General features: G+C 42.9%; 20 protein-coding genes and 1 long non-coding RNA gene across 21 annotated transcripts; all 21 read right to left on the bottom strand.

Moving 5' to 3' along the window:
- Window positions 1-17,914: 17,914 nt before the first annotated feature.
- Window positions 17,915-20,585, bottom strand: LOC140751349 (uncharacterized). Its single transcript, XR_012103300.1, has 3 exons — window positions 20,503-20,585; window positions 19,380-19,459; window positions 17,915-18,043 (listed from the first exon to the last, which is right to left on the bottom strand). It is a non-coding gene; the product is annotated as an uncharacterized LOC140751349 (long non-coding RNA).
- Window positions 20,586-37,074: 16,489 nt separating this feature from the next.
- Window positions 37,075-38,041, bottom strand: LOC140751269 (histone H1-like). Its single transcript, XM_073085155.1, has one exon. It carries the CDS (start codon window positions 37,934-37,936, stop codon window positions 37,229-37,231), a length of 708 nt encoding a protein of 235 aa, XP_072941256.1. The 5' UTR covers window positions 37,937-38,041; the 3' UTR covers window positions 37,075-37,228.
- Window positions 38,042-39,231: 1,190 nt separating this feature from the next.
- Window positions 39,232-39,784, bottom strand: LOC140751288 (histone H4). Its single transcript, XM_073085175.1, has one exon. It carries the CDS (start codon window positions 39,658-39,660, stop codon window positions 39,349-39,351), a length of 312 nt encoding a protein of 103 aa, XP_072941276.1. The 5' UTR covers window positions 39,661-39,784; the 3' UTR covers window positions 39,232-39,348.
- A 554-nt stretch (window positions 39,785-40,338) lies between these two features.
- On the bottom strand, window positions 40,339-41,084 carry LOC140751275 (histone H3). The gene has a single exon (XM_073085162.1). The coding sequence runs from the start codon at window positions 40,853-40,855 to the stop codon at window positions 40,445-40,447; it is 411 nt and encodes a 136-aa protein (XP_072941263.1). The 5' UTR covers window positions 40,856-41,084; the 3' UTR covers window positions 40,339-40,444.
- Window positions 41,085-41,372: 288 nt separating this feature from the next.
- Window positions 41,373-42,087, bottom strand: LOC140751279 (histone H2B). The gene has a single exon (XM_073085165.1). The coding sequence runs from the start codon at window positions 42,003-42,005 to the stop codon at window positions 41,631-41,633; it is 375 nt and encodes a 124-aa protein (XP_072941266.1). The 5' UTR covers window positions 42,006-42,087; the 3' UTR covers window positions 41,373-41,630.
- A 680-nt stretch (window positions 42,088-42,767) lies between these two features.
- On the bottom strand, window positions 42,768-43,652 carry LOC140751283 (histone H2A). The gene has a single exon (XM_073085170.1). It carries the CDS (start codon window positions 43,217-43,219, stop codon window positions 42,845-42,847), a length of 375 nt encoding a protein of 124 aa, XP_072941271.1. The 5' UTR covers window positions 43,220-43,652; the 3' UTR covers window positions 42,768-42,844.
- Window positions 43,653-44,633: 981 nt separating this feature from the next.
- On the bottom strand, window positions 44,634-45,600 carry LOC140751268 (histone H1-like). Its single transcript, XM_073085154.1, has one exon. The coding sequence runs from the start codon at window positions 45,493-45,495 to the stop codon at window positions 44,788-44,790; it is 708 nt and encodes a 235-aa protein (XP_072941255.1). The 5' UTR covers window positions 45,496-45,600; the 3' UTR covers window positions 44,634-44,787.
- A 1,190-nt stretch (window positions 45,601-46,790) lies between these two features.
- On the bottom strand, window positions 46,791-47,343 carry LOC140751285 (histone H4). The gene has a single exon (XM_073085172.1). The coding sequence runs from the start codon at window positions 47,217-47,219 to the stop codon at window positions 46,908-46,910; it is 312 nt and encodes a 103-aa protein (XP_072941273.1). The 5' UTR covers window positions 47,220-47,343; the 3' UTR covers window positions 46,791-46,907.
- Window positions 47,344-47,897: 554 nt separating this feature from the next.
- On the bottom strand, window positions 47,898-48,644 carry LOC140751272 (histone H3). Its single transcript, XM_073085159.1, has one exon. It carries the CDS (start codon window positions 48,412-48,414, stop codon window positions 48,004-48,006), a length of 411 nt encoding a protein of 136 aa, XP_072941260.1. The 5' UTR covers window positions 48,415-48,644; the 3' UTR covers window positions 47,898-48,003.
- Window positions 48,645-48,931: 287 nt separating this feature from the next.
- On the bottom strand, window positions 48,932-49,646 carry LOC140751276 (histone H2B). Its single transcript, XM_073085163.1, has one exon. It carries the CDS (start codon window positions 49,562-49,564, stop codon window positions 49,190-49,192), a length of 375 nt encoding a protein of 124 aa, XP_072941264.1. The 5' UTR covers window positions 49,565-49,646; the 3' UTR covers window positions 48,932-49,189.
- A 681-nt stretch (window positions 49,647-50,327) lies between these two features.
- Window positions 50,328-51,212, bottom strand: LOC140751281 (histone H2A). Its single transcript, XM_073085167.1, has one exon. The coding sequence runs from the start codon at window positions 50,777-50,779 to the stop codon at window positions 50,405-50,407; it is 375 nt and encodes a 124-aa protein (XP_072941268.1). The 5' UTR covers window positions 50,780-51,212; the 3' UTR covers window positions 50,328-50,404.
- Window positions 51,213-52,193: 981 nt separating this feature from the next.
- LOC140751271 (histone H1-like) lies at window positions 52,194-53,160 on the bottom strand. Its single transcript, XM_073085158.1, has one exon. The coding sequence runs from the start codon at window positions 53,053-53,055 to the stop codon at window positions 52,348-52,350; it is 708 nt and encodes a 235-aa protein (XP_072941259.1). The 5' UTR covers window positions 53,056-53,160; the 3' UTR covers window positions 52,194-52,347.
- A 1,190-nt stretch (window positions 53,161-54,350) lies between these two features.
- LOC140751286 (histone H4) lies at window positions 54,351-54,903 on the bottom strand. Its single transcript, XM_073085173.1, has one exon. The coding sequence runs from the start codon at window positions 54,777-54,779 to the stop codon at window positions 54,468-54,470; it is 312 nt and encodes a 103-aa protein (XP_072941274.1). The 5' UTR covers window positions 54,780-54,903; the 3' UTR covers window positions 54,351-54,467.
- Window positions 54,904-55,457: 554 nt separating this feature from the next.
- On the bottom strand, window positions 55,458-56,204 carry LOC140751273 (histone H3). Its single transcript, XM_073085160.1, has one exon. It carries the CDS (start codon window positions 55,972-55,974, stop codon window positions 55,564-55,566), a length of 411 nt encoding a protein of 136 aa, XP_072941261.1. The 5' UTR covers window positions 55,975-56,204; the 3' UTR covers window positions 55,458-55,563.
- A 287-nt stretch (window positions 56,205-56,491) lies between these two features.
- Window positions 56,492-57,206, bottom strand: LOC140751277 (histone H2B). Its single transcript, XM_073085164.1, has one exon. It carries the CDS (start codon window positions 57,122-57,124, stop codon window positions 56,750-56,752), a length of 375 nt encoding a protein of 124 aa, XP_072941265.1. The 5' UTR covers window positions 57,125-57,206; the 3' UTR covers window positions 56,492-56,749.
- A 679-nt stretch (window positions 57,207-57,885) lies between these two features.
- On the bottom strand, window positions 57,886-58,770 carry LOC140751282 (histone H2A). The gene has a single exon (XM_073085169.1). The coding sequence runs from the start codon at window positions 58,335-58,337 to the stop codon at window positions 57,963-57,965; it is 375 nt and encodes a 124-aa protein (XP_072941270.1). The 5' UTR covers window positions 58,338-58,770; the 3' UTR covers window positions 57,886-57,962.
- Window positions 58,771-59,755: 985 nt separating this feature from the next.
- On the bottom strand, window positions 59,756-60,721 carry LOC140751270 (histone H1-like). Its single transcript, XM_073085156.1, has one exon. It carries the CDS (start codon window positions 60,615-60,617, stop codon window positions 59,910-59,912), a length of 708 nt encoding a protein of 235 aa, XP_072941257.1. The 5' UTR covers window positions 60,618-60,721; the 3' UTR covers window positions 59,756-59,909.
- A 1,191-nt stretch (window positions 60,722-61,912) lies between these two features.
- Window positions 61,913-62,466, bottom strand: LOC140751287 (histone H4). The gene has a single exon (XM_073085174.1). The coding sequence runs from the start codon at window positions 62,339-62,341 to the stop codon at window positions 62,030-62,032; it is 312 nt and encodes a 103-aa protein (XP_072941275.1). The 5' UTR covers window positions 62,342-62,466; the 3' UTR covers window positions 61,913-62,029.
- A 553-nt stretch (window positions 62,467-63,019) lies between these two features.
- On the bottom strand, window positions 63,020-63,765 carry LOC140751274 (histone H3). The gene has a single exon (XM_073085161.1). It carries the CDS (start codon window positions 63,534-63,536, stop codon window positions 63,126-63,128), a length of 411 nt encoding a protein of 136 aa, XP_072941262.1. The 5' UTR covers window positions 63,537-63,765; the 3' UTR covers window positions 63,020-63,125.
- A 288-nt stretch (window positions 63,766-64,053) lies between these two features.
- LOC140751280 (histone H2B) lies at window positions 64,054-64,767 on the bottom strand. The gene has a single exon (XM_073085166.1). It carries the CDS (start codon window positions 64,684-64,686, stop codon window positions 64,312-64,314), a length of 375 nt encoding a protein of 124 aa, XP_072941267.1. The 5' UTR covers window positions 64,687-64,767; the 3' UTR covers window positions 64,054-64,311.
- Window positions 64,768-65,443: 676 nt separating this feature from the next.
- LOC140751284 (histone H2A) lies at window positions 65,444-65,985 on the bottom strand. The gene has a single exon (XM_073085171.1). The coding sequence runs from the start codon at window positions 65,893-65,895 to the stop codon at window positions 65,521-65,523; it is 375 nt and encodes a 124-aa protein (XP_072941272.1). The 5' UTR covers window positions 65,896-65,985; the 3' UTR covers window positions 65,444-65,520.
- Between the last annotated feature and the right edge of the window lie 1,804 nt (window positions 65,986-67,789).

Raw genomic sequence — 67,789 nt, 5'->3', positions numbered from 1 at the left:
TTATAACAGCCATGGGTGAGGGCCACGCTGCCGCCAACTGTCGCGCTCCCCGGCCCCGGTCCGCCCCGCTCGTCCACCGGACCGCAGGGTGTTCCCGCGCGATCTTCTGGCGCGGGACCCGCCGGCGGACGCCGGGGCTTCATAGGAAGCAACAACGAAGACTGCGGCACTCGAGAGTGCCGCCCTCACCGGACCACACCAGACCACATTGATACTACTACGGGCTCCATAGGCCCAAAGAACCACGGCCTCCCCAATGTCACCGCTGCCAAGCGGTAGGGCACTCCTCGGTGAAGTGCCAACGGCCGGCCAGATGCGTCCGCTGGGCGGAGTCCCACATAGTCGGGGACTGCTCCAAACCGAGGGAAGCGACCCCCAAGTGCGCCAACTGACCATTGCTGTGCTTCGCACCAGCGTGATCTGATGGCCGTGCGGCCACCGAAGAACAAGGAGACGCGCTCACCTTGGAGACTGTGGGAGGGAAAACCATCAACCAAGGAGACTCCATGAAGATCAACATAAAGATAAAGGGAATGCACTAGACACAAAGTTGCGGGGCGGTTGCTTCATTATCCGCAGGACATTTCTAACATCTTGGAAGGTGGTGCCCCGCCTTAGTGATTGGCGAGCCCAACGTCAAACATAAGGCACGAGGATTTACTCGTTTCGCTCATACGGGCTCTACAAGTCATACTGAACGTAATGGAAAGGGATCTGCGCCTCTACACGCAGGACAATCTGAACATGAATGCTGGTGCACCGACCCTGGTAATCTCCGAGCTGTGCATAGTATGGAGTAGTATTCTAGAATTGTCAATACCGCTGGTTGGATGGTTTCTGTACCCGTAGGATATCTCTAACATCTTGGATGGTGGCGCTCTGCCTGAGTGGTCGAAGACCTCTGTTGTGGACGACGAGCGGCGAATATAGTTAATAAGAAATATAATAAGTTTAAATATTGAATAATAAAGATAATACAACCACGTAGGATAAGTAGAATAAGTTAACATAAGTTAGAATAAGTGATTGTTTTGTTATTTAGTATTTACCTTGAAATAATAAGTAAATAATAAATTGATCGCGTTTCTCACGAACCCCCAGGTTTTTCCACGCGCGAAAAGTTACAATCGAATGCGACACGGTTTCATGTATCGGCCCAATTTGGATTGCGGTGACTTGGCTTTGGCTTGGATTGCAGTGATTCGGATTGCGGTGGTTGGATTACGGTGTTTTACGGATTGCAGTGCAGGACCCCCGTTTGGAGACCAAGGTTACCGCCGGAGAGCTCCACGCTAGAGCGAGAGGTAAGACCCGAGTACCCCCAATTCCATCTTTTCGCGAATACCCTCCGCAGGCTTGCTTTGGGGTGCGAGTGAGAAAGCATTATTGTGTGCCTCCAAACACCACCCTCCTTTATTTAATAAAGAGGGGTGTGCTGGAGAGACCGCGCGTCACGAAGAACTGTCGTCCGTCGCTGGCACCCTCACAGGGCTTTGCACAAGCGCACTTCACCCGGTGGGGGGATGGCCGCGCGGCGACCGAAGAAGGAGGAGACGCGCCGGTCTTCCGGCGCGTCATAATAGTGCGTGACTTGTTCGCGCCCCCTAGTGAGCCTACACGTCCAGCGGAGGACCCCCTGCACACGATGTTCGTGCGCGGGGGAAGACGGGGTACTCGGAGGCGCGTAGCCTGCCGGGAGGTCCCACTGGCGACCACCAGGCCGGGATCGGACGCACCCCTTGAACCCCAACAGGAAGAACCCGAGCCCGAGGAAGCACCCGGGCTAGATATGCCGCATCTAGACCCGATGCCGGCAGCACCTGCACCCACAACACCACCAAGGAGGGCGAGTAAGATCCCTAGACGGGTCTCGCCCTCAGACCCTGTGCAGGAGAGATCATTGAAGGTACAGATGCTAGAAGCGGAAGTGACGGGTACGTCTTCCTCTGACTACGAAGACAGCGTGGAGGAACCGAGCGCTGGCGTGGAGGTTGCTGCTGCGGTGCAGGTCATCGCGCACCGATCACCCCCGCGTTCCCCCTCCCCATCCCCTCCGCCCCCGAGGGCACCCTCCGTCGAGGCCGGCCTCGACAGTACCTCGTATACACGTGCTCGTATGTTCAATTGGCATCGAGGTCGTCACCGTCCGGCCACACGGAGGCGACCGATAACCCGTCCATTCCCGCCCAGCCCCCTACCCTTCCTACCCGCTTAGCCGCGAACGAGTTGGAAAGCGACAGTGTAAGTAGGGATAGGGTTAGTGATGTACCTGCCTCGCCTAGTGGCTTGAGGCAGGGCGTCACCTATGCTGCGGCAATGTCAGCACAGGCGCCACGGAGTGCGCCAACCTCACCATCCCCGACAACAGCGGCTGCTGATGCAGCGCCGCGTTCACCCGTCGTTGGTGGACCATTCCAGGGTCCTCGAGCAGACGACAGGCCAAAGGGTTACCCCCCCATAGTGGTGGAGCGGTTCCCAAATTGGACGCAGCACTTCGAGGTGCTGCGTCCAATTTGCGTCCCAGCGATAGATAGCGATAGATAGAAAAATAAAAAAATGTAACATGGCTCTCTAAACGGTAACGCTCGTAGTTGTAGATTAGGGAACTTTGTAAGAGCGAGATAGACATAGGGAGAGCAAGACAACAAGTGTAAATTCGAGCGCTCTGATTGGCGGGCCAATCAGGACGGCCGAATTAATTCGTATAAATATTGGGCGCTCCGGCCGGAAAGGTTGTGGATCGCTGCATCTCGCGCCTTCACTCGTTCGTGTGCACCGCTGCTGATTTCTTTCTCTACCCTCATATCGTTCGATATTCGGGAGAGAAACAGCCAGAAGATTATCGTCTGAGGGGAGCATCTGCCGAAACCGCACCCGCGACCCCTGTAACGGGTGCTAGAAGTGCTAGGGGTGCGCTAGAAGCAGTGGAGATACCACCCCGACGTCGGGCGTCCCTGCGCCGCCCACGCGCGGATCGGCGGAGACGCTCACTGATGTGCAGCGCGCTCCACATGACCAGGCACCGGCACAGGCACAGGCACCAGGCAGAAGTATGATGAGCTGGTCAGGTCGCAGCTCCTCCGGGAGGACACCACCCCGGACGAAGACACCCTCCTAGACTTCGTTTTGGAGGCTACCCGCGCGAAGAAAGCCCCTGGACCGGAGGTAGCTGCGGTCCAAGACTTCTGGGATAGTTACCGCGCCGACCGGGCCCAGCGGCGCCGGAGAAGCCCAGAAGAGGACGCCGCAGCCGCCTCCAGGAACATTAAGCGCCCCACTATCCGGGATCCGCGGCTGAGAGGCCGGGTGCTACGGATTTTTTCCGACCCAGGCCCTCGCCCGGAACCGGAATCGACCTCCACGCCGAGCGACATACCCACACCGGCTCCCAGCTCCTTTGCTGCGGTGACCGCGGGCGCCCCGCGCCCGCCATCAGTAGCCAGGGAGACCCCAGCAGCGCCGCGCGCCCTTGACGCCCGACGCCCCTCCAACATCCCGCAGGCCGCAGAGAGCGTCGGGCGCAACGCAGCCCGCCGCCCAGCCCGCCGCGACCGCGACTGCGACCACAAGCGCGCCACGAGCCGCGCCGCCGCAGCCGCGCGCCCCGTCGCCGCGGCCGAGCACCAGTGCAGCCCAGGGAGCAGCAGCAGGATCGCCGACTACAGCAGCCCCCTCTGTCGGCCAGCAAGAGCCGCCGCCTAAGACACGCTTCCCTCCGCTCATCGTGGAGAAGCTCCCCAACTGGCACCACCATTTTAAGGTGCTAAAGGAGAAGTTGGGTCGAGCACCAAACGCACGCCCCTTCGGGCAGGGAGTACGATTCTCCCCGAAGGAGATAGGTGAGTACCGGCTCCTGCAATCGTACCTCACCGACCTGGAGGCGAGGGAGAGTCCCACCCCGCGCCCAAGGACGGTATACCTACCGACTCCCGCTCCTCGCCCCGTACAGGCTTTGGAGATCAACACGCCGGCCAATGAGCTGGTGGAGGCAATCGCCGCCATCAGTGAGGCTATTGCGCGGTACCCAGAGCTTGTAGGAGCGATCAAAAACGTTATTTCGAACACTCTCGGGTTCCAGTATGGCAGTACAACTTAGGCTGCTGTATTGGAACCCGGGAGGCAACCTCCCTCAACACCAACACGGGCTCAGGCGTCTCGTCCAGGAGCAGGACGTTCACGTGGTGCTCCTGGGCGAGACGAAGCTGCGCCCGGCCCAAGACTTCCGGTTGCCCAACTACTTCGTGTACCGCCGCGACGAAATATCGCCTAAGGGCATGGCCTAATCCAATGGAAGCCACGTCGCAAAACGGATTGGACTCTCTTCAAGGAGAACCCATCGGTGTAGTGTTATTTCTAAGTCTAGCATTGACAATACTGACGGGACGGTTCTGTGCTGCCTGCAGAACATTTCTAACATCTTGGAAAGTGGTGCCCCTCCTCAGTGGCTGTTTGAGCCCAACGTCAAATATACGGGACGAACGAATCCGGTATCCTGAACCTCACAATTTCTTGGTTCATCGAGAGCCGGATTGGGAAGCAGCGCAATGAGGCGACGGGAATCCAGACGAGAAGAATCCACGAGAGCTAGCACGGGCGTTAAAGTATACGTCGTCATTGACATCGTCGACTGGAACACGACGAGCAACGTAGCCAGGACGCCTCCTTGGGCAGTAATAGCCAGCACTCCTCCTCTAGCAGCGTAGCCAGGAAATCTCTACGAGCAAGGTATCTAGGACGCCTCCTCGCGTCAGCGTCTACACAGCTCTCCGGACCTCAACGAGCAACGTAGCTTGGGCGCCTCACATCAGCGTCTACACAGATCTAGGGGACCACGTGTCCGCGAGTCCACGGGTCGTCTGAACGCGGTTTATCCGCGGCTTTGTCTTGTGACCCCCTGAAGGTGTCAAATGGTCACAAGGCATGAGTTTAAAGCCTCACAGCGGTGTGGTACTTGGTGCGACACCACCGGTCAAAAATCGTCAAACGAACTGCACTTCCTCGCCAGTAAGGGTAACTGTGGTGCAGAGACCGAACAGTAGGCACTGCTGACAGCGACCACATTCCAGCCGGTTGGCGAGCACCCTGAGCACATAACCCCTCTAATGGGAGAACCCCACCTGTACCTATCCTCACCTGTATACATCCCTGAAAGAGCGAACCGGAGATAGAAGATAGAACCTTAGCTTGCGAGCTAAAGCCTCCTGAAGGAGTGTTAGGGATTATTAGGGACTGTTAGGGAGGAAGGAAATAAAATTAGGGTATAGTTTAGGGGCTAGCAAGAGCCGCAACAATGACGACGCGCAGCCCGCCGGTAAGCAGGAAGAGGTTAGACGAGGCGCGGGCATTCACGGATTGCCTCGCTTACCTTCCGAGCCTGTGCGTAACGTACTACCATCTGAGTCCGCGACTGCTGTGGGTTCGCTTCCCACGATCGAGCAACACGCGATGGATGCACAGTCGGTGTGCTACCAGCGATCGACTGACGTTAGGAGAAGCGAGAGCCAGACGGTCAAACGCGTGAACGGGCGTTTCGAGGTAGGTCTGCCATGGGTCAGCGACGATGTGACCCTACCGCCGAGTTATAGCATGGCCTTCAGCCGTTTACAGGGAATAAAGTGCAATGTATAGGTCACCCGAATTCAAAGAAGCCTAGACGAGCCAGGTAAACGGTCTTTTAGAGAAAGGTTACGCAGAGCCCAGCACGGGACAATATATACTAGTGTTCGACGCCGCGGCTGAACTTACGGTAATTGCCAAATGAAATGAAATGAAATATATTTATTTTGTATAGCCAACGGCGGCACTTACAAATTGTCAGTTACAATATTTTTCTTCTTGTTGACGTGTTGTTAGACGGACCGGACTTGTTACAATCCCTTAACGTTATTAAAGTTCTGAAATATCTGCATTAACAACATTCGTTGCAGAAACATTATTAATAACAACTACGAGACAAGCTACAAGAATGTTCTTCCCAATATGTATTTTTACGGCAGTATGGGACAGTCACGTTGATGAAAGAGCATTTTGTGATTTTTTCAGCAATACAGGAGCAGGAGGTTGGTACACCTACAAAATACCGACTACATTGAAACTACTCAGTCTAAACTAAAACTATTTAATTATCCACCACACATCTTGGATGATGGCGCTCCGCCTTAGTGGTTGAAGACCTCAACGACAAACATACGGCACGGCATTCTAGCCGTCAACACTACGAGACAGAGATTGTAAACACTAGGCCGACTGGTAGAGAATTAGCTGAACACAATGCTTCACAAGCATCTCATGTGTCCGAAGAGCGCAAGGATAAAGAAGACTCCGAGTGAAAACTTAAAGAAATAATGAAATGACACTTCCAATTGACTGCTCACTTTATGACAACTATGAAATGCCACAGAGCGCGCAAGAATTCTAAGCAAATGTTAAGAAAAAAAACTTTTATGTAATAGTATTACAAACCTTACCCTTAGGCTGTAAAGTAAATTTTATTACGTAAAACACTTTCACTGAGATTTATATTATACTTATAAACTATATCATTCTTATACTGTATTGATTTCAACGTAGGTCCTGCCGCTGTTGGAAAATAAGAATTTATTTACCGTGACTACCCTAAATAAAACTATCAGCTAGATCAGGACTCTCGAATAGCTGTGACGACAAATGTCCTCTTCCAATGAATTCGCGAAAGCATATTGGTCGAAGTGCCACCATCCAAGATGGTAGAAATATCCTGTAGGTAAGGGTTAAGTCGGAACATCGCCCTCCGAAATTGAAGAGGACCCTTCAATATTTGAAGGTGAGTAACGTAGATGACGGACTAGGAGAACCACCATCCAAGATGTAAGGAATTCCCTACGGGGGATGAGGGGTGAGAGTAGGAGTACCACCATCCAAGATGTAAGGAATTCCCTACGGGGTATGAGGGGTGAGAGTCGGAGTACCACCATCCAAGATGTAAGGAATTCCCTACGGGGGGTGAGGGGTGAGAGTCGGAGTACCACCATCCAAGATGTAAGGAATTCCCTACGGGGGGTGAGGGGTGAGAGTCGGAGTACCACCATCCAAGATGTAAGGAATTCCCTACGGGGGGTGAGGGGTGAGAGTCGGAGAACCACCATCCAAGATGTAAGGAATTCCCTACGGGGGATGAGGGGTGAGAGTCGGAGTACCACCATCCAAGATGTAAGGAATTCCCTACGGGGGATGAGGGGTGAGAGTCGGAGTACCACCATCCAAGATGTAAGGAATTCCCTACGGGGGGTGAGGGGTGAGAGTCGGAGTACCACCATCCAAGATGTAAGGAATTCCCTACGGGGGGTGAGGGGTGAGAGTCGGAGTACCACCATCCAAGATGTAAGGAATTCCCTACAGGGGGTGAGGGGTGAGAGTCGGAGTACCACCATCCAAGATGTAAGAAATTCCCTACGGGGGATGAGGGGTGAGAGTCAGAGTACCACCATCCTCTTGTAAGGAATTCCCTACGGGGGATGAGGGGTGAGAGTCGGAGTACCACCGTCTAAGATGTAAGGAATTCCCTACGGGGGATGAGGGGTGAGAGTCGCAGTACCACCATCCAAAATGTAAGGAATATATCCTTATATCAAAATATGTAAAGCTAAAACATATCTTATAGAATGGCACAAGCTCCAAAAACATGAGAAAAAAAAGTAAAAAATCACCATAACATTCAAAAGTAAAAAATTATAACCAAAATATAATACTCGTAAAATTTCCTTTAAAAGCCTAATAAATTGTTAAAAACGCGACTGGTAGCGCCATCTGCGTCAGTCTTACGTAAACTATCCTACGAAATAATAAATTATACATAACTCATACAAAACTCATATGGGAACTACACTAAGTTCATGATTAGTTTCATAATTTACGTTAGTCGCCGACAGGATATCATATACGAGGGTACGTTTTTAAGTTCGCGGAATGAGGGACAAGGAGCGAAAATAAAATGTCAAAATTATTTTTCTTTTTCTACATATTCTCCTGCAAGACGAATGCATTTTTCAGATCTTTGTATTAACTTATTTAAACCCTCATAAAAAAATGTTTTGTCCTTATCGGAAAAATACGAGGAAATTGCGTCCTTTACTTCTTCGTCTGTAGAAAATTTCTTTCCACGAAGCTCTTTTTTCATTTTTGGAAAGAGATAATAATCGCTGGGAGCCAGGTCTGACTATAGGGTGGGTGATTTAAAATATCAAAGCCCACCTTATGCAGGGCAGCCAGTGCAATACGGCTCTTGTGTACGGGCGCATTGTCGTGCAACAGCAGGACACCTCTGGATAATTTTCCTCGTCTTTTTTCTTTGATGGCTTCTTTTAACCGCTCCAAGATTGTTGCGTAATATTCTCCGGTTATAGAGACACCTTTATCTTTGTAATCTATTAACAAAATTCCTTCTGCATCCCAAAAGACTGTCGCCATGAGTTTGCAGGCCGATTGTGACACCTTAAACTTTTTAGGAGGTGCTGTACCCTTTTTATGCCACTGCATGGAGTCTTGTTTAGACTCAGGTTCATAATGGTGAACCCAAGTTTCATCTCCAGTAACAATTCGATTCAGTACAATATCCTTATCTTCTCCACAGAGGTTCAAAAACGCACGGGAACATTCAACGCGCTGTTGTTTCTGAAGCGGCGTGAGCATTCTCGGCACCCACCGCGCGCTGACCTTAGTCATGCCAAGATGGTCATGCAGAATTTTAAAAATGGTTGTATCCGATACTCCAACCATTTCCGCAAGCTGTTTCTTCTTTAGCCGAGCATCTTCCAGTACTAATTTTTCGACTTCCGCTATCGTTTCCGGAATGGTCACCTCAACAGACCGTCCTGGTCGTGGGTCGTCTTCAAGTGAATCCCTGCCTTGCTTAAAAAGGTTGTTCCACTTGTAAACCATCGTTTTTCCAGGGCAAGAGTCCCCGTAAACCGATGACATCTCTTCCATTATGATTTGCACAGACTTTCCTTGCTTGGTAAGGAACTTTATAACGGCGCGATGCTCGATTTTCTCCATACTTCCAATTTTCTTCCGGATTGAGTTGTTTAATTGTCGATAGTTTTAAAACTAATGATGCAATTGTGATAAAACTTTATATTTATACTATTTATGAGTCACTTAACACGTACCGCCCTTAACGAGCCCGCTATCCCCCCTCCAACCCTGCCATTCCGCGGACTTAAAAACGCACATATATCGACGCCAGCGAGTCAAGACTATGCAGCGGTACTGTTCTAAAGAGCAACTGTATCCAACGGCGAAGTGTCTCCTCATGTCCAAGGCGAAGGTGGCACCTCTGAAACTAACACCGATACGCACACTGGAGCTACAAGCCGCCGTCATTAAAAAACACGAAAGGAAGTCAGACTCTAGAACATTCTGGACACACAGCCGCACAGTAGTTACCTGGATCAAGGCCAGTCCACGCTCTACCCGTCGACCGAAGATAGTAGTTCGTGCGCCAAAGAAGATTATGTTACAAATGTTTAAAGAAGAAACATCACCGAAGTGAATGCCGATGGAAGTCATGCGACGTAAACCAGTGTCGTCGCCCTCATCACTCCATGCTTCACCAATCCTACGAGGAGAGGAAAGACCCGAAGCCGTCGAAAAAGGACAACGCGGAGTCCGTGCTGACCCTGGACACTTCAACGTGGAACAAGAAAACAGTATTATTGAAGATGTGCCCGGTCACAGTCGTCGGTCCACGGGGGGAGGTGAAGACGTACGCGCTGCTGGATGAAGGGGCAACAATCACCCTTCTAGACGAAACAATAGCACATCGAGTCTGCGCCAGAGGACCAGATGCCCCTGTATAAGCACGACACAGCAAGAGAATAACAGCAAGCTGGTTACCATTCACCTGAGAGGCGAAGACGACAAGCTACATAAATTGCGGGCACGAACAATCAGAAACATGAAAATACGACAGCAGTCGATCCCGAGCGCGTTATTGAGTTATGAACATTTACGAGATCTGCCGTGGGAGCAAGTATGCTACGACGCCAGCCGACCTGGACTATTGGTGGGAGCCGACCACTAGGAATATATAGTCTCTCAAGAACTGAGGACGGGCGAGCCCCACCAACCAGCTGCATCGCGAACACAACTGGGCTGGGATGGCGGCGAGGATAGCCGCGAACGATGTACTCCGACAACGCCACTAATTTCCGAGGAGCCGATAAGGAGCTGCGAGCCGCCTATGAAGAGTGGGCACCGGCACTGCGCAACGAGGGACTACTACAGCGCATGGAGTGGCGCTATATACCCCCGGGAGCGCCGAACCAAGGAGGAGCCTGGGAGCGGACGGTGCGGTCAGTTAAAACCGCGCTGACCGCTACGCTCAACGAGAAGGTGTCGGCCGAAGAAGTACTGTACATACCCTTCTAGCCGAGGCGGAGTACTCTATCAACGCTCGGCCGCTAACACATGTCAGCGTGGATCCGAACGACCCCGAGGCGTTGACACCGAACCACTTCCTCCTGGGATCAACGGCGGGCCTACCTCACATGGGTCCGTGTCACGAAGCCGACCGAAGAACTTGGAGAACGAGTAAGTTGTAAATAATAAAAAGATACAACCATGTAGCATGACGACATGGACCAGGAGGAGCTCGCGTGCCTATATCGAGTAAGCGAGCTACTCTTTATGCCAGGGGTAGTCATCGAGGCGTGGAGGAGCCGCGGCGGCCAATCAGAACGGGCGAATTATTTTAAATAAATATCGGGCGCTCCGGCCGGCAATTTGTATTCGGCAGCGAGCAACCGACAAGAGAACAAGAAAAGGAAATAAAGAACAAATCGAAGAAGGTCGTTTTAATACAGTCCACTAACAGTGTGTTTCAAACGTGTTTGATATGCTCCTGCTGCACCACATGACACCACACCTGACTCTCCGACCAAATTGGATCTCGGCCGGAACATTCAACGACACTTCAGTCGTCAAGGGTGCTGCACCATATTATCGCCGCCCTGAACAAGAAGGCGCGAGCGTGTGCAGTATTCCTCGAAATGGAAAAGGCGTTCGACCGTGTTTGGCACACGGAGCACACCCTGCAGGGCCGAATAACCTCGCAAGACACCCACGACTGACCGCCACATACGAATCCTGAGCTTGGAAGAATAAAAGTGAATTGGAGACTGTAGTGGACGACGAGCGGCGAATATAGAACGCGACGCGTTTCTCACAGCCCCCACGGTGCTATACCACGCGAATAAGATTTCGAATGCGACACGGACTACGTATCGGCCCAATTTGAATCACAGTGATTGATTGGATTGCAGTGTTTTCGGATTGCGGTGGTCGGATTTCGGTGTATTACGGATTGCAGTGCAGGACCCCCGGTTGGAGACCCAGGACCCCAGGGAGACGGGGGAGGCGAGCGAGACAGAAGACGTTTTTCTCGCCCTACCCCCGCCCAGGATGCAGGAGAGGGAGACGGTAGAGGCGAGCGAGACGAAAGATGTTTTTCTCGCCCTACCCTCGTCCCGGCTGCACAAGAGGGAGAGAGGAAACCGAAGAGAAGGACGGCTGCGGAGCCTTCCAGGATACCCAGACAGGTGGTGAAAAGGGACATATTCACCCAGAAAATCACCCCAATCGAATTCGAAGACAGGTAACCCCATGGGTAACCCCATAGAACCACGGCTTTACAAGAGCCATTACCACAGGTATGCCAGAGGGAAAAAAAAATAATATAATAATTAAAACTATATATATATACATACAATGATTTACATATTTATTAATAAAAAAAAACCCTCTGGCTACCACTCCAAGGACCTGCCTGTGTTTACAGGCAGCGGGAGCACTCCTCCTTAAGAAGGCGAAGCCTTAAAAAGGACACCTTCAGGGTCAGCAATGGCCCTGGAAGATGAAAATCACGATGTCGGAAAGGTTGTATTCGGCAGCGAGCTACAGAAGAAGAAATAAAAGGATTAGAATCGAAGAACGACGACGCCGCCCGTACCACTATCGGATGGTCGGGGGCTACGACCAGAGCCGCCTGCACTACCTCGGTCGAAGTGGGGCCCAGTTCGAGTAACACCGTCCGCGCCGTCCACGGGGGGATTATGAGGGGGGCTACGAACGACGCCGCCCGCTCCGTGCCCGACGCGACGACGGAAGTCAGACATGCTGCTCGCGCCAGATCGCCGGCGCAATCGCTACGTTCGTCAAGAAGCACTGCCGCTGCACGGAGACGCCTCGCCGAGATGGAGGCGGAAAAGAAGCTCGCAGAAATTAAAAAGAAGCAATTAGAGATAGAAGCGGAATTAATAAAGAAGAATTTAGCTAACGAACTGGCTACTATTCAAGATGAAGAAGGAAGCGTTCAAGCAGAGAACCTGCCGGAACCCAAACGGAAGGTCGACGCCTGGCTCAGCACCCAACCGATCAACCAACGGGGGGAGCCGCGCGCCGAAGACCAGCAGCACTCTCAACCACAGGGGAAATCGCCTGCGGTCAAACAACATATGGAGGAACTCACAGAAGCCATGGACAGATGGGTGAAGCCTAGATCCAAGTGCCCGGATCTACCTGCTTTCTTCGGGAATATCAACGAGTGGCTTATATTCAGAGCCATGTACCGGGATACCGCGAAGATGTACCAGTTGACAACAAGGGAAAACCTGCAAAGATTGAGAAGCTGCTTGAAGGGAACCGCCCGAGACACCGTGGCCGCCGCACTACATGCAGCTACAGATCCGGAGGCCATTATGAAGATGCCCGAACAAAGCTACGGTCAACCGGAATTCATCGTCGAACAAGCAATGGCGGAATTGAAGAGATTACCAAGACCGGGAACGTCGGCAACGGAACTTAATCAATTCGCCGTGAAGCTACAAAACACCGTGTACACAATCAAGAGTGTCAACTGTCAAGAATACCTGTACAACCCTCTACTGGCGAGAGAAGTCCGAGAAAAATTGAGTCCTCACTTGCAAGCGCGATGGTGTGACTACGCAACAGAACACAGCGGAGCCGACGCGGAGATCGTATTATTATCACACTTCCTAATGAGAGAAGCCAACCAGATGCTCCGACATAATTACTCATCGCCGGCAACGTCATTTACGAAGCGGGAACACCGACCAGCAGTAGTAGCAGCCCCTCCGATCGCGAACAAGAGAAAATCGAACGCAGTATACAAAGGGCCCCGGTGTTGCGGCCACCGAGTGGAAGCAAGGCCACGCGTCGAGGACGGACGCGACTAGTAGAAGATGCGCTCATCTAAGCCGAAGCGGCCACCGTCGGGCACCGCGAGGAAGCCCACGGCAGAAATCCAGGAAGAGGAAGCCCGCGAAGAAAGGGACGGCGGCGAGTACTCAGAATCAATGGAAAATCTCCAAATTCTACAACTACCCTCACCTCGCGGCAGAACCGCGAGTGAGCGAGAGGGCATGCCAGAAGGAGACGGCGTCAGCTCTGCGAATCTAACCCCATCTAGCTCCACATCGGGGGCAGAGAGAGAGGCACCGGCAGAGAGAGTACGCCGCGGAAGATCCCAAAGAAACCCGGGGCCGGCCAGGACGGTGGTACTCCGGAATATCTTCACTCAAGAGTACCGACCGGTCCAGGGACCACTGGCCAGGCAGTTCGATCTCCCCAGAAAGGGGAACAAACAGCCGGTGCCCTCCCCCGAACGATCACCACCACCGCCCTCGGATGCGGCTAAGCTTGGCCCCCGGCGGCCCCTTAAGACCACCAGGAGGGAATCCTCATCTCCACCCCCGGCAGCTAAGACTTCCAGGGTGGAGATAACAAAGGATGTACACCTGCCTCCAAAGATGCCAGCCTCTCCCAGCACATCCGGGGACGAGGCCTATGAAGATACAAGAGAGGGTGAAGAGGAAGCGGAAGTTGGTGTTGCTGCTGCTGCTGCTGCGTCTGCCATGGTAAGACCAGACACATAGACACACACAACACGGTTAGGGTACATTTCCCACACCAGTCCCCCACGGTCCCCCTCTCCACCTTCGCCGATTCCGGCACCTTCGCCGATCCCGGCACGACCATCTCCTGAAGCGGGCGGCCTGGAAGACCTACTGGATTCCACGTCTTACTCCGCATTGGCGTCGGCGTCTTCGCCAGTGGGTCCGCCCGCGGCCGACATTCACACTCGGCCCCCCTCAGTTTCGGCCATTTCCATGGCCTCAAATGAAAGTGGGCACTGGGACCGGCTCGGCGCCGTCGTTGCGCCCCAGCCCAGCACGTCCTACGCTGCGGCTCTGAGGGCCCCGGCTTCCCCAAAGCCCAAGTCCCCACCACCGCCGCAAGGCAAGCCCCCAAAGGGTCCAACTGCGCCAGCCGTTAAGGCATACCCTCCACTAGTGGCGGAGCGGTTCCCAAACTGGGTGGAGCATTTTGCGAACCTCAGGGCAATTCTCGGCCATGCTCCAAGCGCGAGGCCTCTAGGACAGGGGGTGCGATTCCTTCCAAAAACGCCTGAAGAGTACCGGGTTGTCCAGAGGTACCTAACCGACTTGTCGGAAACGGAACCGGGACTCTCCTGGTACTGCTACTCCCAAACGGACGAGCGTCCCACCAAGGTGGCGATCCGCGGCCTGCCGGGAGGAACAGACCCAGAGAGAGTCACAGCAGCCTTAACCGGCCTGGACTTTCCGGCGCGATTCACGCGGCCCATAACACCAAGGCGGGACAAACCGGGCTGCATATATTACGTACAGCTGGATCGCATGGACGAAGAGCAGCTCGCGCGCCTGTACAGGGTAACCGAGCTGCTCAACATGCCGGGGATAGTCATCGAGGGATGGCGGGGTCGTTACGGCCCCCCACAGTGCCACCGTTGCCAAGCGGTAGGCCACTCCTCGGTGCACTGTCACTGTCAGAGTGCGTAGCGCCCCCCCGGTTCCGCAGCGTGACGAACTGGGAGAAGTACCAGGCCAGTTTGGAAAACTTCAAGTTCAGTGGCTCGCTCTTCACCCCGGAAGGGGTGGAAGCCGCCGCCCATCTGTTGACAAACACCCTTAAGGATGCTTTGGCGGCGTCCACCGATCATAAACCGATGGAGAGCCACAAAACCGACCTCCCAGTTCGTCTCAAAGCCAAACTTCAAAAGAAGCGTTTGCTGCGTAAGCTTTGGGCTCGCGTAAGCATTGTTAAAAAAAAAAGAAAGACAAACCCACTAAGTTTCTTACCGGATCTTTTCGGTCGCGTTCCGATACGGTAGTAGTTTAAGAAAAAAAAATTGTGACTGACAATTTGTAAGTGCCACCGTTGGCCTATACAAAATTAATATATTTAATTTCGTTTCATATAATCGATCGGGCTATGGAAAAACTTAAGAAGATCCCGAAACTAGGAAGCGCAAGCACCGATCTATACGAATTCGCGGTAAAGATCCAGAACACGTCTATACTACAATTAAGAGTATAGAGATTAACAGTTAAAAATACAGACAACATTTATTTGGGGAACGTCAGTAAAATTTTGTAAATCAATCAATGAGACTTAAGCACCCTACTTAGTTGCCATTTTTAATGTGTGTTGATCGGGGCTGTTTCCAGATTTAATGAAACATAGTAAAATAATTCAATTGTTTAAAGCAGGTGATACTAAAGATCCCAACAATTATAGTCCTATTTCAGTACTGCCCGTTCTAAGCACAATTGAAAAGATCCTACATCAAATGTAGCAACATTTATAGCGAATCAGTTTTATTTCACCAGCTACAGTCAAATACTACATTATGGATACAAGGTATCCATAGACAGATGCATCACAGAGGACTCGAAACAAAGGCTTCGGGACAGCCGCGGTCCAGGAGAAGCATGAGTGCTCCTCCTAAGACTAACCTGTTCATGTTCAAAAAGAGTTCTATAAAGATTTTACTAAGAATAAAAAAATATTAAAAAAAGGAATATACTATCAAAAAAAATTAGATGACCTTATTCCAATAAAAACAATTGGAAAACATTGAAAACAATAGAAATAAATTAATATTACAGTGCGGCTTGGTCCAGCCCCTCAGATAATGCATTTCTGAAGGTGGTAATATAGACTTAACTAGACATGAGGAGAGTAATACTTTTTTGTATCATTTGTAACCAGTAATAATATGTTCGTCGTATATTCGACGCCACTGCAAAGTTGAATAGTTCATTCGGATATGACCTGTTGGGAATGCATTCTCTGAGCGGTGAAACTAAGTAGTGTAACTTTACCATCTTTATCCATGTGATATTTTCGAAGATCAACAGTTATATATGGTATTATAAAATAGCTTAATAGTACTTAGATTCTATTTTACTCTTATTTCTATTTTACTTTTAGTATTTCCTTCTTGTGTACATTCAGCATATATATTTTTATTAATGTGCAATTTAACCTAATATTATTCTAGATTTTTATTTATTTAGGACTACCAACATAAGATACACAGAAGATACAGCAGTGCAAATTACAGTGCAATATTATTTTAGTGAGTAACTGTTCTTACTATTACAGAATCACAATTCACATTATAAAAAATTAATATAACACAGTATCTTAACTTTCTAAAATAATAAAAAATCAGACCGATTAATTCTAAAGAGTGTTGATAGCCGATGGTCATCAAAGCTTCCATATCAAATAGGATACAAGTTCCACCTGAATTCGAAGAATATACTGCAATCTCTGAGGACTCACTAGGAATATCTCGTGCAAAACCCTTACTGCACTCTGCAACTGAACAGCTGCGCTTGATGTTGCAGACATAGGTGTGACTGCAGTGCCTCCAGAGTCAAATCACAAAGAGGACCACCACCTACAAAATAAATTATTACTATTATCTATTCTATTATTTTTTATTTTCGTCTCACGTATCATAACTGTATTGTTTTCGTTTAACTGTATCGTGAATTGAAGTTTGTACCTATAATTGAGGTGACACTCACCAAGACTGGCACTGGCATATGGCCACTGCCGCCCATGGTCGATAATCAACCCCAGATAAGATGTGTTGCTATCACTGAGGATTATGGAACAATTCGGACAAGTATGTCTCCCTTACCACACATTTAAAACCAGAACACAGCAGTCTTAGTGTTCTGATTTAAAAAGTATGCCTGTTAATGTTTTCTTAATACTTTTTATTTATTAAGTGTTGTTTACAGCAGTATTAAATATATATAATTATTTAATACAGCTTAGTTTAGAATGTTTGCTACACTACCTAATAACACAAGTGTTTATCAGAAATAGTTGTCGATGTTGAATCACAAAGGGTTCCTACCACCTTCAAGATTTGGTGATAAATGATGAGCAGTGGCGGCGTAAGACCTAAATTTGATGTGGGCAAAATACATTTTGCGGGGCCCTTTGCCACAATACAATGTAAGCAGTGGCGCGTGGGTTTTCGGGACCCCGAGGCGGAAAGTGGAATGGAGGCCCCCAGTCTAAAAAGTTGATTTGATTTTACAAAATTACAAATGTCACAATACAATCGAAGGTGATAGAACCCTTTGTGGTTCGACTCCGGCGGCACCACCGCCACACTTATTTCTGCCTAATAGTGCCTAATAGTAGTGTTAGACGCTGCTGTGTTCAGGTTTGAAGGGTGTGGTAAGGGAGACACACGTTTCCGAGGCGTTCCAACTTAGTACTCAGGGGTAGCGGCGCATCTGTGGCCGACCTCAGGTTGAAATATGTAATCCTATCTGAAGTTGATTACAGATGTCCATGGGCGGCAGTAGTCACTTACCATCAGGTGGACTGCATGCTCGTCTGCTACTCCTATATTATAAAAAACAAAGTCACATAGACTAGGCGAGAGTTCCCCTGGGTCGCAAGACCGTAGGAGATGGCCCACGTCGCCCACGCCTTATTACGCCGCAATCATCAATTATTATTGATTATGAGAATTATGTAGCCTCGAATACTCGTTGAGGTACTTACATAAGCATAACCCCTGGAGTGTGACTAACATATTCTGAACTACATAGCTCGAACAGAATGTTGGCTCCGAGGATGTTAAATTCTGTCACCCACTCTCCAGTTCAGAATTTTCATATTTGTGGACAGTCTGAAATTGATATAAGAACATACACATAGCATATATACATGTCGGAGAGTGGGAAGTATGCCGGACTGGCATGCACACATACTGTGCACAACGGAATATCCAACAACTTATTCTTACTATCTGTTAAAAAAACTGAAATTTACATTCGGTCATTGAAAACGACCTTTACAAGACAGTGGAATTCAATGCCAGTTTGTTAGTAATATTGTGATTTATAATCATGTTATATTGTGGGAATCAGTGAACATTTCAAATAATATTCTAAATGCACAATTAAACTGATGTGTATGATGTTCGAATAATAGAATTGCAATAGTCCGACATGTCTAATTGTCATCTTAATAAAGACATACATGAGTAAAACAAAATGGTTTCCTTTCAGAATTAGAGGAGTAAGTGCACCACACTTGCCATGAAGCAGTGATAGCCCAGTGGTTAAGAAACTCGGCCCATTGATCGAGAGGTCCGAGGTTCAAACCCCAAGCACGCACTTCTGATTTTAGAAATTAATTAACACTCGCTTAAATGGTGAAAGAAAACATCGTGAGGAAACCTGCATGTGCCCTAATTAGCGTTGGGTATTATTATCTAAGATGGGAGTAGCAGACAAGCATGCAGTCCACCTGATGATAAGCGGGTACTGCCGCCCAGAGACATCTGTAATCAACCCCAGATAGATAGGATTAGATTCATACCTGAGGTCGGAAACAGTGACGCTAAACTCCTGAGAACTATACTGGAATGCCTCAAGTATGTCTCCCTTACCACACCCTTCAAACCAGAACACAGCAGCACTTAACACTAGTCACACGTAGTCGAACTACAAAGGGTTCTACCACGTTCGGTGATACCACCAGGTGATGGATGGTCATGGCTGATAGTGACCACTTGCCATCAGGTGATATGAAAGCTTGTTTATTCCTTCTATGTTATTTAAAAATGTCTATGTATGTAACCAACAAGACCCACTATATTATATAATCCATTATTATATACAAAAGTATATTGTATATATTTTAGTATTTTAGGATATGAATCTTTGTGCCTGTCACCTATAAGTAGAAGAAATGTAAAGTAAGTACTCAGAAATTAATTGTCACTTACTTAAACAATTGAGAAAAACATAGTGAGAAAACCTGCATAGCTGAGGAAATTTAAAAGTTTTCAAAGGCATGTGACTTCACACTTGGCCACCGCAGTGAGAGTATACCCATGCCCAGTAGTGGGACGGTAATGGGTTGACTATAGTGACCCGTAAGTAATCCTTGTAGCTTTAATCATAGGAACCATTTTGTATGATATTATCATTAAATATTGATAAGAAATGGTAACTCACCTCAAACTCCTGCATCAATCTATCTCCAATTTGATAAACTTCTTTCAAGACGACGACTGCTCTGTTTCATTTGAGAAAAGCTGAAATAAAACATTAATTCACTATATCATTGAAGATTGAAGATATTACTATTGTGATTTGAAAGGCGACAGAACCAGTATTGTTTAACTGGACAGATACCACAACATTTCTTTGAAGCATGAAGAAATTCTGGTTTATTTATTTATTTTAATTTATTAAAGAAATTTGTGGCTGGGTCAAGACCAATTTTCACCTAAACCTAAGTTGGCCAATCTAAACTGCACCCTTGCTTCCTCCAACATCGGAGAAACGAGAATATTATTCAGATAACCAACATGTGCAGACCTGATACCAAAATACAAATTTCAAAATGCTTCAATTCCAAACATTCCATCAAAATATATCATAATAATGTGTTAAGCGCTGCTGTATTCTGGTTTGAAGGGTGTGGTAAGGGAGATATACTTTTCCGATGCCTTCCAGCTTAGTCCTCAGGGATACCGGCGCATCTGCGCCGACCTCAAGTAAGAATCTAATCATACCTGGGGTTGATTGCAGAAGTCCATGGGTGGCAGTACCCACTTACCGTTAAATGTGGATTGCATGCTCGTCTGCTACACTTACATTATAAAAAAATCTAATATCACACTCCTTATCACAATGCAACTAAGTATTTGGTGGGTGTGGATTTCGGCTGACTCATTTATTTATTTAATTACAATGGTAGTTTACCATTTACTAATTAATAAAAAAGAAAATATGAACCATCAAAACAACATTATTAAAATAACAGAATAAACCTAAAAGTAAAAATAGAATATATGCAAAAATTCAAATTTTAAAACAAAATAAATCAAATTTATTTAGACAGTCATACATCACACATTCATCTCACAATATAGCAGACATTCTGACATGTTATGAGGCGACTCCCACGTGTCCCCAACAGGGGCAACACATCTGTAATCCTAGAGCTAGAGCTTCAGATAGAACCCTTTTATTTGGTCATGTGTGTTCATAGAGGACAGTCACAGCTGAACAAGTTTTACTGTAACCTTATTTATTAATTCATCCTTATAAAAAAGTATCAATGGACACTTACCAGAATTGCTGCATCAGCCTGCCTCCAGCCACTGCCACCCTCGACTATTCAATATAGACATTCTCTTCATTTGAGAAATTCTGAAAAGCGAACAATCATATTCGGTGTCAATCCATTACTGTCCCACTGCTGGGCACTGTCTTCTCGTGAAAGGAATTTAGGCTTTGAGAACTTAAATGACTTAAGTGTCGATATCCTCACAATGATTTCCTTTCGTTACAGCCATTGATAATTAATTTCTAATATGCATATTAACTAGAAATTACTTATCACTCGCTTAAGCAGTGAAGGAAAAACATTGAGGAAACCTGCATACTTGAGAAATTTATAACTAAAATTCAAAGATATGTGAAGTCTATCAATATGCACTTAGCCAGTGTGGTGGACTATGGCCTAATCCTTCTCATTGTGAGAGGAGACCAGTGCCCAGCAGTGGGACAGTAATAGGTTTATGTTGATGAAATCAATTGTATTACTAAAATATTATTCTTATTTTCATTTTTATTATTGACATTCATTTAATTTCAATGTACATATTTAATTTTAAATTTAATTTCAATAAATTTAATTTATCTAAGTGCTAGTTATATCTCTTAGTAATTGTTTAAAATTGTATATTCTTATCTTATATTTAATGCAAACTGTAATCTTAATTTAATTATGTTTTAATCTAATAGAGCGTCAATTCTCAATACTGTGTTCACCTGTAATTGTGGGTACACAACCTGTATATTGAAACTTTTGCAATGTAAAGTGTATGCTACAGTAGCTACTGCTGCCCATGGACATCTGTAATCAACCCAAGACAGGATTAGATATCCCTACCTGGAGTCGGCAACAGGTGTGCCGCTACCCCTGAGGACTAAGCTAGAACAACTCGGAAAAGTATGTCTCCCTTACCACACCCTTCAAATCAGAAGCAAAAACCTAATGTTGATAGCTGATCACATACTCTTCAAGACAAGATGGTCAGCTCATATCAAAGTCAGCTACCAACCACACCCTACCATGGAATCTTAAACTACTTCACAAAAGAAATATATGTAGCGGTGACTTTCCCCATTGAACTACACTAACTACCAACTCAGATAGTAATATTTTAAGGTATTTATGTTTCAACTGTGTTCATGTTATACATGGTTTATCTAGGAAAGCTTTGAATAGTACGAACAAATCATTCGAGTGGTACACACAATAGAAAAAGCACCAAAAAAAATTTAGAATCTTTCTATCTCCTTATTTCTAATAGTGTTATTATCGACCACTGCCTTCCTGTACTATTATATTTTCTTTGCTCTTTCCCAAATACTTCCTAAACTTCAATATGTGGACCTTGTGGTGGATGCTGCGGGGCATGCTGCCCCTGCATCACTATCTACATGTGCTTTACAAAGATATGAACCAGTATAGTTCTACAAGAGGCACCAATAAACTTATTTCTAGCATGAAGCAGTTCTTGCAAGAGTGGATGTGCAGGCTGGTTGACTTGCATGTCAAGCCGCCATCTTAAGATCAGGCCACGCAACTATGATCTATTTCAGTACCTCTATGATAAATGGAGCTGCACTCTCAAGCACACACAGATATGCTAACAACGTCTACACACAACAGCCCACGGTTGCCAACTTAGGGGTTTTCCCCCCAGATTTAGGGGGTAAATGAGTAAATGAGTGGTATGGGATTTTTCTAGGGGTTTTATATGTCTAGGGGTATTTTTAGGGGTTTTGTAAAGGCGCGACGAGCAAAAAAAAAAAAAAAAACAGGAAACGTGTCATAAGCTTGCACGGCGTCCAAAACAAACATGTTCTGAGACAGCACGGCGGGGCTAAAAAAAAAAAAAAAAACGGGAAACGGGTCATAAGGTGGCACGGCATCCCAAAAAAAAAGTGTAATATATTTTTAGGGGAATTTTCAAATAATTAATGCAATTATAGGGGGTTTCGACTTCAGTTTAGGGATAAATATTTTTGAGAGTTGGCAACACTGCAACAGCCCTTATTTGCTGGACTTACCCTTATCAGAACACATTAGCAGTAGTAACATTGTGGCTTTGCGTATTGGTAAGATGCTGTTGCCCTTTGCCTTATTTAGAGAGTAATAAAGTTAAAAAAATACCTAATTATTAACTCTGGTCTAAGTAGTACCTATGTCTCACTGTTAGCTAACTAGCAAAATAAAACGTAGAATAACACCGAATTGCTGTTTTTAACCAGAAATAGATATATTCTGCAAAATATATGTTTTGAACCACGTGCATATAAACCTTAGCTCGACCTTTCGTATAAATCGATTAAATTATTGACAATTAATCAATACACGACATTATCAGACGCAAAAATCGCTACTTTACTTAGCAAAATGGATCTAAATTACAGATTATTAGTTAATTTTCACTTACCAATAGATCGGCATGTCCGCCATTGCTTCCTCGTTACAAAAAGGAAAAGAAATAATTTTACCTTCATTTCGACGACGAAAGTTAGGAAGAGGGGGGTAGGTAAAAATATAGCGCGTTCCGGCAATCCGTAGGGCTGCCAATCTAAAATCGATTAATCCAAGAATCGATTTTGGACCTACAACATCGATAATAAGCAATAATTAAAGCAATTGTATAGGTAGTCTGAAATAAATGATGATTAATAATAATAATATCAATAGCCGCTTGATCTTGGATATCGGGAAATAATCATTAGATTTTTCTAATAAAAATTACGCTTTCAAAATGACGAAAATGTTAAAGATTGCTATTTCTTTATATATATCGGCGGAAGACATTTCATGCTCGCTGATTATTTTTTCTACATATAATTAACACGGGATTGGAAAACGAAATTTAAGTGATCTTATAGGTTTTTAATAAGATAATTATAATAGGCATATAAAGTAAAAAAGCATGCAAATCCATTTTTAATCGACTTAAAAAAAGGAGGAGGTTATATTTCCTTAGGTGCTGTTAGGGCAGCATAATATCTAATATAAATACGTAGATAAACCTGAACTCGTTTCTGAGATTTAACTTCTATGTACTCGTATAAGGTTAATTAATTAAAGTAGTAGTAGAAGTATTTTATGTTAGAAAGAGGTGATATAGTCTTCGGATAATACTTAACTTAATGAATTAAAAAAACAATTACTCTGTAGATATTTACCTACTTAAAATAATACATGATACATTGTTTAAAGTGCTTTAAAAAAGCCACATTACAAAATATTTTTAATAAAATCATAAAGCAAACAAGATAACTTCGTTGGAACGCTTCAAAAAAGAATATATTTTTGGCCGCTATTAATGCCGAAGAAAGCCGACCGTGCGAGAAACTCGGTCGTCCCGTTCAAGCGCGAACAGTCGTAGTCAAATTGCTTGCGTGTGCGCATCGCTGCGCTCCGTTACGTGTTTTCATTTGTGTTTCTATGTTATTAATTACCTAATTATGTTCAATTTGTTAGTGTTTGTGATTTTCTATGTTGTGTATGGTTAGTCCTATTAGTTTTGAAAAAGTGTTATGTTAGAATAATATTCAATAAATATTCTATTTATTATTTGATAAAATTGAGTGTATATTATTAGATGTGTACGCTAGTCAGTCGTTGCTTTTCATTATATTTAATTACTGTAGTGAATGTGAAAGTTTCATCAGCAGAATTTCGGTAAGTGAATGCATGTTTTTCAATTCTATGTTTTATAATTTAATCCTTAATCGGCGAAGCGCGGAATAAATTTATTTACAAGTGCAAGATTTTTATATTATAATATTATCTACTCATGTTATATTTGAGTACATATTATTTTTTTATTTTTTATTTATAAGTTTTTGTACACAGAGAAAGTAATAAATAATGAACATAATAGAAACGAAGCACAATTATATTCCCTACATATCTGCCGAGAGTGAAATATTAGTTTAATTATTAGATACGTATTACGGCTTTTTATTGTGTTTCAGTTTATTTGCAATATTTTTCTTATAGGTACCAATTTTTTTTATACTTCAACTATTCAATTATTTAATCCAACGATATCTATTAAAATGTAATAAGTATAAGTAAATATAAAAAATAAAAGACGTCTCTTTTTCTCCGTGAAAAATATTTACAAAGCAGCGTTTTATAAAATTGGAAAACAGCTTTAAAAGAGTAAATGTGGAATAAAATCTATTTGAATTCGATTTCATTAACTAAAACATGCTAGCTATGTGAAATATATAGTTTTATCTGTATCGTACACAATAAAGCCCTTTCAAATCTGTCTTAGATAAACTGTAGAATAAAAAACAGTTGACACTAATAGCTGAATACAAAGCACCCGTTCGCCATTGGTTGCACGGGTATATGGCAGGAAAGAGGCGAGAGGCGTGTATAAGCGGTATGACATCATGGCGTGCTTAAGAGGCGTGGGGCCAAAATGGCGAACCGCGATGTTTCAATTGTTATAAATATGCAATGTATTTAAAGTAATAAAGCAGGCCAACTGCGTTATGTATTGCTTTAAATTAATTTAATTTTAAGTACGTTTGATCACAGATATATGATCGTGTTTTGTATTAAAAACCTATTTATTATATATTTTTTTAATTCCTAAAATAAATCTTCCTTTCGATTAAAATATGTGTAGGTACCTATATGGCATACATAAATAAAAATAAAAGAGATTTAAAATATCTTATATTTAGTATCAATCTTTACTTTTGGCCTTACCGTGCAATAGTATCGCTAGAACAACGATATTTATTCGATTCTATGAAGTAATCTAAAGTTTCTAGAATACCAATCTCAAATCTTTAAAAATCATGTTTAGATACTCGATATTCAGAATTTTCTGTTGCATTTTATATTATTAAATGAAGGAAAATATAAACTTTCTATTTTTTCTAAATCTGAATGCTGTAGAACTTTTTCCTAGATTATAGTTCTGAAGCGATCATAAATAAGTTGTTAAATTACTAAGCGCTATTTTCATTTATCGATTCTTTAAACTTCAATTCGAATCGATTTAAAAATCGATATTTTTCAGAATTATTTAACAAGTGACAACCTTTATACAGAGTACATAATTATGTTGCAATTCTTTCAATCAAGCAAAGTATTATGAAATATACAGCCTTTAATCATTAAATGTTGACACATATCCACGTAGCAGTGTGGATATGAACTTACGTGCATTAGTTTTAAAATATTAAAATGTATTTAAGTATACAGATAATAATAACTTACCAAATGAAATGGAAGTATATATTAACAAATATTTATCAATACACTCTTATTTTAATATTGAGTACCTACCTATAACATAATTCATATTCAATAAATTTTAAGTAGTTATTATATGTTCTAATATTAAAAGAAACGAAATTATTTTGTATAGAGGTAAAGGGGAAGTCATAATCTCATTTTACATTTTTTTTATGTAATGTAACACGACCTCAACTAAAGAGATCTAATAGAAAACTCTTTTTTAATTATACTATTTATTATTATTATAACTATAGTGTTGCAAAATTCTCATCACGGAACCATTATTTTTTCTTGTTCCGTGATTCCTATAATATAAATGTGGATTTTATTAGTTTCATTCCAGAAATTAAACTTTTATAATACTTATACTTATTTTCAAAACATCAATCATGCTATAATGTACCTATAACATTAATTTTGGTTAAAAAAATACAGCTCTAAATCTTTTTAATAAAAATTTGAACGCCATATTTTTTTATATGATTTTAGACTAAAATTATCGCGCAACTGGGTCGAAATATCAGCAATAAAGAAATTAAAAAACGCACATCGTACTCGTTACATAATAAAATGCCATATTTTTTATTAATTAATAGCAGTAAACGAATATGCGACTTTTTAAGGTGTCGCTACCACCTATAAATATCTGTAATAACTCCCAAGTACAGTAGCAAACTCAAATGCGATCGTCGAAACGTCAATCATCACTACTGATTAACTTATAAGAACTGAGTTGGAAGTGTTCGAAAGACTTAATTTAGAATAATATTATCTTATTGGCCCCATTGACGCCGAACACAGACCGACGATAAACTCGGTCGTGTCGTTATTCGTTTGAACGCGAACAGTGAAACAGTCGCTTTCGAAGTGCGTGCGCGCGCGCACCGCTGCGCTCGGTTACGTCGTTTCATTTATTTTCGTTAATAAATAACTTATTGTGTTCAATATGAAGATATTTGTGTGTTACCGTGTGTAGATATTATAATATTAAAGCTTAGCTAGTGGTTTGTGTACAAAAAGTGATTATATTCTGGTTATTTTGTTTTACAATATTACTTAGTCGTGTTAAATTATTTTTAAATTTTATTTTTAATGAAAATGCGCCCGTTAAAGCCAGTGATAAAGTGTTTAAAATTATAATTTATTAATATTAGTTACCTAGCTGTTTATTATTTTGCTAAGTATACTTAATAGTTATTTATCTTGATTTTCATTATTTTGTGGTGATTATGTCAGCACTGTCGGCGGTATTTGGGTACGTAAACGATTTGTTTAATTCCACTTCTTATGATATTTTTTCCAATAAGTTCAATTTAACGAAAGAAAGAAAAAAACCGAATAAATATATTTATAAACAGGTACTTCCTACTACATAAGTTTGTATCTTATCTGATATAATTTAATTGTTACATATCTATTGCAGCTTTTTATTATTTTTTATTGCAAGTGTTTTACTATAAATTAACGTTCCGGAATACATACAAATTAAAATAAAAACCAGAAAACAGAACAGACAATAAATTATCCAAAGTGGTGGTGAATTGTATAAGAATCAAAAAAGAGTTCTTTAGGAATCAATCTCGAAACCTAAATCCTATTTAAATAACACTGTTCGGTATTTCTTATATGAATAAAATGAGAGATTATAATTATACCTAACATATAATTCATATTTCGAATCAAAACCAGCTAAATAATAAAATCATACCAATAGGGTATCGATAAAACACACTTGATAATTATAATTTATTATTTTAGGTACAATTATATTGCTTTAAAAAATCCTTTGATCCTTTGGAGTAACAACCATAAATGCAGTTTATAATAATTAATAAAACGTTCTTAGTGTCTTCGTATATAGCAAATAATTCATAGTTACTTGCACAAGGCAGTTATTTATTAAGAACTCTAACTTGAATCTTTTAAGACAATAAAAGCTCACAAAATAGCCGCAGTAAAATTGCAACGTTATTGTTTTAACTACACAATGGTCGGCTCGCAAGTCTTTGTGCCCGTAACTACAAAACATTTCTATTATTCTAATTTATTTTTGTAGCCCTTTTGTCCTTGAGTATTCGCATTTAAATAATTTTATCTAAATGAAGCAAGGCTCGTAGTTTTAATATTTTTGCATATATGTACAATCTGTAAATAAAGTTTTATTAGTTAAATTTATTTTCTTTAATTTTAATTAGTATTTAATGTGTTGTTTAAAATACATATGGTACTTAATACTGTAAAACAAACCTTGTGACGAATTTTTAGGATAACATACTTATGTAATGTTGAAGGTGGTAGAACCCTTTGTGGTTCGACTCTGGCACCACCACCACCACACTTATTTAACAGTAGTGTTAAACGCTGCAGTGTTCTGGTTTAAAGGGTGTGGTAAGGGAGATATACTTTTCCGAGGCGTTCCAACTTAGTCCTCAGGGGTAGCGGCACATCTGTGGCCGACCTCAGGTAGGAATATTTTATCCTATCTGGGGTTGATTACGATGTCCATGGGAGACAGTAGAATTTACACAATTTATTATAGCGCAAATCGGCATGTTTATTGCTGTCAATTGACATCCGATGACAACAAATGTTACTTTCGGACTAAATGACATTTCATCGAAGTGAGTTGAATCCACCTCCTTTAACCCGAGTTTTAACCACGCTAATACGTACACATGCGGGATCTATTTAGATATAGGTCTGTGGAATCGAATAAATATCGTTGTTCTGGTGATATTGTTAGACGGCAAGGCAAAACTACAGTTTGAAACTAAATATGAGTTATTAAAACACGCTTTTATTAGTTTGATATGTATCTAACATTACTATTTAATTAAATCTTATATATAAAATTCTCGTGTCACAATGTTAGTTACCGTACTCCTCCGAAACGGATTTACCGATTTTCACCAAATTTTATATGCATATTTAGTAGGTCTGAGAATCGGCTACTATTTATCTATTTTTCACACTCCTAAGTGATAAGGGTTGTTCACCCTTAACATTTTTTTTATTTATATGGCGACACAACGTTTACCTGGTCAGCTAGTTTTAGTATAAAATACACCAAGTAGGCTACTCAGACACAAAATCTACATAAAGTGCAATTACGCGCGCGTCGCTACATTTGTCATACAGTTCATTTATTTTCGTTAATGTGATCTAATAAGATACATGCATGTAATTGTAGGTGTATCTCTAAATGTGATAAAGTTTCTTTCCTTCAACTATCATTGTATTCAGTATAATAATGTATAATAAAGTATTTGTGATTTCATTTATTTTCGTTAACAAACCACTGTCCATCTATAACTGCGTTCAACTTTTGCAGGTTTATGTTAATTTGCTTTTTGACGTTTTTCAACTAAATTCTGTCACTAAATTATATGGTGAAAATGGTACAATGTACGCTATATTATAAGTTATTACTTAAAAAGTATTAGAAATCGAGCAATCCACAATAATTTGTTTAATTTTGAATGGATAACCAGAACGCACAAAAGTGTATTCAATAATAATCAATTTGTATAAAATTGTGACTATTTTATTTTATGTCTTAAATAATAAATAAACCCGTTTAAAATAATACATTACATTAACCGCCTCCTTTTTTGAAGTGGGTTAAAATCACAAATTTTAAATTAATTTGAAATAAAACATGCAAAATTCGAGTAACATACCTATCTAACACATAGGTATCCAACCATCTATATGAATACTTAGTGGAGTCAAAACTTATTAAAATAATCTTCAATAATAAGTGCATGACTAACATTAGATTAAATAACTGTGTTCAACAGTATAAATAATTTAAACTCTGTTAGGTACTCCTCCGATATGTCTATTAATAAAATAAATATAATGATAATACTGCTTATTTATTGTAAAATTTAAAGTAATAAAATAAATTATAAACTAAAAAAATAACTTATTTACAAAGTATATAATAAAACTATAAATAAAATGAGCCATCTAAAATTGCCGTGTGAGGCACGCTTACCATAATGCTGGCGGCGTTTCCCTGCTGCACATGGCTGCACGGCAAGACTTACCTAATCTTTGAATAAAATACTGCTTTAAATTACTGAGTAGGTACAATACAAAACGTAATAAGTTCAAACCAAATAAATCCATAGATTAGTAAAGATACTTCGCCGCCTTGAAATTGAATGAAGCCACAAACGGCTTATTAGTAAGTTCTTTTTTTGAATTCCTCACAAATAAAAACATTTTTAGAGAAAATTTACGAATAAATAACGATTTCTGCGTAATTTACATAATAAATAAATAATTATTCCAAATATTTTAGGGACATTTTAGCACGGAGACGTGGCCAAACTTTTTTACGCAACTATTTCAATTCTCAAAACTGGGTATATTTTCTTGTTAGGGGTGAGTAATCTTTACTAATCTATGAATAAATCAAATAAGTTCCTGACAAGCAACTCATTGTCTAACTAGAAAAATATGTATGCTTTGTTAAAAATAACAAGATACATATTTTTAAAATATAGAAACAAAAGACACTATAAATTAGAGGAAATAATAGTATTTTTGGGTTCTTAGAAATGTATGCATTGTATTCGCAGCTGCAAAAATATTGTTTATCTGTGCCGGCTAGTAAAACAATAGCCATTGTTAAAATTACATGTTTATGACTTTGTTTTTAAATATTTTTAAACCATTTTTGTGAGCAGATCTATTTGTAGAAATGCCGCTTAAAACGAAGCAAATAAGCGTCTGTTTTTTTACATTTTACACTTTAATAATACCTAAAATAGTCATTAATTGTTAAATCTTATAGTAATATTATAAAGATAAAAGTTGAGGCGGTTGTATAGATAGATGTATGTTTGTTTTTACTTTCTTGTAGGAAAAGCTACTTCTAATTTGAATGAAACTTTGCAATAATATATTTTGTACATATATATATATATATATATATATATATAATATGGAAGTAGCAGACGAGCATTCAGTCCATCTGATGGTAAGTGGCTACTGCCGCCCATGGACATCTGTAATCAACTCCAGATAGGATTATATATTCCCACCTGAGGTCGGCCACAGATGCGCCGCTACCCCTGAGGACTAAGCTGGAACGCCTCGGAAAAGTATGTCCCTTACCACATCCTTCAAACCGGAACACAGCAGCGCCTAACACTGCTGTTATTAGGTAGAAATAGGTGTGGCGGTGGTACCTACCGCTGGAGTCGAACCAGAAAGGCTTCTACGACCTTCAAATAATAATAAATAATATATTAGGTATATATTATATAATACATAAGATAGTTTCGAGTGCAATAACAATTATTGCCTTCGATCACTAATAGATTAGTGATCAAAGGCAATAACAGTAATAGTCGTGGGCCCTTCACCCATAGAGATTTTACAAATACGCAACTGAGACGCTTATCAAACGTCGCCTAAATAATATATTCATATTTTTCTAAGCTGTGAAACAGATTTCATCTGGTTTCTACCTCAGCGAACTGCAAAATATAGAGATTTCGTTGCAATGGCACTAATACTGTATCATGTTAAAAAGCCTGTCCGTGACTTTTAAACTCTTGCAAACTTCTCTTTAATTAGACACCTGTAACGCCATCTATTAACGAGTAGCCACAACATAAAATTAAAATGTTAAATTTATTTTTAAGTTCAACAATTTATTGATTTGTATGAAATATACTTTAAAAATATAATATTATTTTAGTCATAATAGATCGTGTAGCTTCGCCGTAAAATCGTCTGTCCTTGACTTTAAAACTCTTGCAAACTTCTATTTAATTAGACACCTGTAACGCCATCTATTAACGAATAGCCACAATATATAATCAAAAATTAAAATGTAAAATCAATTTTTAAGTATAGTAATTTATTGATTTTTTATGAATTAGACTAAAAAATTAAATATTATTTTAGTCATAATATTCTTATAAGTGATCGAAGGTCATAATACATCTTCCGTAGTTTCCCGTAAATTAATTAAGAATAAAGAATTAACTGGTGATTAAATATATTTTTTACATTTATTAGTGTTTCATGTTAATAAACTTCACACTAAATTATGTATTTATTAACACACGATTTATTTTTAGTCAAACATTAACTTAAATATAAGAAATTAGAATGTTAGATTTATTTACATCAATAAGTGTCAAACGTAAAAAATGCTATTATTTTTTTTCAGGCGCTACTACGACATAGCTTGTAAAACATGTTTCAAGTTGCTCAATAGTTGACAAATATTATAACATGCGGGCATGTACAAAGCAAGACTACACCGGTTTAATATTAACAATGTTTGTGTTATACATTTAGCAATTCTTTTTGCTAATTAGTTTGAATACCAAATTATAAATACAAAATCATTGCGGTTTAAATTATATCAGGCGCTCATATTAAACTGAATAGAAATTTATTATATTCGTATTGTTTCCATGTATAGGCATGATGATAGATTTTGGGAATTATGGTCAATAATGTACGCGTCCCCTATTACCGAAATTAATATTATTTCTGAAACAAATTAATATAATTATAATAAAAAATATAATTTCCTACTTTAAATTAAACCATGAGAACATCCGAATGGTCATCGAATGAATGAATGAATTTATTTATTTGTAAAAAGCATGCGTTTATAAAATTCATACATAATTATTGCATTCGGCATACTTTTGCAGTTAATCTGGTGTAAAAATATTTAGTTTGTATTATTCTAATAAATAAATCTTACATAGTATTCAGCGTAAAAAATTTAAAGTAAGTATTCAAAAAAAATTATAACGATATATTGTCAATATAATGAAATAATGTCATTTATTAAATTATATTCATAATGAATTACTTTTATTTGGCAATATATTTAGCAGCTCATATTTAAATTTTGTCAAACCTAATGTCTGTCCGGCAAATGTTATATACATTTTTAATTTTTACTACGCATTCGTTTTAAATCGTTTTATTCTTTGTACAGGTAACCATAACTTGTTTTTCTGTCTACATCTATTTAGACCAACATCGCGGTTTGTTTTAAATAGATTAAATTTTTTATTACAAATTCACATGTTTCATATAAATAAATACATGGTAAAGCTATTATTTTATGTTTTTTAAAAGTATTTTTTACAACTATCTGTTGGTCCGAAACCGCAAATGGATACACCCACTTTCGCAAATGGAGCCACTAATAGCATTACCCCAGAGTAATATTCCATACCGAAGAACAGGGGGCCTACCACCATCTCTTAAAAACCATCATAGTTCAGGAAAGTTTTATTTCCTCTTTAAAACAGTAAAATATTCCGTCATACACAGTTGAACAAACTTAAACCCTTATTAATTTTTCGCTTATCCATTGTATAAAACCAACTGAAATTGTCATAATTTGCTTAAAAAGTTAAATTTCCTGCCAAAAAGTAAAAGTATGATTAAAATAATATTGTGTTAACAGATGGTAATAACCCCCAGAAAGTAGTGAAAGTCAAGGTCACATGGAAAAGCTATATGACAACAATGTATTTTTCATAATATTAATAATTAAGAATCTACAGTAGTTATTTTTACTTTAGTCAAGCTAGATTTACTTTAGAACTAATTTAATTATACTAAAATTACAATAGAACTCTTATATCTAAGCCTAGTGATTCCTATCGAAATTGGATAAATACACATTTTAATGTTACATTGTTTAAACAAACTATTAATTGGCAATTGCCAAATTGCTAATCTGCAATAAATCTAGGTCCTGTCTAAAGTCGGTGATTCGCCAATACACGTGTTGGTAGCGTCACCGATCCTCTTAGGGCTGGTATACGTAATAAGCTATCGAGGTATTATACATACCAAAGAATCAAGGCCACTTTGTAAACAAGAGTACGATTTTCAATATATTAATTTTTCGAAGTTATTTATATAACGAACTCGTGGTGCCATCTCTTGACGAGTAGTGTGAAGTCGTTACAAAGTCAACTAGTTATCTTATTAATTTAAAAGCAGGCAGGACAACAAACAAGAAAAATAATAATTGTGTCAAAATAATTTACAAGAGTATTTTAATATCACACATAATTTAAAAACACCCTTACATGTTTATATTTTACAAACTAACAAATTACGATTAATTTTTAATTCATTACACATTTAAATTAAATGCCCAAGCATATCCAAGTGAAACCAGTAGTATAGCAAGGCCGCTCTATGTCGCTACGCTTAGTACATGCGCTGACGCATTTTATGACCGGTCGTATTCAACCGACCAATCAGCGCGCGCCGCTCGCGCCGCCCGCCAGCCGCCAGTCGGTCGCTACTCGCTTCGCATTCAGTCGTCCGCAGTACGTTACTCGCAATGTGCGCAAACGCATCCATTTTGTTTAAAAAGTGTAATCATTAAATTAAAATGCAAAGTTTTAAAGCCGCTTAGTTTCAAGCTCAAGTTCAAGTTGCTTTTTAAAATGTAATAATGCTTAGTTGTGTTATTAAGAAAGTGATTTTGTGATATTTGTGAAGTTAGTTAGTAGTTAGTTTGGGAATTTGTGCGTTTAAATTTTATATGTTACAATAATTTGCTGTGGTAGCATGATGCTTGTAGCTTACAATATTTTGTGTTCTTTATATTATACCATTTGCTTTTATACTATGTCAACAGTGCAAACAATTCGCTATACAATATTATAATTGTATTTTTGTTACGAGAAAATAATGATATGATTTATTTTATTCTTAAATAAGTAAAATTCTTAATTGCTTTTAAAACAAATATTTACAGAGGTGGTGGAAATTTTTGGTGGGTGCTTTAATACTAAATTACAGGTACTTGTTGTTTTAAGACATCCTTGGATCTGCTTCTGTGCACGTAGCATATTCATGTAAGTAATATTTATAAATTGTTTCTTGATTAAGTTTAATTAATTATAGTCAGCGCCAAACTGCAAGTCTGCTCTGAAGTTGTTGCGAGCTGGTGTAGCCATGCGATTTGCTATGGTGACGCGATTCATTTCTATATTCGGAGCGGACTAGCAGTTTTAACGCGGAGTATAACCACTGACTGACTCTACTTATTTCTCATATTGTCATAATTAAATAGGTTTGCAAGCGTTATTACAATGCCCAAACAAGTATTTGTCTTTGGTCTGTAATAAAAATGTGACTAATAATGAAATGTATGTTCAATATAACGAATACTATAACATAGTGTAGTAAACTAGGTTCTCTTCACATATTTAAACAAAAAACCAAATCCTGTAACAAACTCATCTCACAAACACAAAGATAAATATTTGCTATTAGTAATTTAAAGGCGCGTAGTGTAATAACATAAAGATTTTAAATAATTATGTTCTTTTGTAAAATGGGAGTCCGTAGTTAATCGCCTAATAAAAAAAACATTATTTATAAATTATCATGAACGTAAAACTATAATTTGTACATTTGTGCCGAAAAATACCCTTTTGTTTTGTGGAGACCCTCTTTAATATTCAACTTTATTTTATTTTTAGTATTTGTTGTTATAGCGGCCACCGTTATGCATCCTCTGTAAACATTTCATGTGTCTATTACGGTTCCGGAGATATAGCCCTGTGACAGAGGACAGACAGCGAAGTCTCGGGTACGATACCCTAAAAACTAAATAACAGTTCCGCAATAATTAAAAGTCGAAACTTGGGTTGTTCATATTCAACAAACGAAGCAATTAAATAGCGTTACGTTGTTATGGTGTAATTAGTATGTGTAAATCTTGTTGCCAGGAAGCCTAGCGACTTGAGTCTAGTCTAGTCTAGAGTATGTGTGCTACGCCAAAATATATTGAATATTATTTCCTCAAAAATGGCCTATTTATGTACTCGAATTAGGTGTCACAACTTGAAGGAGGTTCAGCTAGCGATAGGATTTTTAACCAATCACGACTATTTGTTATATCTATCTCTCTCGTACTATTTCTGAACCTGTACGAACCTGTTCAAACCGTGGCCCTGAACCGAGGATTCACAATAATAATGATAATTATTTAATTATTTTATTTAGTAAATTACATATTTCCATTTTTTCTATATAAACAAAACCTTAACTATTGAAAACATATTACAAATAACTCCTAAAACTATTCCCTATCAAACTATTAAAAAATCTTTATTAAATACAAAAAACTATACTATTTCTTTTCACCTATTCTATTATGTCTTTTATTTCTGACAAATTACAAAATAATTAAGCACTATTAGATATCCTACAAGTATCATCTGTTTGTAAAATTAACAATATTAAACCTTATTACATTTAAGTCTTTATTTACTTATGAATTATAGAAAATTAAACAATATTAAAATTCAAAGGCTATATGATTTAACGCTTTAGTAATGTTAATTAATAATAAGATGTAATAAAAATCATGTAATGGGTTCACAACTAGTATGTAGCCTAGTAAGCAGAAAGAAAATATAGATTTTGATTGGTTGAAAATGACGCGTCCTAATTGGCTTACGGAGTGAAAGAAAGGGACAGTAGATCTTATATACGATTGTTCCTATATCCTGCTTTCTGATTGGCCGAATCACACATAGAGGGGGCTGAATTACTTGAAAAAAATATAAATATCGCCCGTATTTATATATTATATTATTATTAATCTCGGAGTCGGAGTCGGGAGTCGGGCAGTCGGGCGAGGTCGCGATGCCGGCGGTGGTGGCGGTGGTGGTGTGATGGTGGTCGTGCGTGAACCTGAGTCGTGCGTTATTAGTTAGTTAGTACGTTCGTTATGTAGTTAGTCTGAAAGAAATTCGCGCGGTTTCCCGGCGGTCGGTGGCGAGGGCGAGTGCGTGTGTCGTGTGCGTGTGCTTTTTTGGAGCTCGGAATGAATAATTATCGTGCAGCACAGGTGAATATATATTTAATTATTATTATTATTTTATTTTTTTTATTTTTTCTTCTTTTGTTTTTTCCTGAACTCTCTCCCTCCGGTGCGTTGTTTATTAGTGGCAATAAATTTATAATGTATTCCTATGGGTATCCTATTGGAACCGATCGGCGTTATACCTATTTATATTGTACCGATTTGTTTTATTTTTAAATTTGTTTTAAATTTCTCTCTTCTTTTCAGTTGGGTGCGTATGAGCAGCATATCGGGTGAGTGTTATTGTGTGTATTTTTTTTTTTTTTTTCTATCGTATGTAATGTGTATGTATAATATTTGTTTATTGTGTAATGTGTAATGTAACGGTGTGTCGAGTCGAGTCGATTGTGTATGTATGTATACGGGGCAGTCGGTACCTATATATATTATGTGTAGGACGTCGTATGTTTAAAAACGAATAATGTTTTCGAATTGTTTGTTAGCCCTGAAAAGGGCTTTTTAATTTGCGTTCGGCACCGCTCCCCGTAGGTCTCCGGGCGGAGGCGGGAGCGGTGCACCACGCGCGTGGACGCGATAGGTATACGATAACGATACCGCACGACGTCCACGAATGCGACGGCTTCGTCCCGATCGGGACACTTACTTTTTGGCCGCGGCTGCTTTTTTCGCGGCCGGCTTCGACTTGGGTGTGGCGGCGGCCTTCTTCGGCTTGGGTGCCTTCGGTTTCTTCGTGGGAGGCTTGGCGGTCTTCTTGGCTTTCGGAGCTGCGCTCTTGCCCTTCGCCGAGGCGGCGATGGCCTTTTTTGCGACGGGTTTCTTCTTCGCCGCGGCGGCGGCTTTCTTCTCTTTGGGGGTACCGCCGGCTGCCGCTTTCCCGGCCTTCGACGGCGAAGATGCGGCCGCTTTCTTGCCCGCCTTGCTCGCCGCTGTCGCTACCGCCTTTTTCGGTTTCGCGGACGCGGCTCGCCCGCCGCTCGTCTTTCCGCCGGTGGTCGGTTTCTTGGCGGCGGACGATTTGGATTCCAACTTGAAAGAGCCGGACGCACCCTTGCCCTTGGTCTGTATCAACGTGCCGGACTCGACGGCGCTCTTCAGGTACTTCCTGATGAACGGCGCCAGCTTCTCCGCGTCGACCTTGTACTGGGCGGCGATGTACTTCTTGATGGCCTGAAGCGAGGATCCACTGCGCTCCTTCAGCTCCTTAATGGCGTTAGTCACCATCTCGGATGTCTTGGGATGAGTGGGCTTCGCTTTGGGCTTCTTCGCTCCGGCGGCCGCGGATGCCTTGGGTTTCTTTGCGGGCGTCGCGGGCGCTGGCGTTTCGGTTGCTACTGCTGTGTCTGCCATTTTCTTCGGTGTCTTCGTCGTCTTGTCTTGCTTTTCTTGATAATGAAGCTCGCGAACGAATTGTAAAGCGACGATATTATAGGTTGCCTTAAATTTTATAGATGGCGCCACTCTCCCGCATACAGGCAATACCGGAAAGAGAACCGCGATAGCGATGGACGTTTTCTCATACGGACACTTCCAACTTTTCACTAACATAGGTCCAATTAAATCTAGATTATTAAATAACGCACTTGTTTTTAATCACTGTGAAACATCAGGAGGTATCCCCTTGAGTACACCCACCCGGTGATGTATACGTCTCGACTTTGACACGAGCAGATTGGTAGTTACGAGTGTTTAAATTGGATACGTTCGTTCACGCGTACGTCTGCTCTCATTTAAAACTTATTTTTCTCAATAGAATGTAATTAACGCTACTTTGTTTAGCGTCCCGGTGAAAGCGAAGGTTCCAATGTCAAACAGAAACAAGTGTCGGTTTACATAAAATAAGATTATATGGTTTTTTGATCGCCTAATGTCAAGGGTCGTAAAACACTGCGATACCACACCACCTAAAGGACGAACGTATCTCGGTGAGACGTGTTAGGTTTTAATAATTTAACGATTTCATTATCATATAATACTTTGATTGAACGGCATTTTAAAATTATCTAACATATATATTAAATAGCAAAACAATATGTACTGGATAAGCGAACGCTTCCGCACACGACGCGCTCACTCGCTGGACGTCGATTGTTGTTGTTACGATTCATCCGCGATTGCAAATTGCAAATTTCGTGTCATAGCTCTTAAGTTAAATAATATTGTTTTATCTATTCATTTTGATATAAAAGTAATAGGTACGTGTGCCTATTTTGCGTGTAACAAAGGATGATATGTCCTCAAGGTCACGGAAAAAGACGCTCATTTTTGTTATTGAAATTAGACTATGACGATTATGACCGAATGTATTATTTAACAACAAACCAAAAGAAACGAGCGCTTAACAACTCATATTTGCTAGTTATATATTATAGATATTATTATTTTCGTATTTTATATACATTAAATAAAATATTGTTTGAACAATCGGTACTCTCTCGTGTCTCTCACAACACACACACCCACATCGTCTCCATGCGCGTGTAGATTCCTACAGAACATATGTAGGTACCTTATCCGTTATTAAAGCGAGCGAGTGAGCGGCGGTACATTAAAATATGTATGTAGAATATCATATAAATAAATATGATAAATAGATAGATATTTATGACGTATCCGTTTAGAAGCATTCAATTTTAAGACTCATATGCGGCCCTGAAAAGGGCCTTTTTTGTGTAATAACGAAACGAAAAGGTTTCCGTTCCGCGGGAACGGTATGATGTGTGCGCACACACGAGGAATGCGCACACACCAGTTTTTCCCATTTAACCTCCGAAACCGTAGAGGGTGCGTCCTTGACGTTTCAGGGCGTAGACGACGTCCATGGCGGTGACGGTCTTCCTCTTGGCGTGCTCCGTGTAGGTGACGGCGTCACGAATGACGTTCTCGAGGAACACCTTGAGCACGCCACGAGTCTCCTCGTAGATCAGACCGGAGATACGCTTCACACCACCTCTGCGCGCCAAACGACGAATGGCAGGCTTCGTGATACCCTGGATGTTATCACGAAGTACTTTCCTGTGACGCTTCGCGCCACCTTTCCCCAGGCCTTTTCCTCCCTTTCCGCGACCGGTCATCTTGCTGCTGTTGTAGTGTTAGTGGAATTCGTGGAGTCAAAACTTCGAAACGCACGTACGTGAACCGCCGTGCGACTATCGTAGAGCGGAGCGACGCGACGAATGATCCCGATCGCGGTAATGGTGGCCATATTTATACCCGCGGCCGGCGGCAGACGCGATTGTGCACGAAAGGAAAACGTATAGCGTTAGAAAGAGACGGAAAGAGAGAGAGAGAGAGAGAGAGAGAGAGAGAACATAAGAATAATAATATTATTTTCATTAATTATTATTATTCAAAATAAAAATTATACAGACGGCGCTAGTTCGTTAAATGACCTTGATATATTAGCGCAAAGTGTAATAGACAATGACAACAACAACAACATTTTCTCTATATCTATCTATCTCTATCTGAGAAAGAAAAATCTAAATATACTCATTTAAGTATGTAATGTCAACAACAATATCATGAAAATCTTGTGTGAATTCATCGATTACATTGTTTTTATTATTACCATTACTATTGTATGTTAAGCATTTACTATAATATGATATAACGATAATAATAATAATTTATTATTATTACTCATTTCTCCTAACGGTATCCTATGTCATGCAAACAATAATTAATGTGAATGAATCATTCGAGTCGATAGACGTTTAAGTTTTATAGAAACGTGGTATATTAGAATCGTGTGCGGCCCTGAAAAGGGCCTTTTGTGTATATACAGAAGGTAATGTGGATAACTGGAACTTCTAGAATCCGAGAGAGAAGGAAGGAAGTTCCAATCCGCCACCTTCCTTAAGCTCGTTCGCCTCTGATGCGACGCGCGAGCTGAATGTCCTTGGGCATGATGGTAACGCGCTTCGCGTGAATGGCGCACAGGTTGGTGTCTTCGAACAGGCCGACCAGATAGGCTTCGCTGGCCTCCTGCAACGCCATCACCGCGGAGCTCTGGAAGCGCAGGTCGGTCTTGAAGTCCTGAGCGATCTCACGGACGAGACGCTGGAAGGGCAGCTTGCGGATGAGAAGCTCGGTGCTCTTCTGGTAACGACGAATTTCACGAAGCGCTACTGTACCGGGCCTGTAACGATGGGGCTTCTTCACGCCGCCGGTCGCCGGTGCGCTCTTACGCGCAGCCTTGGTGGCCAGCTGCTTGCGAGGAGCCTTACCACCGGTAGATTTGCGGGCAGTCTGCTTCGTACGAGCCATTGCGCGATCACGACAAGCAAAATTCTCTTATATATTTAATTATATTATACCAAGCACGACGTGTTCACGATGAACGCGCGAGGAGGAATAAATCGGTCGCAGTATTTCGGCCCATATTTATACCATAACGAGGGTCGACATCCGCGGTCTAAATCGTTCCGTCTCACTCGCTCTCGTGTAGCTGTTTCCCTCTCGCAAGCGACGATAATAAAAATAATAATTATAATTCCCCAAAAAAAAAAAAAAAAAATAATAATATTAATAAATAGCTACTCAGCAGCAAGCGGGTGTTATAATAATATTTTATTATTATTTTTATATTTTTTTTCTTTCGCTGCAAGAGTGGCGGTCATGATGAGCGAATACAAATAATATAATAAATACAATAAAAGTAACTAACGTAACATAACCTAACCTAACCTAACAATTGAAGTATGTATATATCGTACATACAATATATAATATATGAAATTGATATGTCGTGTCGTCCATTCTCTGTCGCATAATGATACTCGTATTTAATAACAACATTAAATCATTTTGATCTTTAATTATTAACTTATATAATTATATTGTATTTTATTGTATTGTTATTGTGCGTGCGTGCCCGTTGTTATGTGTAATAAGATTATATTAATAAGACGTTTTTGCGTTTAATGAAACCAAATATATCGAATCGTATTGTGGCCCTGAAAAGGGCCTTTTGGTATTCCCAACGTACACAAACTTGGTAACGTTGTATGCGGAGAGTGTCGAGACGGCGCTACGACGACTCTCACTTGGAGCTGGTGTACTTGGTGACCGCCTTGGTGCCCTCGCTGACGGCGTGCTTCGCCAACTCGCCGGGCAGCAGGAGCCTCACGGAGGTCTGCACCTCCCTGGACGTGATGGTGGAGCGCTTGTTGTAGTGGGCGAGACGGGACGCCTCGGCTGCGATACGCTCGAAGATGTCGTTCACGAAAGAGTTCATGATGGACATCGCCTTACTGGAGATACCGGTGTCGGGGTGCACCTGCTTGAGCACCTTGTAGATGTAAATGGCGTAGCTCTCCTTCCTCTTGTGCTTCTTCTTTTTCTTATCGGACTTGGAGATGTTCTTTTGAGCCTTGCCGGACTTCTTCGCTGCCTTTCCGCTAGCCTTGGGCGGCATGGTGAGTGAATGCGACGAGTGCAAATCAAATTATATCGTACGACCTCACTCTGTGAGAGCTCGTAGGAGAATATATTTTTTTCCATCGGCGAGTGCCGTTTTTATTACGCGGCGGGTGATACGCGAGCGGGGATGCCGGCTAGCGCGGCGGCACTTTCGACCAATCAGCGACGAGGGGAGAGAGGTCGGGGGGGGGGGCGCGGATAATGGCGATGACGCGGCGCCGTACGTCGCGCGCGGGGCGCGGGGCGCGAGGCGCGAGAAGAGCGATCGGAAAATAAAAAAACAAGAACAAAAAAATATATATAATATACGTAATAACAAAATAATAATGTTTGATAAACGAATAAACATGAAAAAAAAAAAAAAATCAAAAGGCTCGTTCAGATGTAACGTAATACAATGACAATGTATGTATGTGCGCACTTGTGCGTGTGTCGTTATATATTTATTTATTGCATTTAGTTTCTATCGTATATGATCGGTATCATATTCGATGATCTCCTTAAATAAAAAAATATATATGTATCACGCTTGTCATCTATTCCATAACAAACAAACATGTAATTAATTCAACTAATGGACGGACGCCTATTGCATGTTGTGATAATAATATCAATGATTATGTTAAATATATAATATAATTTTAGTTGAAGTGTAGTGTGTAGTGGGTAGGCAGGCGTATATTGTGCATTATTTTTATAACTATTTATTATGACGTGTTGCATGAATAGAAACCGAGTATAAATCATTCGAATCATATTGTGGCCCTGAAAAGGGCCTTTTTGGACAATAAAAATTGTCAAACGTCAAAGGAGAGCGAGCGTACAACTACGCTCTTAGGCCTTCTTCTCGGTCTTCTTGGGCAGGAGCACCGCCTGAATGTTCGGCAGCACACCGCCTTGAGCGATGGTCACGCCGGAGAGGAGCTTGTTCAACTCTTCGTCGTTGCGAATCGCCAATTGAAGATGTCTCGGTATGATTCTGGTCTTCTTGTTGTCGCGAGCGGCGTTGCCGGCCAACTCGAGCACTTCAGCCGCCAGATATTCCATCACGGCCGCCAGGTACACCGGAGCCCCGGCTCCGACGCGCTCCGCATAGTTACCCTTGCGGAGGAGCCTATGGATACGACCGACGGGGAACTGCAGACCGGCACGATTCGAACGAGACTTCGCCTTTCCCTTCACCTTGCCACCTTTGCCGCGTCCCGACATGATTGTTGATTAATGAATTAAATTTGTAGAAATGTAACTACGACGTCGTAGCGTTCCACTTTAGAGTAACCTTTTTTCGCCGCGCTCGCGACGTATATATAGGCGCGCGACCGTCCGAAAGCGGTGGGGATGTCGGTTAGCGAGCGATCGAGCGAGCGAACGAGAGCGCACGTTGGAGCGTCCGTCTCGCTCTAACGTTTTGAATGAAGGTCATAAAAGTATTATTGTTTGTGAATATTGTTAAGGTGGGTGCAATAAAAGTAAACAATGGAACAATGCGTACAAATGAGATAGATGTCGGAGGTGGTTGGTTATCCTATGAATCCTTTGAATGCTAATTAGTCTGTGAGATGCACTCGTGCCATGAAGGTCGCACTTGTTAATTAGTGCGATTGTCGGAAAGTGTTTAGTGGTTGAGGGCTTAGTGTTTAGTGGTTTAGTGTTAGGTTAGGTTAGGTTGGCTCAGGTTAGGTTAGGTTAGGTTAGGTTGGCTCAGGTTAGGTTGGCTCAGGTTAGGTTGGCTCAGGTTAGGTTGGCTCAGGTTAGGTTGGCTCAGGTTAGGTTAGGTTAGGTTAGGTTAGGTTGGGTTAGGTTGGGTTAGGTTGGGTTAGGTTAGGTTAGGTTAGGTTAGGTTAGGTTAGGTTAGGTTAGGTTTGGTTAGGTCGCACTTGTCAATTAGTGCGATTGTCGGAAAGTGTTTGATGATTTAGTGTGTTAGTGAGTCGTCGGGCAGTCGGGCGAGGTCGCGATGCCGGCGGTGGTGGCGGTGGTGGTGTGATGGTGGTCGTGCGTGAACCTGAGTCGTGCGTTATTAGTTAGTTAGTACGTTCGTTATGTAGTTAGTCTGAAAGAAATTCGCGCGGTTTCCCGGCGGTCGGTGGCGAGGGCGAGTGCGTGTGTCGTGTGCGTGTGCTTTTTTGGAGCTCGGAATGAATAATTATCGTGCAGCACAGGTGAATATATATTTAATTATTATTATTATTTTATTTTTTTTATTTTTTCTTCTTTTGTTTTTTCCTGAACTCTCTCCCTCCGGTGCGTTGTTTATTAGTGGCAATAAATTTATAATGTATTCCTATGGGTATCCTATTGGAACCGATCGGCGTTATACCTATTTATATTGTACCGATTTGTTTTATTTTTAAATTTGTTTTAAATTTCTCTCTTCTTTTCAGTTGGGTGCGTATGAGCAGCATATCGGGTGAGTGTTATTGTGTGTATTTTTTTTTTTTTTTTCTATCGTATGTAATGTGTATGTATAATATTTGTTTATTGTGTAATGTGTAATGTAACGGTGTGTCGAGTCGAGTCGATTGTGTATGTATGTATACGGGGCAGTCGGTACCTATATATATTATGTGTAGGACGTCGTATGTTTAAAAACGAATAATGTTTTCGAATTGTTTGTTAGCCCTGAAAAGGGCTTTTTAATTTGCGTTCGGCACCGCTCCCCGTAGGTCTCCGGGCGGAGGCGGGAGCGGTGCACCACGCGCGTGGACGCGATAGGTATACGATAACGATACCGCACGACGTCCACGAATGCGACGGCTTCGTCCCGATCGGGACACTTACTTTTTGGCCGCGGCTGCTTTTTTCGCGGCCGGCTTCGACTTGGGTGTGGCGGCGGCCTTCTTCGGCTTGGGTGCCTTCGGTTTCTTCGTGGGAGGCTTGGCGGTCTTCTTGGCTTTCGGAGCTGCGCTCTTGCCCTTCGCCGAGGCGGCGATGGCCTTTTTTGCGACGGGTTTCTTCTTCGCCGCGGCGGCGGCTTTCTTCTCTTTGGGGGTACCGCCGGCTGCCGCTTTCCCGGCCTTCGACGGCGAAGATGCGGCCGCTTTCTTGCCCGCCTTGCTCGCCGCTGTCGCTACCGCCTTTTTCGGTTTCGCGGACGCGGCTCGCCCGCCGCTCGTCTTTCCGCCGGTGGTCGGTTTCTTGGCGGCGGACGATTTGGATTCCAACTTGAAAGAGCCGGACGCACCCTTGCCCTTGGTCTGTATCAACGTGCCGGACTCGACGGCGCTCTTCAGGTACTTCCTGATGAACGGCGCCAGCTTCTCCGCGTCGACCTTGTACTGGGCGGCGATGTACTTCTTGATGGCCTGAAGCGAGGATCCACTGCGCTCCTTCAGCTCCTTAATGGCGTTAGTCACCATCTCGGATGTCTTGGGATGAGTGGGCTTCGCTTTGGGCTTCTTCGCTCCGGCGGCCGCGGATGCCTTGGGTTTCTTTGCGGGCGTCGCGGGCGCTGGCGTTTCGGTTGCTACTGCTGTGTCTGCCATTTTCTTCGGTGTCTTCGTCGTCTTGTCTTGCTTTTCTTGATAATGAAGCTCGCGAACGAATTGTAAAGCGACGATATTATAGGTTGCCTTAAATTTTATAGATGGCGCCACTCTCCCGCATACAGGCAATACCGGAAAGAGAACCGCGATAGCGATGGACGTTTTCTCATACGGACACTTCCAACTTTTCACTAACATAGGTCCAATTAAATCTAGATTATTAAATAACGCACTTGTTTTTAATCACTGTGAAACATCAGGAGGTATCCCCTTGAGTACACCCACCCGGTGATGTATACGTCTCGACTTTGACACGAGCAGATTGGTAGTTACGAGTGTTTAAATTGGATACGTTCGTTCACGCGTACGTCTGCTCTCATTTAAAACTTATTTTTCTCAATAGAATGTAATTAACGCTACTTTGTTTAGCGTCCCGGTGAAAGCGAAGGTTCCAATGTCAAACAGAAACAAGTGTCGGTTTACATAAAATAAGATTATATGGTTTTTTGATCGCCTAATGTCAAGGGTCGTAAAACACTGCGATACCACACCACCTAAAGGACGAACGTATCTCGGTGAGACGTGTTAGGTTTTAATAATTTAACGATTTCATTATCATATAATACTTTGATTGAACGGCATTTTAAAATTATCTAACATATATATTAAATAGCAAAACAATATGTACTGGATAAGCGAACGCTTCCGCACACGACGCGCTCACTCGCTGGACGTCGATTGTTGTTGTTACGATTCATCCGCGATTGCAAATTGCAAATTTCGTGTCATAGCTCTTAAGTTAAATAATATTGTTTTATCTATTCATTTTGATATAAAAGTAATAGGTACGTGTGCCTATTTTGCGTGTAACAAAGGATGATATGTCCTCAAGGTCACGGAAAAAGACGCTCATTTTTGTTATTGAAATTAGACTATGACGATTATGACCGAATGTATTATTTAACAACAAACCAAAAGAAACGAGCGCTTAACAACTCATATTTGCTAGTTATATATTATAGATATTATTATTTTCGTATTTTATATACATTAAATAAAATATTGTTTGAACAATCGGTACTCTCTCGTGTCTCTCACAACACACACACCCACATCGTCTCCATGCGCGTGTAGATTCCTACAGAACATATGTAGGTACCTTATCCGTTATTAAAGCGAGCGAGTGAGCGGCGGTACATTAAAATATGTATGTAGAATATCATATAAATAAATATGATAAATAGATAGATATTTATGACGTATCCGTTTAGAAGCATTCAATTTTAAGACTCATATGCGGCCCTGAAAAGGGCCTTTTTTGTGTAATAACGAAACGAAAAGGTTTCCGTTCCGCGGGAACGGTATGATGTGTGCGCACACACGAGGAATGCGCACACACCAGTTTTTCCCATTTAACCTCCGAAACCGTAGAGGGTGCGTCCTTGACGTTTCAGGGCGTAGACGACGTCCATGGCGGTGACGGTCTTCCTCTTGGCGTGCTCCGTGTAGGTGACGGCGTCACGAATGACGTTCTCGAGGAACACCTTGAGCACGCCACGAGTCTCCTCGTAGATCAGACCGGAGATACGCTTCACACCACCTCTGCGCGCCAAACGACGAATGGCAGGCTTCGTGATACCCTGGATGTTATCACGAAGTACTTTCCTGTGACGCTTCGCGCCACCTTTCCCCAGGCCTTTTCCTCCCTTTCCGCGACCGGTCATCTTGCTGCTGTTGTAGTGTTAGTGGAATTCGTGGAGTCAAAACTTCGAAACGCACGTACGTGAACCGCCGTGCGACTATCGTAGAGCGGAGCGACGCGACGAATGATCCCGATCGCGGTAATGGTGGCCATATTTATACCCGCGGCCGGCGGCAGACGCGATTGTGCACGAAAGGAAAACGTATAGCGTTAGAAAGAGACGGAAAGAGAGAGAGAGAGAGAGAGAGAGAGAGAGAACATAAGAATAATAATATTATTTTCATTAATTATTATTATTCAAAATAAAAATTATACAGACGGCGCTAGTTCGTTAAATGACCTTGATATATTAGCGCAAAGTGTAATAGACAATGACAACAACAACAACATTTTCTCTATATCTATCTATCTCTATCTGAGAAAGAAAAATCTAAATATACTCATTTAAGTATGTAATGTCAACAACAATATCATGAAAATCTTGTGTGAATTCATCGATTACATTGTTTTTATTATTACCATTACTATTGTATGTTAAGCATTTACTATAATATGATATAACGATAATAATAATAATTTATTATTATTACTCATTTCTCCTAACGGTATCCTATGTCATGCAAACAATAATTAATGTGAATGAATCATTCGAGTCGATAGACGTTTAAGTTTTATAGAAACGTGGTATATTAGAATCGTGTGCGGCCCTGAAAAGGGCCTTTTGTGTATATACAGAAGGTAATGTGGATAACTGGAACTTCTAGAATCCGAGAGAGAAGGAAGGAAGTTCCAATCCGCCACCTTCCTTAAGCTCGTTCGCCTCTGATGCGACGCGCGAGCTGAATGTCCTTGGGCATGATGGTAACGCGCTTCGCGTGAATGGCGCACAGGTTGGTGTCTTCGAACAGGCCGACCAGATAGGCTTCGCTGGCCTCCTGCAACGCCATCACCGCGGAGCTCTGGAAGCGCAGGTCGGTCTTGAAGTCCTGAGCGATCTCACGGACGAGACGCTGGAAGGGCAGCTTGCGGATGAGAAGCTCGGTGCTCTTCTGGTAACGACGAATTTCACGAAGCGCTACTGTACCGGGCCTGTAACGATGGGGCTTCTTCACGCCGCCGGTCGCCGGTGCGCTCTTACGCGCAGCCTTGGTGGCCAGCTGCTTGCGAGGAGCCTTACCACCGGTAGATTTGCGGGCAGTCTGCTTCGTACGAGCCATTGCGCGATCACGACAAGCAAAATTCTCTTATATATTTAATTATATTATACCAAGCACGACGTGTTCACGATGAACGCGCGAGGAGGAATAAATCGGTCGCAGTATTTCGGCCCATATTTATACCATAACGAGGGTCGACATCCGCGGTCTAAATCGTTCCGTCTCACTCGCTCTCGTGTAGCTGTTTCCCTCTCGCAAGCGACGATAATAAAAATAATAATTATAATTCCCCAAAAAAAAAAAAAAAAAATAATAATATTAATAAATAGCTACTCAGCAGCAAGCGGGTGTTATAATAATATTTTATTATTATTTTTATATTTTTTTTCTTTCGCTGCAAGAGTGGCGGTCATGATGAGCGAATACAAATAATATAATAAATACAATAAAAGTAACTAACGTAACATAACCTAACCTAACCTAACAATTGAAGTATGTATATATCGTACATACAATATATAATATATGAAATTGATATGTCGTGTCGTCCATTCTCTGTCGCATAATGATACTCGTATTTAATAACAACATTAAATCATTTTGATCTTTAATTATTAACTTATATAATTATATTGTATTTTATTGTATTGTTATTGTGCGTGCGTGCCCGTTGTTATGTGTAATAAGATTATATTAATAAGACGTTTTTGCGTTTAATGAAACCAAATATATCGAATCGTATTGTGGCCCTGAAAAGGGCCTTTTGGTATTCCCAACGTACACAAACTTGGTAACGTTGTATGCGGAGAGTGTCGAGACGGCGCTACGACGACTCTCACTTGGAGCTGGTGTACTTGGTGACCGCCTTGGTGCCCTCGCTGACGGCGTGCTTCGCCAACTCGCCGGGCAGCAGGAGCCTCACGGAGGTCTGCACCTCCCTGGACGTGATGGTGGAGCGCTTGTTGTAGTGGGCGAGACGGGACGCCTCGGCTGCGATACGCTCGAAGATGTCGTTCACGAAAGAGTTCATGATGGACATCGCCTTACTGGAGATACCGGTGTCGGGGTGCACCTGCTTGAGCACCTTGTAGATGTAAATGGCGTAGCTCTCCTTCCTCTTGTGCTTCTTCTTTTTCTTATCGGACTTGGAGATGTTCTTTTGAGCCTTGCCGGACTTCTTCGCTGCCTTTCCGCTAGCCTTGGGCGGCATGGTGAGTGAATGCGACGAGTGCAAATCAAATTATATCGTACGACCTCACTCTGTGAGAGCTCGTAGGAGAATATATTTTTTTCCATCGGCGAGTGCCGTTTTTATTACGCGGCGGGTGATACGCGAGCGGGGATGCCGGCTAGCGCGGCGGCACTTTCGACCAATCAGCGACGAGGGGAGAGAGGTCGGGGGGGGGGGCGCGGATAATGGCGATGACGCGGCGCCGTACGTCGCGCGCGGGGCGCGGGGCGCGAGGCGCGAGAAGAGCGATCGGAAAATAAAAAAACAAGAACAAAAAAATATATATAATATACGTAATAACAAAATAATAATGTTTGATAAACGAATAAACATGAAAAAAAAAAAAAAAATCAAAAGGCTCGTTCAGATGTAACGTAATACAATGACAATGTATGTATGTGCGCACTTGTGCGTGTGTCGTTATATATTTATTTATTGCATTTAGTTTCTATCGTATATGATCGGTATCATATTCGATGATCTCCTTAAATAAAAAAATATATATGTATCACGCTTGTCATCTATTCCATAACAAACAAACATGTAATTAATTCAACTAATGGACGGACGCCTATTGCATGTTGTGATAATAATATCAATGATTATGTTAAATATATAATATAATTTTAGTTGAAGTGTAGTGTGTAGTGGGTAGGCAGGCGTATATTGTGCATTATTTTTATAACTATTTATTATGACGTGTTGCATGAATAGAAACCGAGTATAAATCATTCGAATCATATTGTGGCCCTGAAAAGGGCCTTTTTGGACAATAAAAATTGTCAAACGTCAAAGGAGAGCGAGCGTACAACTACGCTCTTAGGCCTTCTTCTCGGTCTTCTTGGGCAGGAGCACCGCCTGAATGTTCGGCAGCACACCGCCTTGAGCGATGGTCACGCCGGAGAGGAGCTTGTTCAACTCTTCGTCGTTGCGAATCGCCAATTGAAGATGTCTCGGTATGATTCTGGTCTTCTTGTTGTCGCGAGCGGCGTTGCCGGCCAACTCGAGCACTTCAGCCGCCAGATATTCCATCACGGCCGCCAGGTACACCGGAGCCCCGGCTCCGACGCGCTCCGCATAGTTACCCTTGCGGAGGAGCCTATGGATACGACCGACGGGGAACTGCAGACCGGCACGATTCGAACGAGACTTCGCCTTTCCCTTCACCTTGCCACCTTTGCCGCGTCCCGACATGATTGTTGATTAATGAATTAAATTTGTAGAAATGTAACTACGACGTCGTAGCGTTCCACTTTAGAGTAACCTTTTTTCGCCGCGCTCGCGACGTATATATAGGCGCGCGACCGTCCGAAAGCGGTGGGGATGTCGGTTAGCGAGCGATCGAGCGAGCGAACGAGAGCGCACGTTGGAGCGTCCGTCTCGCTCTAACGTTTTGAATGAAGGTCATAAAAGTATTATTGTTTGTGAATATTGTTAAGGTGGGTGCAATAAAAGTAAACAATGGAACAATGCGTACAAATGAGATAGATGTCGGAGGTGGTTGGTTATCCTATGAATCCTTTGAATGCTAATTAGTCTGTGAGATGCACTCGTGCCATGAAGGTCGCACTTGTTAATTAGTGCGATTGTCGGAAAGTGTTTAGTGGTTGAGGGCTTAGTGTTTAGTGGTTTAGTGTTAGGTTAGGTTAGGTTGGCTCAGGTTAGGTTAGGTTAGGTTAGGTTGGCTCAGGTTAGGTTGGCTCAGGTTAGGTTGGCTCAGGTTAGGTTGGCTCAGGTTAGGTTGGCTCAGGTTAGGTTAGGTTAGGTTAGGTTAGGTTGGGTTAGGTTGGGTTAGGTTGGGTTAGGTTAGGTTAGGTTAGGTTAGGTTAGGTTAGGTTAGGTTAGGTTTGGTTAGGTCGCACTTGTCAATTAGTGCGATTGTCGGAAAGTGTTTGATGATTTAGTGTGTTAGTGAGTCGTCGGGCAGTCGGGCGAGGTCGCGATGCCGGCGGTGGTGGCGGTGGTGGTGTGATGGTGGTCGTGCGTGAACCTGAGTCGTGCGTTATTAGTTAGTTAGTACGTTCGTTATGTAGTTAGTCTGAAAGAAATTCGCGCGGTTTCCCGGCGGTCGGTGGCGAGGGCGAGTGCGTGTGTCGTGTGCGTGTGCTTTTTTGGAGCTCGGAATGAATAATTATCGTGCAGCACAGGTGAATATATATTTAATTATTATTATTATTTTATTTTTTTTATTTTTTCTTCTTTTGTTTTTTCCTGAACTCTCTCCCTCCGGTGCGTTGTTTATTAGTGGCAATAAATTTATAATGTATTCCTATGGGTATCCTATTGGAACCGATCGGCGTTATACCTATTTATATTGTACCGATTTGTTTTATTTTTAAATTTGTTTTAAATTTCTCTCTTCTTTTCAGTTGGGTGCGTATGAGCAGCATATCGGGTGAGTGTTATTGTGTGTATTTTTTTTTTTTTTTTCTATCGTATGTAATGTGTATGTATAATATTTGTTTATTGTGTAATGTGTAATGTAACGGTGTGTCGAGTCGAGTCGATTGTGTATGTATGTATACGGGGCAGTCGGTACCTATATATATTATGTGTAGGACGTCGTATGTTTAAAAACGAATAATGTTTTCGAATTGTTTGTTAGCCCTGAAAAGGGCTTTTTAATTTGCGTTCGGCACCGCTCCCCGTAGGTCTCCGGGCGGAGGCGGGAGCGGTGCACCACGCGCGTGGACGCGATAGGTATACGATAACGATACCGCACGACGTCCACGAATGCGACGGCTTCGTCCCGATCGGGACACTTACTTTTTGGCCGCGGCTGCTTTTTTCGCGGCCGGCTTCGACTTGGGTGTGGCGGCGGCCTTCTTCGGCTTGGGTGCCTTCGGTTTCTTCGTGGGAGGCTTGGCGGTCTTCTTGGCTTTCGGAGCTGCGCTCTTGCCCTTCGCCGAGGCGGCGATGGCCTTTTTTGCGACGGGTTTCTTCTTCGCCGCGGCGGCGGCTTTCTTCTCTTTGGGGGTACCGCCGGCTGCCGCTTTCCCGGCCTTCGACGGCGAAGATGCGGCCGCTTTCTTGCCCGCCTTGCTCGCCGCTGTCGCTACCGCCTTTTTCGGTTTCGCGGACGCGGCTCGCCCGCCGCTCGTCTTTCCGCCGGTGGTCGGTTTCTTGGCGGCGGACGATTTGGATTCCAACTTGAAAGAGCCGGACGCACCCTTGCCCTTGGTCTGTATCAACGTGCCGGACTCGACGGCGCTCTTCAGGTACTTCCTGATGAACGGCGCCAGCTTCTCCGCGTCGACCTTGTACTGGGCGGCGATGTACTTCTTGATGGCCTGAAGCGAGGATCCACTGCGCTCCTTCAGCTCCTTAATGGCGTTAGTCACCATCTCGGATGTCTTGGGATGAGTGGGCTTCGCTTTGGGCTTCTTCGCTCCGGCGGCCGCGGATGCCTTGGGTTTCTTTGCGGGCGTCGCGGGCGCTGGCGTTTCGGTTGCTACTGCTGTGTCTGCCATTTTCTTCGGTGTCTTCGTCGTCTTGTCTTGCTTTTCTTGATAATGAAGCTCGCGAACGAATTGTAAAGCGACGATATTATAGGTTGCCTTAAATTTTATAGATGGCGCCACTCTCCCGCATACAGGCAATACCGGAAAGAGAACCGCGATAGCGATGGACGTTTTCTCATACGGACACTTCCAACTTTTCACTAACATAGGTCCAATTAAATCTAGATTATTAAATAACGCACTTGTTTTTAATCACTGTGAAACATCAGGAGGTATCCCCTTGAGTACACCCACCCGGTGATGTATACGTCTCGACTTTGACACGAGCAGATTGGTAGTTACGAGTGTTTAAATTGGATACGTTCGTTCACGCGTACGTCTGCTCTCATTTAAAACTTATTTTTCTCAATAGAATGTAATTAACGCTACTTTGTTTAGCGTCCCGGTGAAAGCGAAGGTTCCAATGTCAAACAGAAACAAGTGTCGGTTTACATAAAATAAGATTATATGGTTTTTTGATCGCCTAATGTCAAGGGTCGTAAAACACTGCGATACCACACCACCTAAAGGACGAACGTATCTCGGTGAGACGTGTTAGGTTTTAATAATTTAACGATTTCATTATCATATAATACTTTGATTGAACGGCATTTTAAAATTATCTAACATATATATTAAATAGCAAAACAATATGTACTGGATAAGCGAACGCTTCCGCACACGACGCGCTCACTCGCTGGACGTCGATTGTTGTTGTTACGATTCATCCGCGATTGCAAATTGCAAATTTCGTGTCATAGCTCTTAAGTTAAATAATATTGTTTTATCTATTCATTTTGATATAAAAGTAATAGGTACGTGTGCCTATTTTGCGTGTAACAAAGGATGATATGTCCTCAAGGTCACGGAAAAAGACGCTCATTTTTGTTATTGAAATTAGACTATGACGATTATGACCGAATGTATTATTTAACAACAAACCAAAAGAAACGAGCGCTTAACAACTCATATTTGCTAGTTATATATTATAGATATTATTATTTTCGTATTTTATATACATTAAATAAAATATTGTTTGAACAATCGGTACTCTCTCGTGTCTCTCACAACACACACACCCACATCGTCTCCATGCGCGTGTAGATTCCTACAGAACATATGTAGGTACCTTATCCGTTATTAAAGCGAGCGAGTGAGCGGCGGTACATTAAAATATGTATGTAGAATATCATATAAATAAATATGATAAATAGATAGATATTTATGACGTATCCGTTTAGAAGCATTCAATTTTAAGACTCATATGCGGCCCTGAAAAGGGCCTTTTTTGTGTAATAACGAAACGAAAAGGTTTCCGTTCCGCGGGAACGGTATGATGTGTGCGCACACACGAGGAATGCGCACACACCAGTTTTTCCCATTTAACCTCCGAAACCGTAGAGGGTGCGTCCTTGACGTTTCAGGGCGTAGACGACGTCCATGGCGGTGACGGTCTTCCTCTTGGCGTGCTCCGTGTAGGTGACGGCGTCACGAATGACGTTCTCGAGGAACACCTTGAGCACGCCACGAGTCTCCTCGTAGATCAGACCGGAGATACGCTTCACACCACCTCTGCGCGCCAAACGACGAATGGCAGGCTTCGTGATACCCTGGATGTTATCACGAAGTACTTTCCTGTGACGCTTCGCGCCACCTTTCCCCAGGCCTTTTCCTCCCTTTCCGCGACCGGTCATCTTGCTGCTGTTGTAGTGTTAGTGGAATTCGTGGAGTCAAAACTTCGAAACGCACGTACGTGAACCGCCGTGCGACTATCGTAGAGCGGAGCGACGCGACGAATGATCCCGATCGCGGTAATGGTGGCCATATTTATACCCGCGGCCGGCGGCAGACGCGATTGTGCACGAAAGGAAAACGTATAGCGTTAGAAAGAGACGGAAAGAGAGAGAGAGAGAGAGAGAGAGAGAGAGAACATAAGAATAATAATATTATTTTCATTAATTATTATTATTCAAAATAAAAATTATACAGACGGCGCTAGTTCGTTAAATGACCTTGATATATTAGCGCAAAGTGTAATAGACAATGACAACAACAACAACATTTTCTCTATATCTATCTATCTCTATCTGAGAAAGAAAAATCTAAATATACTCATTTAAGTATGTAATGTCAACAACAATATCATGAAAATCTTGTGTGAATTCATCGATTACATTGTTTTTATTATTACCATTACTATTGTATGTTAAGCATTTACTATAATATGATATAACGATAATAATAATAATTTATTATTATTACTCATTTCTCCTAACGGTATCCTATGTCATGCAAACAATAATTAATGTGAATGAATCATTCGAGTCGATAGACGTTTAAGTTTTATAGAAACGTGGTATATTAGAATCGTGTGCGGCCCTGAAAAGGGCCTTTTGTGTATATACAGAAGGTAATGTGGATAACTGGAACTTCTAGAATCCGAGAGAGAAGGAAGGAAGTTCCAATCCGCCACCTTCCTTAAGCTCGTTCGCCTCTGATGCGACGCGCGAGCTGAATGTCCTTGGGCATGATGGTAACGCGCTTCGCGTGAATGGCGCACAGGTTGGTGTCTTCGAACAGGCCGACCAGATAGGCTTCGCTGGCCTCCTGCAACGCCATCACCGCGGAGCTCTGGAAGCGCAGGTCGGTCTTGAAGTCCTGAGCGATCTCACGGACGAGACGCTGGAAGGGCAGCTTGCGGATGAGAAGCTCGGTGCTCTTCTGGTAACGACGAATTTCACGAAGCGCTACTGTACCGGGCCTGTAACGATGGGGCTTCTTCACGCCGCCGGTCGCCGGTGCGCTCTTACGCGCAGCCTTGGTGGCCAGCTGCTTGCGAGGAGCCTTACCACCGGTAGATTTGCGGGCAGTCTGCTTCGTACGAGCCATTGCGCGATCACGACAAGCAAAATTCTCTTATATATTTAATTATATTATACCAAGCACGACGTGTTCACGATGAACGCGCGAGGAGGAATAAATCGGTCGCAGTATTTCGGCCCATATTTATACCATAACGAGGGTCGACATCCGCGGTCTAAATCGTTCCGTCTCACTCGCTCTCGTGTAGCTGTTTCCCTCTCGCAAGCGACGATAATAAAAATAATAATTATAATTCCCCAAAAAAAAAAAAAAAAAATAATAATATTAATAAATAGCTACTCAGCAGCAAGCGGGTGTTATAATAATATTTTATTATTATTTTTATATTTTTTTTCTTTCGCTGCAAGAGTGGCGGTCATGATGAGCGAATACAAATAATATAATAAATACAATAAAAGTAACTAACGTAACATAACCTAACCTAACCTAACAATTGAAGTATGTATATATCGTACATACAATATATAATATATGAAATTGATATGTCGTGTCGTCCATTCTCTGTCGCATAATGATACTCGTATTTAATAACAACATTAAATCATTTTGATCTTTAATTATTAACTTATATAATTATATTGTATTTTATTGTATTGTTATTGTGCGTGCGTGCCCGTTGTTATGTGTAATAAGATTATATTAATAAGACGTTTTTGCGTTTAATGAAACCAAATATATCGAATCGTATTGTGGCCCTGAAAAGGGCCTTTTGGTATTCCCAACGTACACAAACTTGGTAACGTTGTATGCGGAGAGTGTCGAGACGGCGCTACGACGACTCTCACTTGGAGCTGGTGTACTTGGTGACCGCCTTGGTGCCCTCGCTGACGGCGTGCTTCGCCAACTCGCCGGGCAGCAGGAGCCTCACGGAGGTCTGCACCTCCCTGGACGTGATGGTGGAGCGCTTGTTGTAGTGGGCGAGACGGGACGCCTCGGCTGCGATACGCTCGAAGATGTCGTTCACGAAAGAGTTCATGATGGACATCGCCTTACTGGAGATACCGGTGTCGGGGTGCACCTGCTTGAGCACCTTGTAGATGTAAATGGCGTAGCTCTCCTTCCTCTTGTGCTTCTTCTTTTTCTTATCGGACTTGGAGATGTTCTTTTGAGCCTTGCCGGACTTCTTCGCTGCCTTTCCGCTAGCCTTGGGCGGCATGGTGAGTGAATGCGACGAGTGCAAATCAAATTATATCGTACGACCTCACTCTGTGAGAGCTCGTAGGAGAATATATTTTTTTCCATCGGCGAGTGCCGTTTTTATTACGCGGCGGGTGATACGCGAGCGGGGATGCCGGCTAGCGCGGCGGCACTTTCGACCAATCAGCGACGAGGGGAGAGAGGTCGGGGGGGGGGGCGCGGATAATGGCGATGACGCGGCGCCGTACGTCGCGCGCGGGGCGCGGGGCGCGAGGCGCGAGAAGAGCGATCGGAAAATAAAAAAACAAGAACAAAAAAATATATATAATATACGTAATAACAAAATAATAATGTTTGATAAACGAATAAACATGAAAAAAAAAAAAAATCAAAAGGCTCGTTCAGATGTAACGTAATACAATGACAATGTATGTATGTGCGCACTTGTGCGTGTGTCGTTATATATTTATTTATTGCATTTAGTTTCTATCGTATATGATCGGTATCATATTCGATGATCTCCTTAAATAAAAAAATATATATGTATCACGCTTGTCATCTATTCCATAACAAACAAACATGTAATTAATTCAACTAATGGACGGACGCCTATTGCATGTTGTGATAATAATATCAATGATTATGTTAAATATATAATATAATTTTAGTTGAAGTGTAGTGTGTAGTGGGTAGGCAGGCGTATATTGTGCATTATTTTTATAACTATTTATTATGACGTGTTGCATGAATAGAAACCGAGTATAAATCATTCGAATCATATTGTGGCCCTGAAAAGGGCCTTTTTGGACAATAAAAATTGTCAAACGTCAAAGGAGAGCGAGCGTACAACTACGCTCTTAGGCCTTCTTCTCGGTCTTCTTGGGCAGGAGCACCGCCTGAATGTTCGGCAGCACACCGCCTTGAGCGATGGTCACGCCGGAGAGGAGCTTGTTCAACTCTTCGTCGTTGCGAATCGCCAATTGAAGATGTCTCGGTATGATTCTGGTCTTCTTGTTGTCGCGAGCGGCGTTGCCGGCCAACTCGAGCACTTCAGCCGCCAGATATTCCATCACGGCCGCCAGGTACACCGGAGCCCCGGCTCCGACGCGCTCCGCATAGTTACCCTTGCGGAGGAGCCTATGGATACGACCGACGGGGAACTGCAGACCGGCACGATTCGAACGAGACTTCGCCTTTCCCTTCACCTTGCCACCTTTGCCGCGTCCCGACATGATTGTTGATTAATGAATTAAATTTGTAGAAATGTAACTACGACGTCGTAGCGTTCCACTTTAGAGTAACCTTTTTTCGCCGCGCTCGCGACGTATATATAGGCGCGCGACCGTCCGAAAGCGGTGGGGATGTCGGTTAGCGAGCGATCGAGCGAGCGAACGAGAGCGCACGTTGGAGCGTCCGTCTCGCTCTAACGTTTTGAATGAAGGTCATAAAAGTATTATTGTTTGTGAATATTGTTAAGGTGGGTGCAATAAAAGTAAACAATGGAACAATGCGTACAAATGAGATAGATGTCGGAGGTGGTTGGTTATCCTATGAATCCTTTGAATGCTAATTAGTCTGTGAGATGCACTCGTGCCATGAAGGTCGCACTTGTTAATTAGTGCGATTGTCGGAAAGTGTTTAGTGGTTGAGGGCTTAGTGTTTAGTGGTTTAGTGTTAGGTTAGGTTAGGTTGGCTCAGGTTAGGTTAGGTTAGGTTAGGTTGGCTCAGGTTAGGTTGGCTCAGGTTAGGTTGGCTCAGGTTAGGTTGGCTCAGGTTAGGTTGGCTCAGGTTAGGTTAGGTTAGGTTAGGTTAGGTTGGGTTAGGTTGGGTTAGGTTGGGTTAGGTTAGGTTAGGTTAGGTTAGGTTAGGTTAGGTTAGGTTAGGTTTGGTTAGGTCGCACTTGTCAATTAGTGCGATTGTCGGAAAGTGTTTGATGATTTAGTGTGTTAGTGAGTCGTCGGGCAGTCGGGCGAGGTCGCGATGCCGGCGGTGGTGGCGGTGGTGGTGTGATGGTGGTCGTGCGTGAACCTGAGTCGTGCGTTATTAGTTAGTTAGTACGTTCGTTATGTAGTTAGTCTGAAAGAAATTCGCGCGGTTTCCCGGCGGTCGGTGGCGAGGGCGAGTGCGTGTGTCGTGTGCGTGTGCTTTTTTGGAGCTCGGAATGAATAATTATCGTGCAGCACAGGTGAATATATATTTAATTATTATTATTATTTTATTTTTTTTATTTTTTCTTCTTTTGTTTTTTCCTGAACTCTCTCCCTCCGGTGCGTTGTTTATTAGTGGCAATAAATTTATAATGTATTCCTATGGGTATCCTATTGGAACCGATCGGCGTTATACCTATTTATATTGTACCGATTTGTTTTATTTTTAAATTTGTTTTAAATTTCTCTCTTCTTTTCAGTTGGGTGCGTATGAGCAGCATATCGGGTGAGTGTTATTGTGTGTATATTTTTTTTTTTTTTTTTTCTATCGTATGTAATGTGTATGTATAATATTTGTTTATTGTGTAATGTGTAATGTAACGGTGTGTCGAGTCGAGTCGATTGTGTATGTATGTATACGGGGCAGTCGGTACCTATATATATTATGTGTAGGACGTCGTATGTTTAAAAACGAATAATGTTTTCGAATTGTTTGTTAGCCCTGAAAAGGGCTTTTTAATTTGCGTTCGGCACCGCTCCCCGTAGGTCTCCGGGCGGAGGCGGGAGCGGTGCACCACGCGCGTGGACGCGATAGGTATACGATAACGATACCGCACGACGTCCACGAATGCGACGGCTTCGTCCCGATCGGGACACTTACTTTTTGGCCGCGGCTGCTTTTTTCGCGGCCGGCTTCGACTTGGGTGTGGCGGCGGCCTTCTTCGGCTTGGGTGCCTTCGGTTTCTTCGTGGGAGGCTTGGCGGTCTTCTTGGCTTTCGGAGCTGCGCTCTTGCCCTTCGCCGAGGCGGCGATGGCCTTTTTTGCGACGGGTTTCTTCTTCGCCGCGGCGGCGGCTTTCTTCTCTTTGGGGGTACCGCCGGCTGCCGCTTTCCCGGCCTTCGACGGCGAAGATGCGGCCGCTTTCTTGCCCGCCTTGCTCGCCGCTGTCGCTACCGCCTTTTTCGGTTTCGCGGACGCGGCTCGCCCGCCGCTCGTCTTTCCGCCGGTGGTCGGTTTCTTGGCGGCGGACGATTTGGATTCCAACTTGAAAGAGCCGGACGCACCCTTGCCCTTGGTCTGTATCAACGTGCCGGACTCGACGGCGCTCTTCAGGTACTTCCTGATGAACGGCGCCAGCTTCTCCGCGTCGACCTTGTACTGGGCGGCGATGTACTTCTTGATGGCCTGAAGCGAGGATCCACTGCGCTCCTTCAGCTCCTTAATGGCGTTAGTCACCATCTCGGATGTCTTGGGATGAGTGGGCTTCGCTTTGGGCTTCTTCGCTCCGGCGGCCGCGGATGCCTTGGGTTTCTTTGCGGGCGTCGCGGGCGCTGGCGTTTCGGTTGCTACTGCTGTGTCTGCCATTTTCTTCGGTGTCTTCGTCGTCTTGTCTTGCTTTTCTTGATAATGAAGCTCGCGAACGAATTGTAAAGCGACGATATTATAGGTTGCCTTAAATTTTATAGATGGCGCCACTCTCCCGCATACAGGCAATACCGGAAAGAGAACCGCGATAGCGATGGACGTTTTCTCATACGGACACTTCCAACTTTTCACTAACATAGGTCCAATTAAATCTAGATTATTAAATAACGCACTTGTTTTTAATCACTGTGAAACATCAGGAGGTATCCCCTTGAGTACACCCACCCGGTGATGTATACGTCTCGACTTTGACACGAGCAGATTGGTAGTTACGAGTGTTTAAATTGGATACGTTCGTTCACGCGTACGTCTGCTCTCATTTAAAACTTATTTTTCTCAATAGAATGTAATTAACGCTACTTTGTTTAGCGTCCCGGTGAAAGCGAAGGTTCCAATGTCAAACAGAAACAAGTGTCGGTTTACATAAAATAAGATTATATGGTTTTTTGATCGCCTAATGTCAAGGGTCGTAAAACACTGCGATACCACACCACCTAAAGGACGAACGTATCTCGGTGAGACGTGTTAGGTTTTAATAATTTAACGATTTCATTATCATATAATACTTTGATTGAACGGCATTTTAAAATTATCTAACATATATATTAAATAGCAAAACAATATGTACTGGATAAGCGAACGCTTCCGCACACGACGCGCTCACTCGCTGGACGTCGATTGTTGTTGTTACGATTCATCCGCGATTGCAAATTGCAAATTTCGTGTCATAGCTCTTAAGTTAAATAATATTGTTTTATCTATTCATTTTGATATAAAAGTAATAGGTACGTGTGCCTATTTTGCGTGTAACAAAGGATGATATGTCCTCAAGGTCACGGAAAAAGACGCTCATTTTTGTTATTGAAATTAGACTATGACGATTATGACCGAATGTATTATTTAACAACAAACCAAAAGAAACGAGCGCTTAACAACTCATATTTGCTAGTTATATATTATAGATATTATTATTTTCGTATTTTATATACATTAAATAAAATATTGTTTGAACAATCGGTACTCTCTCGTGTCTCTCACAACACACACACCCACATCGTCTCCATGCGCGTGTAGATTCCTACAGAACATATGTAGGTACCTTATCCGTTATTAAAGCGAGCGAGTGAGCGGCGGTACATTAAAATATGTATGTAGAATATCATATAAATAAATATGATAAATAGATAGATATTTATGACGTATCCGTTTAGAAGCATTCAATTTTAAGACTCATATGCGGCCCTGAAAAGGGCCTTTTTTGTGTAATAACGAAACGAAAAGGTTTCCGTTCCGCGGGAACGGTATGATGTGTGCGCACACACGAGGAATGCGCACACACCAGTTTTTCCCATTTAACCTCCGAAACCGTAGAGGGTGCGTCCTTGACGTTTCAGGGCGTAGACGACGTCCATGGCGGTGACGGTCTTCCTCTTGGCGTGCTCCGTGTAGGTGACGGCGTCACGAATGACGTTCTCGAGGAACACCTTGAGCACGCCACGAGTCTCCTCGTAGATCAGACCGGAGATACGCTTCACACCACCTCTGCGCGCCAAACGACGAATGGCAGGCTTCGTGATACCCTGGATGTTATCACGAAGTACTTTCCTGTGACGCTTCGCGCCACCTTTCCCCAGGCCTTTTCCTCCCTTTCCGCGACCGGTCATCTTGCTGCTGTTGTAGTGTTAGTGGAATTCGTGGAGTCAAAACTTCGAAACGCACGTACGTGAACCGCCGTGCGACTATCGTAGAGCGGAGCGACGCGACGAATGATCCCGATCGCGGTAATGGTGGCCATATTTATACCCGCGGCCGGCGGCAGACGCGATTGTGCACGAAAGGAAAACGTATAGCGTTAGAAAGAGACGGAAAGAGAGAGAGAGAGAGAGAGAGAGAGAGAGAACATAAGAATAATAATATTATTTTCATTAATTATTATTATTCAAAATAAAAATTATACAGACGGCGCTAGTTCGTTAAATGACCTTGATATATTAGCGCAAAGTGTAATAGACAATGACAACAACAACAACATTTTCTCTATATCTATCTATCTCTATCTGAGAAAGAAAAATCTAAATATACTCATTTAAGTATGTAATGTCAACAACAATATCATGAAAATCTTGTGTGAATTCATCGATTACATTGTTTTTATTATTACCATTACTATTGTATGTTAAGCATTTACTATAATATGATATAACGATAATAATAATAATTTATTATTATTACTCATTTCTCCTAACGGTATCCTATGTCATGCAAACAATAATTAATGTGAATGAATCATTCGAGTCGATAGACGTTTAAGTTTTATAGAAACGTGGTATATTAGAATCGTGTGCGGCCCTGAAAAGGGCCTTTTGTGTATATACAGAAGGTAATGTGGATAACTGGAACTTCTAGAATCCGAGAGAGAAGGAAGGAAGTTCCAATCCGCCACCTTCCTTAAGCTCGTTCGCCTCTGATGCGACGCGCGAGCTGAATGTCCTTGGGCATGATGGTAACGCGCTTCGCGTGAATGGCGCACAGGTTGGTGTCTTCGAACAGGCCGACCAGATAGGCTTCGCTGGCCTCCTGCAACGCCATCACCGCGGAGCTCTGGAAGCGCAGGTCGGTCTTGAAGTCCTGAGCGATCTCACGGACGAGACGCTGGAAGGGCAGCTTGCGGATGAGAAGCTCGGTGCTCTTCTGGTAACGACGAATTTCACGAAGCGCTACTGTACCGGGCCTGTAACGATGGGGCTTCTTCACGCCGCCGGTCGCCGGTGCGCTCTTACGCGCAGCCTTGGTGGCCAGCTGCTTGCGAGGAGCCTTACCACCGGTAGATTTGCGGGCAGTCTGCTTCGTACGAGCCATTGCGCGATCACGACAAGCAAAATTCTCTTATATATTTAATTATATTATACCAAGCACGACGTGTTCACGATGAACGCGCGAGGAGGAATAAATCGGTCGCAGTATTTCGGCCCATATTTATACCATAACGAGGGTCGACATCCGCGGTCTAAATCGTTCCGTCTCACTCGCTCTCGTGTAGCTGTTTCCCTCTCGCAAGCGACGATAATAAAAATAATAATTATAATTCCCCAAAAAAAAAAAAAAAAAATAATAATATTAATAAATAGCTACTCAGCAGCAAGCGGGTGTTATAATAATATTTTATTATTATTTTTATATTTTTTTTCTTTCGCTGCAAGAGTGGCGGTCATGATGAGCGAATACAAATAATATAATAAATACAATAAAAGTAACTAACGTAACATAACCTAACCTAACCTAACAATTGAAGTATGTATATATCGTACATACAATATATAATATATGAAATTGATATGTCGTGTCGTCCATTCTCTGTCGCATAATGATACTCGTATTTAATAACAACATTAAATCATTTTGATCTTTAATTATTAACTTATATAATTATATTGTATTTTATTGTATTGTTATTGTGCGTGCGTGCCCGTTGTTATGTGTAATAAGATTATATTAATAAGACGTTTTTGCGTTTAATGAAACCAAATATATCGAATCGTATTGTGGCCCTGAAAAGGGCCTTTTGGTATTCCCAACGTACACAAACTTGGTAACGTTGTATGCGGAGAGTGTCGAGACGGCGCTACGACGACTCTCACTTGGAGCTGGTGTACTTGGTGACCGCCTTGGTGCCCTCGCTGACGGCGTGCTTCGCCAACTCGCCGGGCAGCAGGAGCCTCACGGAGGTCTGCACCTCCCTGGACGTGATGGTGGAGCGCTTGTTGTAGTGGGCGAGACGGGACGCCTCGGCTGCGATACGCTCGAAGATGTCGTTCACGAAAGAGTTCATGATGGACATCGCCTTACTGGAGATACCGGTGTCGGGGTGCACCTGCTTGAGCACCTTGTAGATGTAAATGGCGTAGCTCTCCTTCCTCTTGTGCTTCTTCTTTTTCTTATCGGACTTGGAGATGTTCTTTTGAGCCTTGCCGGACTTCTTCGCTGCCTTTCCGCTAGCCTTGGGCGGCATGGTGAGTGAATGCGACGAGTGCAAATCAAATTATATCGTACGACCTCACTCTGTGAGAGCTCGTAGGAGAATATATTTTTTTCCATCGGCGAGTGCCGTTTTTATTACGCGGCGGGTGATACGCGAGCGGGGATGCCGGCTAGCGCGGCGGCACTTTCGACAGCGACGAGGGGAGAGAGGTCGGGGGGGGGGGCGCGGATAATGGCGATGACGCGGCGCCGTACGTCGCGCGCGGGGGCGCGGGGCGCGAGGCGCGAGAAGAGCGATCGGAAAATAAAAAAACAAGAACAAAAAAATATATATAATATACGTAATAACAAAATAATAATGTTTGATAAACGAATAAACATGAAAAAAAAAAAAAAATCAAAAGGCTCGTTCAGATGTAACGTAATACAATGACAATGTATGTATGTGCGCACTTGTGCGTGTGTCGTTATATATTTATTTATTGCATTTAGTTTCTATCGTATATGATCGGTATCATATTCGATGATCTCCTTAAATAAAAAATATATATGTATCACGCTTGTCATCTATTCCATAACAAACAAACATGTAATTAATTCAACTAATGGACGGACGCCTATTGCATGTTGTGATAATAATATCAATGATTATGTTAAATATATAATATAATTTTAGTTGAAGTGTAGTGTGTAGTGGGTAGGCAGGCGTATATTGTGCATTATTTTTATAACTATTTATTATGACGTGTTGCATGAATAGAAACCGAGTATAAATCATTCGAATCATATTGTGGCCCTGAAAAGGGCCTTTTTGGACAATAAAAATTGTCAAACGTCAAAGGAGAGCGAGCGTACAACTACGCTCTTAGGCCTTCTTCTCGGTCTTCTTGGGCAGGAGCACCGCCTGAATGTTCGGCAGCACACCGCCTTGAGCGATGGTCACGCCGGAGAGGAGCTTGTTCAACTCTTCGTCGTTGCGAATCGCCAATTGAAGATGTCTCGGTATGATTCTGGTCTTCTTGTTGTCGCGAGCGGCGTTGCCGGCCAACTCGAGCACTTCAGCCGCCAGATATTCCATCACGGCCGCCAGGTACACCGGAGCCCCGGCTCCGACGCGCTCCGCATAGTTACCCTTGCGGAGGAGCCTATGGATACGACCGACGGGGAACTGCAGACCGGCACGATTCGAACGAGACTTCGCCTTTCCCTTCACCTTGCCACCTTTGCCGCGTCCCGACATGATTGTTGATTAATGAATTAAATTTGTAGAAATGTAACTACGACGTCGTAGCGTTCCACTTTAGAGTAACCTTTTTTCGCCGCGCTCGCGACGTATATATAGGCGCGCGACCGTCCGAAAGCGGTGGGATGTCGGTTAGCGAGCGATCGAGCGAGCGAACGAGAGCGCACGTTGGAGCGTCCGTCTCGCTCTAACGTTTTGAATGAAGGTCATAAAAGTATTATTGTTTGTGAATATTGTTAAGGTGGGTGCAATAAAAGTAAACAATGGAACAATGCGTACAAATGAGATAGATGTCGGAGGTGGTTGGTTATCCTATGAATCCTTTGAATGCTAATTAGTCTGTGAGATGCACTCGTGCCATGAAGGTCGCACTTGTTAATTAGTGCGATTGTCGGAAAGTGTTTAGTGGTTGAGGGCTTAGTGTTTAGTGGTTTAGTGTTAGGTTAGGTTAGGTTGGCTCAGGTTAGGTTAGGTTAGGTTAGGTTGGCTCAGGTTAGGTTGGCTCAGGTTAGGTTGGCTCAGGTTAGGTTGGCTCAGGTTAGGTTGGCTCAGGTTAGGTTAGGTTAGGTTAGGTTAGGTTGGGTTAGGTTGGGTTAGGTTGGGTTAGGTTAGGTTAGGTTAGGTTAGGTTAGGTTAGGTTAGGTTAGGTTTGGTTAGGTCGCACTTGTCAATTAGTGCGATTGTCGGAAAGTGTTTGATGATTTAGTGTGTTAGTGAGTCGTCGGGCAGTCGGGCGAGGTCGCGATGCCGGCGGTGGTGGCGGTGGTGGTGTGATGGTGGTCGTGCGTGAACCTGAGTCGTGCGTTATTAGTTAGTTAGTACGTTCGTTATGTAGTTAGTCTGAAAGAAATTCGCGCGGTTTCCCGGCGGTCGGTGGCGAGGGCGAGTGCGTGTGTCGTGTGCGTGTGCTTTTTTGGAGCTCGGAATGAATAATTATCGTGCAGCACAGGTGAATATATATTTAATTATTATTATTATTTTATTTTTTTTATTTTTTCTTCTTTTGTTTTTCCTGAACTCTCTCCCTCCGGTGCGTTGTTTATTAGTGGCAATAAATTTATAATGTATTCCTATGGGTATCCTATTGGAACCGATCGGCGTTATACCTATTTATATTGTACCGATTTGTTTTATTTTTTAAATTTGTTTTAAATTTCTCTCTTCTTTTCAGTTGGGTGCGTATGAGCAGCATATCGGGTGAGTGTTATTGTGTGTATTTTTTTTTTTTTTTTCTATCGTATGTAATGTGTATGTATAATATTTGTTTATTGTGTAATGTGTAATGTAACGGTGTGTCGAGTCGAGTCGATTGTGTATGTATGTATACGGGGCAGTCGGTACCTATATATATTATGTGTAGGACGTCGTATGTTTAAAAACGAATAATGTTTTCGAATTGTTTGTTAGCCCTGAAAAGGGCTTTTTAATTTGCGTTCGGCACCGCTCCCCGTAGGTCTCCGGGCGGAGGCGGGAGCGGTGCACCACGCGCGTGGACGCGATAGGTATACGATAACGATACCGCACGACGTCCACGAATGCGACGGCTTCGTCCCGATCGGGACACTTACTTTTTGGCCGCGGCTGCTTTTTTCGCGGCCGGCTTCGACTTGGGTGTGGCGGCGGCCTTCTTCGGCTTGGGTGCCTTCGGTTTCTTCGTGGGAGGCTTGGCGGTCTTCTTGGCTTTCGGAGCTGCGCTCTTGCCCTTCGCCGAGGCGGCGATGGCCTTTTTTGCGACGGGTTTCTTCTTCGCCGCGGCGGCGGCTTTCTTCTCTTTGGGGGTACCGCCGGCTGCCGCTTTCCCGGCCTTCGACGGCGAAGATATACTCACGCTCAGTGCCCCTTTTTTCCCCCCCACCCCCCCCCCCCCCCCCCCCCCCCCACCCTCCCACCC

Source organism: Epargyreus clarus, unplaced genomic scaffold (genome assembly GCF_041222505.1).
Source record: "Epargyreus clarus isolate Ecla_fem2 unplaced genomic scaffold, WU_Ecla_fem_2.2 ptg000022l, whole genome shotgun sequence".
Classification (NCBI taxonomy): domain Eukaryota; kingdom Metazoa; phylum Arthropoda; class Insecta; order Lepidoptera; family Hesperiidae; genus Epargyreus; species Epargyreus clarus.
Note: the sequence above shows the minus strand (reverse complement) of the source record. Positions and strands in the feature narration are given on the sequence as shown.

Coding starts and splice junctions, on each gene's coding strand:
- LOC140751269 (XM_073085155.1), bottom strand. CDS start 37,936: ATGGCAGACACAGCAGTAGCAACCGAAACGCCAGCGCCCGCGACGCCC.
- LOC140751288 (XM_073085175.1), bottom strand. CDS start 39,660: ATGACCGGTCGCGGAAAGGGAGGAAAAGGCCTGGGGAAAGGTGGCGCG.
- LOC140751275 (XM_073085162.1), bottom strand. CDS start 40,855: ATGGCTCGTACGAAGCAGACTGCCCGCAAATCTACCGGTGGTAAGGCT.
- LOC140751279 (XM_073085165.1), bottom strand. CDS start 42,005: ATGCCGCCCAAGGCTAGCGGAAAGGCAGCGAAGAAGTCCGGCAAGGCT.
- LOC140751283 (XM_073085170.1), bottom strand. CDS start 43,219: ATGTCGGGACGCGGCAAAGGTGGCAAGGTGAAGGGAAAGGCGAAGTCT.
- LOC140751268 (XM_073085154.1), bottom strand. CDS start 45,495: ATGGCAGACACAGCAGTAGCAACCGAAACGCCAGCGCCCGCGACGCCC.
- LOC140751285 (XM_073085172.1), bottom strand. CDS start 47,219: ATGACCGGTCGCGGAAAGGGAGGAAAAGGCCTGGGGAAAGGTGGCGCG.
- LOC140751272 (XM_073085159.1), bottom strand. CDS start 48,414: ATGGCTCGTACGAAGCAGACTGCCCGCAAATCTACCGGTGGTAAGGCT.
- LOC140751276 (XM_073085163.1), bottom strand. CDS start 49,564: ATGCCGCCCAAGGCTAGCGGAAAGGCAGCGAAGAAGTCCGGCAAGGCT.
- LOC140751281 (XM_073085167.1), bottom strand. CDS start 50,779: ATGTCGGGACGCGGCAAAGGTGGCAAGGTGAAGGGAAAGGCGAAGTCT.
- LOC140751271 (XM_073085158.1), bottom strand. CDS start 53,055: ATGGCAGACACAGCAGTAGCAACCGAAACGCCAGCGCCCGCGACGCCC.
- LOC140751286 (XM_073085173.1), bottom strand. CDS start 54,779: ATGACCGGTCGCGGAAAGGGAGGAAAAGGCCTGGGGAAAGGTGGCGCG.
- LOC140751273 (XM_073085160.1), bottom strand. CDS start 55,974: ATGGCTCGTACGAAGCAGACTGCCCGCAAATCTACCGGTGGTAAGGCT.
- LOC140751277 (XM_073085164.1), bottom strand. CDS start 57,124: ATGCCGCCCAAGGCTAGCGGAAAGGCAGCGAAGAAGTCCGGCAAGGCT.
- LOC140751282 (XM_073085169.1), bottom strand. CDS start 58,337: ATGTCGGGACGCGGCAAAGGTGGCAAGGTGAAGGGAAAGGCGAAGTCT.
- LOC140751270 (XM_073085156.1), bottom strand. CDS start 60,617: ATGGCAGACACAGCAGTAGCAACCGAAACGCCAGCGCCCGCGACGCCC.
- LOC140751287 (XM_073085174.1), bottom strand. CDS start 62,341: ATGACCGGTCGCGGAAAGGGAGGAAAAGGCCTGGGGAAAGGTGGCGCG.
- LOC140751274 (XM_073085161.1), bottom strand. CDS start 63,536: ATGGCTCGTACGAAGCAGACTGCCCGCAAATCTACCGGTGGTAAGGCT.
- LOC140751280 (XM_073085166.1), bottom strand. CDS start 64,686: ATGCCGCCCAAGGCTAGCGGAAAGGCAGCGAAGAAGTCCGGCAAGGCT.
- LOC140751284 (XM_073085171.1), bottom strand. CDS start 65,895: ATGTCGGGACGCGGCAAAGGTGGCAAGGTGAAGGGAAAGGCGAAGTCT.